This window comes from Enhydra lutris, unplaced genomic scaffold, assembly GCF_002288905.1.
Source record: "Enhydra lutris kenyoni isolate GAN:26980312 unplaced genomic scaffold, ASM228890v2 scaffoldscaffold38, whole genome shotgun sequence".
Lineage (NCBI taxonomy): Eukaryota > Metazoa > Chordata > Mammalia > Carnivora > Mustelidae > Enhydra > Enhydra lutris.
Genome location: NW_019154122.1, coordinates 8,328,073 through 8,395,742, shown reverse-complemented (window position 1 = coordinate 8,395,742; position 67,670 = coordinate 8,328,073). Strand labels below are relative to the sequence as shown.

The 67,670-nt window shown below is 58.2% G+C and overlaps 1 protein-coding gene across 1 annotated transcript; it reads right to left on the bottom strand.

Moving 5' to 3' along the window:
* Positions 1-15,361: 15,361 nt before the first annotated feature.
* On the bottom strand, positions 15,362-41,232 carry LOC111154665 (EPH receptor A2). The gene is given in 18 exon segments (XM_022514463.1): positions 15,362-15,486; positions 19,727-19,882; positions 20,495-20,688; positions 21,364-21,513; positions 21,676-21,885; positions 21,992-22,053; positions 22,268-22,453; positions 22,555-22,680; positions 22,936-22,991; positions 23,508-23,607; positions 24,073-24,226; positions 25,094-25,209; positions 25,684-25,948; positions 25,950-26,017; positions 26,136-26,291; positions 34,438-35,107; positions 36,467-36,534; positions 41,034-41,232. Coding segments are annotated over 18 exon segments (2,928 nt in total). The 5' UTR covers positions 41,119-41,232; the 3' UTR covers positions 15,362-15,380.
* Between the last annotated feature and the right edge of the window lie 26,438 nt (positions 41,233-67,670).

Sequence of the window (67,670 nt, the reverse complement as noted above, 5' to 3'; positions counted from 1 at the left end):
GCTCCCTGCTGAGCAGAGAGCCCGATGTGGGGCTCGATCCCAGGACCCTGGGATCATGGCTGGAGCTGAAGGCAGAGGCTTTAACCCACTGAGCCACCCAGGCGCCCCTGGGCAGGGGATATGAATGGACATTTCTCCAAAGAAGATATGTGAATGACCAATAAGCACATGTAAAGACACTTACATCATTAGTCATTGGGAAAATGTAAATCAAAACCACAGCGAGATACCACTTCACACCAATTACGATGGTTACAATACAAAAGAAGACATTAGCCACGGCTGGCAAGGGTGTGGAGGAATTGGAAACTCACACACCGCCAGTGGGAATGTAAAATGGTGCAGAAGGGGCACCCAGCTGGCTCAGCCGGAACAGCCTGTGACTCCTGATACTGGTGTCGTCAGTTTGAGCCCCCTACGGGGTGTAGAGATTACTGGAAAAAAAAAAACTTTAAAAATAACTAAAATGATGCAGTCACTTTGGAAAACCGTTTGGCAGCACCTCAAAAAGCTAACCGCGGAGTTACCCTATGACCCAGCAATTCCACTCCAGGGAAGATAACTGAAGAGAGGGAAAAACATGTTTAGAAAAAGCTTGCACCAGGGTTCCTGGCTGGCTTATTCAAGTAGAGTGAGCCGTGAGCAGCTCCTTTTTTTTTTTTTTAAGATTTTATTTTTTGCGGGGCGCCTGGGTGGCTCAGTGGGTTAAGTCTCTGCCTTCGGCTCAGGTCATGATCTCAGGGTCCTGGGATCGAGCCCCTCATCGGGCTCTCTGATCAGCGGGGAGCCTGCTTCCCCCTCTCTATCTGCCTGCCTCTCTGCCTACTTGTGATCTCTCTCTCTCTCCGTGTGTGTTAAATAAATAAATAAAATCTTTAAAAAATATATTTTATTTTTTGGTTGAGAGAGAGCACAAACAGGGGGAGCAGCAGAGGGAGAGAGAGAAGCAGGCTTCTCACCAAGCAGGGAGCCCAATGCAGGGCTCGATCCCAGGACCCTAGGATCATGACCTGAGTCGAAGGCAGCTGCTTAGCCGACTGAGCCACTCAGGCGCCCCAGGAACAAATCTTGAAAACATTTGCCCTAAGTGAAAGAAGCCAGACCCGAGGCTGCCTATTGCATTTATATGAAATGTCCAGAATGGGCAAAGCCACAGAGACAGAAAGAAGATTCGAGGTTGCGGGGGTGGTGGTGGTGGTATGGAGATGGGAGTGACTAATAGGTATAGGGTTTCATCTCAGGGTGACGAAAAGATTCTGGAATCAGTGTTAACAGCCGCACAACCTTGTGAGTCTACTAAAAACGACTCAAGGGTATGATTTCAAAAGGTGATCTTATGGTACGTCAATCATATCTCAATTGGAAAAAAAGATCCTTACAGATAATGTTAGCTAAGAGTAACGGCCAGCATCTGTGGAGCACTAACCGTGTACCAGACTTCTTGTAAGCACTTGCCATGTATTAACTCACTTAACTCTGTAGGTAGATGCTATTATTGTTCCCCCTTTAGAGTAGAACATGGAGGCAGAGAGAGGTCACTTGCCAAGGTCACAGTCAATGTCAGAGTCAGGATGCAAACCCGGGGGTTGGGGGGGTCGATCCTCACAGGACCTATTCTCCGTGATCATTCAAGCCAGCTGGTCGTTGTTCAGACCCAGAGCTTGAGGCCCAGAGAGGGATGGCGACTTGCTCAGATCACACAGCAACCCAATGGCAAAGCCAGGATGAAAATGTGGAGTGCCTGCCTGGGAAGCCCTCAGAACCAAGCCGTATCTGGGCTGGGGGTTGCTCTCAGGCAGTCTGTGTGTTCTAGGGGCCTCAGGAAATTCTTCTCAGAGAAAAAAGAGCAAGAACAGCTCCTGCAGTCAAACACTTATCACAGGCTGAGCACTGTGCTCAGCACTCTAGGGCTCATCCAGCATAGCCTCCCAAAGCCCTATTTACCTTCCCTGTGTGGAAAAACTGGGCGATCAGAGAGACCATGACACTTGCCCGAGATCACACAGCAGGTGAGTGGCGAAGCAAAATGTGAACTCAGCCGTGGAGCTCAGTGTCTGTGCTCTGACCACGTGGGAGGAGGCAAAGCTAGTCGATTGAAGGGGAATTAAAGCACTTCCTGGCAGGTCCCAGGTCCAGTCTCTCCCTGATCCGGTCCACGGAGGTTGGGAGAGGGGCCAGGGTGAGGGAAAGACGTTTTGGGGCCACTGGGCCGGCTGCTGGATTAATCAGAGAGCCCGGCAGAGAGGGCCCCGGGATGTGACAGAGGGACAGGCAGTTGGCTATGAGAGAGCGTGGCCTCCTAGCTGGGAACCGGGCAGCAAAGGGCTCCAGGCAGCCTTCCAAGTTCCTGTCCCATCCCCAGCCGGCCAGGGCATCCACAGCCTCCTATTCTCCCTTCGGAGACCGTCCCTCCTCATTGTAGGTCTTCATCAGGGCCTGCCAGCTGGGCTAGAAAGGGCCCCTTGCGGGGCTCAGCCCAGCCCTCAGATTCACCCCGATGCCAGCACTGCCCTCCCACTAGGGAGGCACGAGGAAGGCCACGCGCCTGCTCCCCAGCTCCTGGGGTGCCTGAGAGACTCAGCAGTGACTCAGGGCAGCTGTGGCTGTGGTGGGGGAGCCTTGTGGTGAGGAGCCCCCACGTCTGGGTCCCCGAGTCTCCCCTGTCAGAGTCTGCCAACAAGGACCTCATCTTTCCGTGCTGGCTTGGAGCAGAGACAGGGAGCACCCCGGCCTTCTCCTTTTCAGAAGCCCCACTTCTGCCGATAGCAACACCCCAGATCTGGGGCAGGGGGGAGAGGTGAGAGAGCGAGGGTACAGCAGGGGGGATAGTCCTTCTCAGGGAGTGGGAGACACGGGGGTCTGGGTTACCGAGACGCTGTCATATTTGCAGAGAGGCTGTATCAAGTTAGGGCATGAAACTCCAAAGCCAGCTGCCCTGGGTTCAAATCTCAGCTCATGCACTGACTAGCTGTGTCACTTTGGGCCAGTTACTTAACATCTCTGACCCTCCGCTTCCCCGTCTGTGAAATGGGCATACCAATGGTGCCTACTTCACAGGACTGAAATAAATTAATATATGCAAAGTGTTCTATGCAAAGTGCTTAAAATAGCCTCTGGCTGTTCTAAGTGAGCTCTCAGTTTTCACACCCAGTACTCAGCGTCTGGGTATTGCTGAAAGCCAAATCCCCAGCCTTTATGGAGCTCACAGCCAATTGGAGGGTAGACAAACTATAATAAGGTTTTGAATAAATAAACAAGAGCGTCACGATTTGGGCATAAGTGCTGGGAGGGAAATAAACTGAGGTTTATTTAGTGTGGAAGGAGGTGGCAGTGTGGGGAAAAACTGCTCTAAGGGGGAAATGGTTGAGCAGATTCTGGAAGAATGAGAAGACAAGCTGTGTGATGATGTGGGGAGAGCACATTCTGGTTAGGGCTAACAGCAAGTGCAAAGGCCCTGAGGCAGGGACTGATTTGGCATGCTCAGGGAACAGAGGAGTGGGGAGTATGTTGGATGATTCTTTGTTGTAGGGGCTGGTCTGTATGTTATAGAACGTTCAGCAGCATCCCTGGCCTCTACCCACCGGATACCGTTAGCAGCACACTCCTCCAACTGTGACAAACAAAAATGTCTCCAGACATTGCCAGATGTCCTTGGCGGTGGGGGTGGGGGGGGAGGCAGGCCAGGTTGCAGGGCCCATGGGGTCTTGGAAGCCACTTAGAAGCCACTGAGGGCAGTTGGATAATGGGAGGGTCACAGGGGCTGGGATGTGGCTGGGAGAAGTGGACCTGCCCCCTGGACGGGCCTGACCCTGCTCTGCCCCAGCCTCCTCCATCTCTGTCGCCTCCATACCGCCCCTCCATCCAAAGTCACCCTCTGGCCTCCCCCCTCATCCCCTCCTGGCCCCCCTGCTCTCAGGGCACACCCCAGGGATCACTCCCTGGGCTCTCCAGTCTCTGAGCTCTGGCTCCTTCAGGTGGACCCCACCCCTGGAATCCATGAGTAAGAGGTCCTCAAAAAATTCTCTCAGGGATGGGTGATCTCAGACGCACAGATCAGGACAAAAAGCAGACATGAGCGCTCCTCCCTCTGCCCCCCACTCAGGGGTGGCAGAGTGGGAAGCCCCCCCTTACTGAGCCCCCTTCTCCAGGGCAGCTCCGCCCCTGTGCTCTGCTCTCTGGGTTTCCCTTTGTCAAACTTCCATCCTGTCTCGGAGTGTCTCTTGGGCCTCCCCTGGTCTCCCTACCACTGCCCCGACATCCTCCGTCATCCTATCTGTCTGTCTGTCTGTCTGCCTCCCATCCCACCTCATCCCTCTGTCTCTGTCTCTGTCCTTCACTATCTCCTTTCTGCCTTGGTCCCTTTCCCTCCCTCAGGCCTTCCCCCACCCCCCCCCCCCGCTGCGCCCCGCTCCCCCCCAAGTCTGTCTCTCTCTCCCCCAGTGGCTCCAGTGGTTTGGACAAGCTCAGCTCCCTTCTGCCCAGATGACCTCACTTCCCCACCACACTCACGCACACATGCCCTCCATGTCACACACGAGTACCCACAGATGCAAACTGCACACACACACACCCAAGCATGCACACACACATACACACACACACACACACACACACACACACACACACACCAACACACTCTGCTCTCTGGCTGGGCCTCACTGTCCATCAGAGGGCCCCAGCCCAGCCCCGATCTACCTGGCCAGGTCCTGGGAAAGGGGGAGGCCCCAGCCAGGCTTGCGGAAGGCAGACTCTGCTCGGAATCCAGCGGCCTACACCCTGCCTGGTCTCTGCCAAGCAGCCCCTCAGCCCCCTCCCCTCAACCACCTCCCATCTCCCCCTGGGGTGCCTGGCCCCTAGGATGTCACTAGGATGGCCAGGATGGACTAGCCAGCTCCGCTGTTCCCCACCCTCCCCTCTGCCTTCCGTGAAGGCTGCCAACCCGGGCCTGGGAGCCAGAGACCTGGGTCCAGCTGGCTCAGCCACCAAGGCCCCGGATGACCCTGGCCTCGTGCCTCAGTTTCCTCCTCTGTAACAAAGAGTCTTGACGTCAGTCTTGCGATGGGAGGATCAAAGGGCTAGATTAGCCCCGTGCCTGGCACGCAGCAGGCCCTCAGCAGTGACCGGCTGAGGATTCTGTGGACAACCACCAGCCCCCTGGCCTCACAGACTCCCCCAGCCTGGGCCCTGGGTACCCCTGTAGTTGGCCCCCCACCGGAGGCCTGTCTCCAGGAGAACTTCCCGGCAGACTTGGGGGGTCGAAGGGAAGGGGGAGCCGGCCTCCTGCCTTCTAATTTAGATTCCTGGGTTTATGGCAGGAAGCGCAGGGAAGCTGATGCTGTAATTAAGGCGATTCCTGAGGCTGAGTGAGGAGGCTGGGAGAGGAGCCCACCGCAGGGTTGGCCCCCCACTTCTCTCTACTCTCTGCCAGGATTCCCAACCTCAGGCCTTCAGCAGGCTCCTCTGCCTCCCATCCCCTCACCCTGCAGTCAATTCTGCAGCCCAGGAAACCAGAGAAGGGCAGCAGCATACCCAGGGACACACAGCACATAGGGGCCTGAGCCACCCTCAGCAGCTCCCCCCCCCAGATGTGGTGCAGCCCCCTGGGGTGCAGGGAGAGTCCCAGACACGTGGCTTCTTTGTTCTGTCCACCCCTGGACCCCAGGCCCCCTCTTTCCCGAGTCCCCCTCCCCCCACATTCCTGAGGTGTCTGGGCAGAGTCTGGCCAGGGCTGAGGCAGGAGGGGCAGATCCTGCTCAGGGGTCAAGACCAGGGCAACAGCCCGGGCCTGAGCACCAGCCTCCAGGTTGGGCCTGCCCTAGCTGAGGCCCGGGGCTGGGTGCAGGCAGCAGTGGCTGGGAGGGGATCTGGGGGCTCAGCGCCTCTGACCATCCCTCCCACCCACGGAGGGGGGGAGGGGGCGGGGCCTCAGGGCTGGAGCTCAGCTCCTCCCTCCGCTCCTCACTGGGTAACGTTGGGCTCCTCCCCTCGGAGTCTTGCTGTTCTCATCTGCGCAAGGGGTGCCCCCTTCACCACGGAGACCTGTTCTTCCCCAGCCCTGGCCAGGATGAGAGTCTGCAGCGCAGACATGCGGCCCTCCCCGCACCCCTCCTAACACCCCCGCACCAGTCCCGGCCTGACCGGGCTCTGCAGCCTCTGCAGCCTCCTTGGTAAACATAGGGGGTAGGAACAGAGTCAGGGGCTCAGAGGCTGGGACGATTCAAAAATTGGGGCAGGTGTGGGTGGAGGAGCTGTGACTTTTTGCTTTGCCAAGTGAGGGTATTTTTAAAAACAACAACAAGCACAAAGACATCAGGAACAGCCAAGGCGAGGCAGGGTCCTCGGCTTGGGCCCTTTCTCCAGCCCGGCCGGCTGTGGACCCGTTTGCTCCAGGCCGCCTGGGATTCTGGACTGACCTGGGGTTCCGATCTGAGGGCTGGGCTGTTTGGGGGATGCATGTGGGTACGTGTGTGTCGGGGGGGGGGGGGGCCGGAGGCGGGGGGGGGGGGGGGGGGGGGGGGGGCAGGGGTAAAGGGCGGGGGGGGGAGGGGCGGGGTAAAGGGCCTGGGCCGCCTCGCAGGCTCAGGGCAGGGCCAGTGCCCAGCCTGGGCCCCACCAAGTGAACCCTGGGGTCTGCGTCCCCACATAGATGGAGGCGGAGGGGAGGGGGTGCCAGGCATTCCTCAGGCTGTGTAGAAAGGGGGCTTTGTTGCCTGAAATGGAGGCCCCCCTCAGCCTCCTTGCATGCCGGAGGACTCTGCCAAAGATGGCGAGGCTGCTGGGGGGTGTGGGGGCTGAGCCTCTCCTGAAGATTCTGCCCTACCCCACCAAGGCGCCTCCAGTCGGCTGCACCCTCCTCCCAGACACGGGCCAGACACGGCCTTCAGGGGGTCTGGACACCACCTGGGAGGGGGCTTGGCTAAGGGCAGATGTCCCAGGATGGGGGTTGAGGTGGTGGTGCCAGCCCTGAGGCACCCTGCCCCCCACCCCCCGTAGGGCGCTCACATGATTTCATCCAGTCCTTACCACCACCCTGGGAGAAGGGTCCGATTTGTCCCATTTTACAGACGGGTACACAGAGGCTCAGTGAGGGGAGGGCATGCAAGTTCACTGCAGAAGAGGAACTGGAAATCAGACCCTCTGACCCGTGGGCTCGAGCATCAGGGAGTCCTGGCCCCTCCTCCCTCAGAGACACCTGGGAGAAGGAGGAAGAACGTAGCTGTCCCCAAGCTGGGCCTCCCTCCCAGAATGCCTGTTCAGAGTAGCCAGGTCTGTGGGGTTGGTCCTGGCTGTCACCTTCCTGAGTTCCAGGGATCAGACGACCCACAGCGTAGACCAGCGTGGCTCTCAGTAGGAGTTTAATAAGTGCTCATTGATGCTGCTGGGGGACGAAGCCTGCTCCTCTCTAGGCCTTGGTTCCCCTCTATGCCCTGAAGCTACCTTCTCTGGCTCCAGCTGACTCTGCCTCCTTCTCCCAGCCCAGGGTTCCTGGCAGGGCCTCCCTCATCTCATGGGCTGAAGGCGGCCATATCACCATTTAGGGGACACAAGAGGAGGTCCTGCCTGTAGCCTCCCATCACAGGCTCTGCCCCAGATCTGAGAGAGGTACAAGGCCTGTCAAGGGACTCTGACTGGTGGTGAGAGCAGGGGCCAACGGCCTGACCTGCAGGCCCAGCTGGGGGAGGTGACAGGCTCTGGAATGGACAACCTCTTGCCATCCCCTCCCTCTGCCGCCTGTGACTCACTTCAGACAGGGTTAAAACACAAAGTGCCTTCCTTTGTCCCTAGCCCATGCTTAATAGGATTGGGCGGGAGTGGGAAGGGGGCCTCCAGTGGGGGCCACCTCGCCTTCCCCAGCCACAAAGGAGCCCTGTGACATCACGCTGCCCCCTGCCGTGATGTCAGAGGCCACCACAATGGACCTTCGCAGACAGATGGCTGGGGATGGGGTGGTGGGGGATGGGACTGGGGACACCTGCAGCCTCCATGGCTCCATCCTGGGAGCCTTTCTGAAGAGCCCGCTCTGAGGGCCAGGCAGGAGGGACTCTGGTCCCACAGGGGTGCGCAAATAAATCGGCTTTTCTTTTTGTAAGTCAACACACACACAAACACATTTTTTTTTTTTTACAAAAGGACAACAGAATTTTAAAAAACATGCAAGTTGAGATTTTTCTTGCCCACCTTCCCTTCCCCCAGTTGAAAACCACTGAGCCGCTCCCTGGTGCCCACCCTTAGGATAAAAATCAAATCCTCAGCAGGGCAACAAGGTCGTCTTCGTTCAGATCCCTGCCCACCCCTGCGGCCTGCCCTGCACTCACAGCTTCAGCTCCTGCCTCAGCTCCTGAGCCCAACACACTCCATTCTCCCCCTACTACCCCGCCCTTCCAGTCAGCTCAGACACCACCTCCTCCAGGAAGCCTTCCCTGACCTGCCCTAGACTGAGCCCATGGCCTTCCTCTGGGTCCCCCAGTTCCCATGCCCGACAAGCCACAGAATTTACCTTTCAGGCACTCTGGATGTTCCCCTTGGGCCTTTCTCCCCAGCAGGCCGGGGAGACTGTGAGGGCACCACCTGGGTTCTCCCACCCCCGATCTTCTCCCTGGTGCCAATTACCATTGGTTGGTTCCTTCATCAGATGGGTGGGGGCACCCTGGTGGGGATCCAGGGAGCCACAAAACAGACTTGTCCTCGCCCTCCTGGAACTGGCCACTGGCAGGAGGTGGGCGTCGATGACAGAGAGTTATCACGTCATGGGAGCCCATAGTTGCAACGGATCAAAAGTGTAGGAAAGAAATATGGTAGGGGGTCCAGGTCACCTGTAAGAAGGGGGATGGGGGTGCACACATGAGCCCAAAGGTCAGAGGAAGCCGATGTGTCAGGCCAGGGGTGTGGGGAAGAGCTCAAGGCAATGGATGGCGCATGGTAGGCCCTGGAGACTGTTCTAGGCTCGTTCATGCCCAAACCCATCAGGGAGGAGCAGGGCTCTGGGGTGAGGTGCCGGGTTCGAAGCCTGACTCTGCCACTTGCTAGCTCTAGGGCTTTGGGAAAGCCCCTCCCTTCTCCGTGTCTCGTGGTGGGGTGACCAAATAAATTATCGTCCCAATGGGGACAGAGAGCAAAGAAGAACATACTGCTAATTATAGAGGACAATCCATGTAAGTCGGGTCCTGGACAAATGGGGTACACAGTGCCCCCACCCCTGGAGTAGATAGTAACAGTTCCACTGCATAGTTCTTGAAGAAAGGAAGTTGAGCTGCTCAGAGGATGAGTTGGGGGCAGACGGACACACGTCTGAGGCCCATTGCATCTCCACTCATCCATGGGCTGAAGGTGGCCAGGGGAGAGCTGGGGTGGTTTTTTCCCAATTCAGGGAGCAGGAGTGGTTCTGGGGGATTTCTCAGAGGATGGGGAACCCCAGCTGGGTCTGGGAGGCTGAGGACGGTTTTCACAGGCAGAGATAGGGAGGGGCTGTGGGGGCGGGGAGAGCTCAGATGGGGAAGCCGGGTAGGTTTGGGGAGCCAGAGTGGGCTGGCCGGTGCAGAGTCTGGGGGAGGTGGGCATAGCCGATGCGTCCTGGGGCTGGGGGGGGGAGGGGTGCGTGCATCTGTCTGTGCCCAGATGCTGGGGTTGATCTAACTGACCCTGAGGCCTGGTCCTTGGAGAGGCGGAGGCCGCCTCCACCCAGCAGGAGACCTGGTGGTGCAGCCGCCTGGCTCTGCCAGACCAGTGTGGAAACTGCGTCCGTCCAGGCTGCGGAGGCCACTGGGGAATGTGATGAGGCTGCTGAAATGGGGCCCAGGCCCGGGGGAGAGAGGGGCCCCCATCCCTGTCAGGGCGGGATGCGGCCACAGCTTCCCAGAAACCGGGGTCTGGTTCTGCCGACAGAAACTGGCTGACAAGGGTCGGATTGGGAAGCCAGACCCCGGGGGGCTGGAGCGGGGCCTGCTGCTGGGGAATGCCTGGGAAGAGAGCCGGGGCAGATTATGGGGGCGGGCAGGAGCCCCTCATCCCAGCTGGGACGGATTTCCAGCCCTCCACATTACAAATGGACAAACTGAGACCCAGAGACACTGCGGGACATGCCCAGGTTCCCCCAGGAAATTCAATAGGTGCCCAATAGAGCCCCTGACTTCCTCTTCCCACCCTGCTTCCCAAGAACCCCTAAGACCTCCAAATGTCACTTAGCAGCAGGCGGTGGGACAAGAGGACCCTTGTCTCATAATTCTGCTTTGTCACCTTCTGGCTGAGGAATCACGGTGCCGAGCCTCTGTGTTCCCCATCTGTAAAGTGGGGGTAAATCCATGCTTTGCAGGGTCATTGTGATCCTTCAGTAAGACAACGTGGGTCTCAGGCTTGGCACTCTGATCAGCACATAGTAGGTGTTCAGAAATGCTGATCCCTTCTCCTTTACTGCCTGTGTGGTTCCAGCCGGCCCGTGGTAACCGTGACTGTGTCACACACGCCCCCCACCAACACTCCCCACACCCAACACAACCTCTTTTTGGGATATTGAATAATCTGGCTCCAAATGGCTCCCCACTGGGTCCTAAGGCCCCTGTTCCCCTCATTCGTTTGTTTATTGAGCATGTATTTATTGAGGGCCTGCTAGATGCCTGACTCGGCTCTGGGGAGCCAGAGATCCAGGCATAAAGCTCGGTGTGGGTGAAGGCACGGAGCCCCAGAGCCGAGAACCCCAGCGCTCATTTCCTCAACCTCTGTTCTAGCAGCATCTGCTCTGCCGCAGGCCCTGTCCTGGGCCGTGGGCCACAGCTGGAGGTGGGGTTGGTAGGAGGGCGGAGAACCTGCCCAGTCCTCCAGGATTTGCTAATTAATTAGGAAATCTGAGCCCCGTGCCCAGTGATACTGTTTGAACTTGCCACCTAGACTGGGAGCAGCTGAGAAGGAGGGCAACCCCCACCAGCACCCTCCTAATTGCTGCTTTACCTCCTTCGGGGCTTCGCTGTTGTATCAAAGGTCTGCCAGGGCCCCTGCAGCTCAGGGCTGGGGGAAGATAGCGGGCTGAGAGCCCACTTCCCAGCTGCGACAACTGAGGTCGGAGATCAAGGCTCTGCTTGGGGCGGGGATGAAAGCGGGGCTGGCATCATAGAGCTGCTCATGCCATGACAACCAGAGGCTAGGGTGTTGTTGGAACCAGAGTGTGGCTTGTCCTGGTCCGGTGCGGGAGACTCAGGCCCTATCCTCAGAAGTCTGGAGTACGGAGGCCAGGGACAGGCTCTTCTGGGGGCCCCTTCTCTCCACCTCACCTGGCAGACTCCCACTTGACCTGTGTTTCAGCTTGGGTGGCTTCTCCTCTTCCAGGAAGCCCACCTTAACCTTTCAGGCTAGATCAGGTGTCCCCTTCTGGTTCCCATACCCCCGACTCCCCTCCCTCTTAGCCTCCCTTGACCCTCTTAGCTCCTGCTGTAGGCCCGCTCCTGTCTGCGGCTGAGAACGCTCTGAGGGAAGAGAGGGGCCGAATTCATCTTTGTGGCTCCGGTGCCCAGCGCCCACCAAGGGAAAGGGGGAAGCAGCAAACCTATCTCCATCCTCTCCTCCCTCTGCCCCAGTCTGAGTGCCCGGGGCATGGGGCACTGAGGTGTTTGGAGACCCTGGGCTGGTTATGTGGCCTCAGTTTCCCCAGAACCAGTGCTTTCAGATTGTATCTAGGGAGTTTCCCAATGTGGCAGAGGTAGCGACAATGTCCTGTGTTGGCAGTTGAGAGTGACAGAGAAGCATTTTTTTTTTTAAGTCATCTCTACACCCAACGCGGGGCTCGAACTCACAACCCTGAAATCAGGAGTGGCAGGCTTCACCAACTGCACCAGCCAAGTGCCCCCAGAAAAGCATTTTATTAGGGGCTCTGCGGCATGGGCCTGATTCCTGCAACAGCCATGCATGTGCCGGGTGACTCTGGCAAGTTACATGACTTCCCTGTGCCTCAGTATTCAAATCTATAAAATGGGATAACAGTGGAACCCACACCTCAAAGGGTCTTTGTGACTATTAAACAAGTAGACACGAGCAAAGCACTGAGATTAGCAGTTGGTACCAGTAAATCCCATGTAAGTGTTTGCTGATACCTGATCTGGAATTCAAGCAACATATCCCTTCTTCCCGGACTCTGTTTTCACTGATGGTGTCAGCTTGTAGTGTTACGGTAGTGTTTGCTGGGTTTCTGCACTGTAAAATTTGTTACCCCTCTTTTTTTTTTTTAACCCTTTCTGCAGTTCCTCTCTTTGGAAGGGTGTCCCCAGGTCCAGTTCACATTCCAAGCCTGGATCTGGAGGTGAGAATCTGCATGAATTATGCGGAGCTCTTCTCCGAGGGAAGTGTGTCCGGTGTCCCCTAATTTGTTTATTTCTTCCACCACTATTTCTATCAGTTTGGACTCGTGGGTATGTATCTGGGCTACAGTTTATTTCTGTGTTATTTGTCCTGTTCACCCAGCTCCAGATTTGGCCATGGGGAACTTCTTTGAGGCCAGCTCCTGGGTCTGACATCCCCCCATTTATTTATTTGTTTTGAGCATTTCCTTACCTTCTATTCCTACAGGATGCTCCAGATTCATCCTGTACGTTCCCTGCCTCAGCCCTGGAATCAGCCACTTCTCTAAGGAGTCCCGGGTTCTTTCATTAGAGAGTGGTGCTTAGGAGCCAAGATCTGGGAGCCAGATGTGTTTATTACTATGGGGGTGTCGCTGCCTCTAGGCCCTCTAGAGGGCAGAGCTGGGTTTATTTTAATTAAAAAAAAAAAAAAAGAAAGAAATAAAATGTCCCCTCTAGCCCATCATGGGGTCTGTTGGAGGCTCCAGACAGCTGTCCACTGGCCTTTGAGCACAGATCCCAGTCTGCAGCTCAGAGGTCAGCGTCCTCGGAGGGCTTCATATCCATCAGGGCAATGAGGGAGGGAGCCCATGAGACCATCTCCTATCCAGGCTCAGCCACTTCCCTGTGTCCACCTCTGCTCACCAGTGGGGACATCGGTAGCTGAGTTGCTTTGGGAATGGGGCTTGGGCCCCTCGAGTGCCCGGATTGCTGTGGGATTGCAGGCTTGCTCCCTGTCGGTGGTGATGGGCAAGAGCCACAGCCCAGTAACAGAGCCAGGGTGGCCAACCAGGCAGGCCCAGCAAGGGTCAGGTCCCAGGAAAGCCTGACTCAGCCACTGTGCCTACCACGCCTAGGCAGCCCAGCGCTAACGGAGGAAGGCCTGGCAAGCTGGTCCCCTGCTCTCTCTCCCTTCCCAACCCCAGCCCCACCCAATGCTGCATGGCTCCCTGATGCTCAGGGGGTCAGACCCAGACCTGGCTCCCCATGGAGGCCACTTTCCTGCAGTGGCAGGGGGTCAGGCTTGAGATCCCAAGGCAAACCGACGATTCTCACAACTTTGCCGCCCCAAGGCTCCAGGCTGAGTCGGGAAGCGGGGGTTGTGGGCCTGCCCCTACCAGTGCCTTCTGTTTGGGGTACAGTCATCATGGCTTGCCCTGCTGAAAAACCTTCAGTGGCTCCCCACTGCCCTCAACTTAAAATCGCTACTCCTGGACCTGCCTGACAAGGCCCTGGAGAGCACTTTGGCCCCCCACATCACACTCGAACAACAGCGAAGTGTTTGGGGTTCCCCCTCACACAACCGCCTGGCTTCAACACTCCAGTTTCCTCTGCCTGCACTGTCCTCTCCTGCTGCTTCCCTGGTTAATTCCCACTTGTCCCTACAATCCCTACTTGGCTCAGCTCAGGGGCCACCTCCATCAGGAAGCCTTCCTTCTCTGCCCCAGATTGTCTCTGCCCACCTGGTCCATGTCCCTGGTCACCTGTGGATGACACCGTCCTAACGTCACTGTGAATGACCTCTGGCATGCGGGGCTGCAGCATGGGATCACGGAGAAGGCTCAGGGTTTGAAATAAGGACTCTTATTTTCTCTCAAGCCCTCCGCTCCTTCCTGCTATGTGACTTAGGCAAGTCACTGCCCACTCTGAGCCTCAAACTCCTCATCTGTGAGAAAGCATCTAACTGGGATTCCCGGCCCTGCTTTCAATTCCAGCCTCTACCTCTAACTTGCTGTGTGGCCTTAGGCAAGCCCTGTCCCTGGGCCCAGTCTCAGTTTTCCTTTTCTGTGAAATGGGGCTGCTCACAAAAACTCAAAGAGTACTGAGGTTCCAACAAGCCAAAACTTGTGAGAAGCCTTTATAAACCTCAGAGCCCTACACGGATGGTCGAAGAATCTATTTCAACAAGCCCCGCAGAGACGTGTGGGAGGGAGCTGGTGGCTGTTCTCACCGTTCTCCTGCCTCCCAGCCCTCCTCAAGTCTAGAGATCAAAGGTGACAGAGGCCTGTTGGCATGGAGGCCAGGCTCCGCAGGGCCTGCTCCCTGGCCCCCTGCCCACCTCCCACCCACCCCCCACTCCCACGGTTCCACGATGTGTATGCCTTCGGCGAGAAGGTCCATTTAAGGGCTCAGGGTGCACTCCCCACCCCCCACTTCCAACCCACAGGGCCTCTCTCCGGGCCCATTGCTCCCCCAGAGACTCAAAACCAAGATGAGTTTGAATCATCTGCAACTTTATTCCAGAGCAGAAATAAGTCATTTCCTAGCAATAAATATAAAAAAAATAATAATAAATTAAGTTTCGAAAAAAATACCAAACAAAAACAAAATCAGTAACACTGACAGACTAGTGACTGTCTAAAGGGGAGGGAGACCGGATGGACCCGCCCCCAGCCTGGGAATGTGTTGACAACAGGCCACCGTCTGCCCCCCAGCCCTGGCCGGGCCCCCTGCCACACACACACATACTTCCCACAAAGTACAAAATAGATATTTTTAAAAAAACCTCAACACAACCAAGCATCCTGCGAGGGCCTCGGGGGAGCAAGATTTGGCCTGCTGGAGCTGAGGACAGGGCCTGGGGGGCTGAGGAAGGCACCAGAGAGACCGGGGAGCCACTTTGGGTCTTGCCCAGCTGAGTTTGCAGGCTGTCCTCTTCTCCTTTGGCGGTGGGGCTGGAGGTACCCTGTTCACATAGCCACAGGCCAACCCTTCCACCTCCCGAGACAGCAAAAGGGAGGTCCATTTGGAAATGTCCTGTGTTGTTTGTCCAAATGCTTTGGTGGGGCTCCTGCCCCAGGGGATGCCGGGAACATGGCAGTGCCTGCTAAGTGCTTGGCAGTCTGTCCTTTGTAGACGAAGAGGCCCCCAGCTTGGGGTCCCTGAGCATCTCCCCAGTTTAGGCCTAGCTGTTGTCCAAGACCCCCCCACTCCCCGTGCCATCAATAAGAAATAGCTAGAAATAAATAAGGTCCCTGGTGGCCCAGCACAGAGCTGGCAGGAAGGCCACTCCGTTTCTTCAAGTATTCTTAGCCAAGGGGGTTCGTGGCCTGCCGGGGCTCAGATGGGGATCCCCACTGTGTTCACCTGGTCCTTGAGTCCCAGCAGGCTGTAGGCGATGCGTTTCTGGTGGCCGGGCAGCCGCACCCCAATCTTCTTGATGTCGCTGTCGGGGAGGGAGAGAGGGAGTTAGGGGCTGGCTGGGGAGAGGTGGGGGGGGGTTGGGAGAGTGGGCAGAGGCTCGACGCCAGGATCCACACCCTGAAGGCTTGCTAACATCGACAAAGTTCGGAAAGTGACAAAAGCACCCACTCTCTGAGAAGTTCTCCCCCCGCCCCATGCAATCTGCACCACTATCTGTGAAGCAGGTGCTCTTTTCACGCCATTTTCGCAGAGCTGAACACTGGAGGCTCAGAGAGGTAAAGTGACTTGTCCAAAGTCACACAGCCAGGAGGTGGAGGAGCTAGAAATGGAAGGAGCTGTGAACGGATGCCTTCTCTCCCCCAGCCTGGGTCTGTCCTCACTGTCCCCAGCTAAGGCCTCCTCCCCAGGGCAGCACGGACGCCATCACCAGGTGCAGGGGAGCGGAGGCAGGGACCCTCTAGGGCTGCTGCTCACAGCTCTTCCCAGCCCCCGCTTTAGTCCACTCCTATTCCCTCTGAGTGCCTACTGCTGACAACCGAGGAAGAACTCAGGAAACACTCTGCATAGGGACCTCAAGGGTTAAAGTTCTGTTTGCAGGCTGTTAAGGACAGGAGCTTGCAGCCCCCAATCAGGTGACCAGGTCACCCGAGACAGGTGTTCTCCCTTTAGGATCCTCATTTCCTCACCTGTGAAATGGGATGAGGACCCAACTGGAGGGCGGGAGACCCCCCAGAAACAGGTGGCAGAGGGGGACGGCGGCCTCAGTGCCGGATGGGGAGATGTGCCCAGGAGCCCACAGCCCTCTCCTGCCCCCCTCTCTGTGCCCCGCCCTGTCCCCTTGTAAAACCACTTATGCTCCCAGGAGCCCTGGAGCAGGACGTTTACTGCTCACTCTGGGACTTTTCTCCTCCACCACCCTCACCCACCAGCCCAAACCCATGAAAACACCCAGGTTTTTATGGGCCGTCTCCTGGCTATAAATGAGACTAATTATACGGTAGGAGCTCCTGTTTGCAATTCCGGAGACATGACTTTCCCACAGGCTCTGGGAGCCCTCAGAGAGCTGCTGGGCAGGGAAGGGCAGCCCCAGGTGCGTGGGGAGGGTGGCTGAGGGACCCCCAGGAGGGGCTGGCTGCCCCCGCGGCAGCAGGAAGGCCCGACGTCAGACACCAGGGAGAACTTCCTAACCCACCCCTGCGAGGCATTCTAACCGAGACAGCTGGCCCTTCTGAAAAAGCAGCGCTGTTTCCCCCACACCTGCAGGTCTCCAAGTGAGGCTCCCAGGGAAACACTCGGATCCCTGGGGAAGGAGGCACTTCCCGAAAAGGCAGGATCCTGGACCCTAGTCCGGACTCACTGACCTTGAATTTCTGAAGGTGGGGCAGGGAGTCTGCATCTTATTGGGTCCCAAAGACCCTGATGTCTGATTTAAGAACCAATGGGTTAAGTGAATGCCAGGAGGGTAACAGCAGAGACCTAGTCCCCTGGGCTCCAGGATAGGCCTGGCACACAGTAGGTCCTCAGGATGTATCTGCTGAATGACTGATGGCTGCTTTAGTGAACGTGGGGCCACCGCCCAGGCCGCCTTGGGCCCTTCCTCCATACTGGTGTAGTCAACCCCATCGGGGTGGGAGCCAAGACAGCTCCTGAGGCCCATCGAGGAAGCAAAACCCCTGGGCTGGGAGGCAAGAAGCCCATTCTAGTCCTGGACTTCATCAAAGCCTCGGGCAGCTCCTGTCCTGTTACTCGGCCTCAGTTTCTGCATATCTAAAATGGGAAGCTTTGCTCAGATGCTCCTGGGCCACGTACCCCAGCTCCAGTCTTTTTCACACACGAGAGACCCTGACACCTTCCATGCCACACCTGCTTACCACAGAGGCACACAAGATGAGTCACGGACTGTCCCAAGACTGTTCCTGCCCCAGCCTCAGTTTCCCTCTTACCACTCCCAGACACACGACCGAGGCTACGTTTTTCCTGAGCATCCTCAATGCCCGCCCTGGTTCTGGGAAATTCAAAGGAGCACCTGCTGTGTACTGGCCCTGGGCACAAGCAGTGAGAGAGGGCTCCGAGAGCCTCCCACATCAATGATTCATTCCCTTGGCAAACAGGGCATGAGGACCAAGTCTATGCTGAGGGCACTCGGCGACCATAAGCCCCATTGGCCTGGGCTCCCCTCCCAGGAAGCTGTGTTGCATCCCCCCAGACACTGGACGGGGCCTCTTGCTGGACCGGGCATTTTTCTGGGCTACAATATCTACCATTTCCTTAGCTCCCCCAAAGACACGCAGAACCACCAGTCTAGCTAGAAACTGTAGCAATTCCAAAGTAACATGGTGAATGCTCAATCCGAGAAAAGGTAGCAAGCAGCCGGCCCCTGGGGAGGGACGGGAGCGGGGGACGGGGGGAAGCACTGAAGCCTAAACCTTGATCTGACCCCATCGGCGAAAGTGCCAAGTTCTGAGACCAACTCCTTGCCTCCCACTGGGACTCCCGGCATGTGTAGACACAGCCTTCGGGGGGTAAAAAAAAAAAAAAAGTGCTCTAAGATTCCCCATTCATTTCACTTATTTGAAATAAAGAAGGAGGCAGTGGTGGTGAGTCACACAGGCCCCAGCTCCGAGCGCCACTGAGCTCCGAGCTGGTAGGAGGTGGAGGGAGTGTGGAATGACTTCCTGCCTTTATTCAGGCCTTTCAAAACACAGTGCACATGCACACACACACAGCCTCCATCCATCCAAGACAGCCCTGTCCCTGCTCGTGGGAAAGGAATTGGCCGAGGAGCACCCCGGGCTATTTCGGGAAGCTTCTAAGAACATGTGTTTCCTGTAAGCCCTTCTCCTGGCCCTCTGCTCTGCTCACCCACAAGAGTAGCTGTGCTGTCCCCAGTGGGAGCCCCTGGAGGGGCCAATGGGCTGTTCCAGGTTCCCAGGCAAAAGGATTGGGGTGCAGGAACCCTGGCCTTTGCCCACAGGCTGCGGGCTGAGAGCAAGGGGGTCGAGGAGAGAAGGAGAGTGACATGGGTTAAGCCCCTACTGTGTACCAGGCATGTTCCCTGCACTCACCTATCCACTCTGCACAGCAGGGAACCAGGGACCAAGGCCCAAAGATGGAACCTAATCTGATCATGGTCTCCTGCTAGGACATGGCAGACGTGGGGCTTGAAGCTAAGCACAACTGCAGAGCTCGAGCCTGGGACCCTGCTGCTGGCTGGAGACAGAAGATATCCTGGGATCCATCTCCCTCTGGCTCACTCTGTCCCTGTCTGACTCCCTGTCCCCTGGGAGGAGACACAGCCCAGTCTAAGAAGCTCTGACCGGCAATCACCAGCCAGCTGAGGGGTCTTCAGGGGCCCTGGAGAATGTTCCTGCTCTCAGGCCCAGATCCCAGAACTTCTGTAACCCAGAACTGTGGGAGGCCCGGGTGGACCCTTCCATGTGATTCCCAAAACCTCCCAGCCCCAGGGCCCATTCTGGCCCTGACCTTGGACCCTAAACAAGCTGGGCTTTTGGGACTTGACACTATTTTTAGAGGCACAAAAGGCTAAGGGGATTGTGTCTTCTCCCACCAGGGATGGGAAGAGGTGTCCTCGCCAAGGCCATGCCGGGAAAGGTCCCTGACGCTGGAGGGGAGAGCAGGGCTCCCACAGGGCAGCCTGACAACCATGTGGGGAGAGATCCCCGGGAGGGGAGGGGCTATGGCACTCTCTCCTAGGCAACAGCCAGGAAGTCCAAGGGCTCTGCCCACTTCTCTTCAGCATCCCGGAGAGGCATGCAGCCCCTAAACGGCTGTGTGACTTTAGGCAGGTAACATACTCTCTGGGCCTCAGTTTCTCCACTAATGACCTCTGTGGTCCCTGATCTCTGGGCCCTCACTGACCAGCTCTGGAACCCTACTGGGCCCCTAGTGACCGTGGGACCCTGAGCAAGTCACTGCACTTCTCCATCCCATCCCCTGGTGGGGAGATGGACGAGCCCCAACGGCCAAGTTACCCCGAGGCCTGATTCACAGTGCTGGGGCACACAGCTGGCACAGTCAGCCCACGATCAACTCTGCTCTGATTCTGACAGTGACTATTATTTTCCCATTCTGGAAAAAAGGTCCAGGAACAGCAGGGAGCCAGGCTGGAGTGCCCAGAATTCCTGGCGGCTGGTCTAGCTCTGCCCTTCCTGGGAAACCCGTCTGCCCCCCAACGGGAAAGGAGAGCGAAGGGGGAAGAGGGGCGTGGTGGGCAGGTGGGGAGAAGGCGGGGCCGGACTCACTCGTTGGTCATCTGCACCACCTTCTCGATGGCCGTGTAGCCCGCCGCCAGGAAGTGCTCTGTGTACTGTTGCATCCTGATGGACTCGAGCCACTCGGACACCGTGCGGAAGGGCACCCCCTCGGAGCCGCTGGTGCTGGGAAGCCGGATGGACACCCTGCAACGGGGGTCATCACTTGCAGGTAAGCGGTGGCGGCATGGGGCCCCCCATGCCGCTCCCTAACCTGGGCGATTCTCCCAACTGCCCTGGGCCTCAGTTTCCTTATCTGGACAACAGAGAAGCCCGGTCGGGTAGGGTTCAGGGCACTGGGCTGGCGTGCTGTAAGCACTGGGTGTTTACAGCTCCTACAGGGCCCCTCCCCAACCCCCTGCCAACACCAACACCAATAACCACAAAATAACAAAATGTTCAGATTCAGGTTCCTGGAGGCACAGCCCCAGCCTGGCCAGCTGCCAGCATGTAAAATACTTAATCGTCCCGTCTCAGCTTCCTCATCAACAAAAGGCAGGTAATTATAGGACCCATCTCATCGGTCGTCCAAATGAGTTAAAACATGTTCGGCACGGAGCGCGGGGCCCGACACATTTCTCACATATGTCAACTGCGTCTCAGTCTCATCCGAGCCCCCATACAGGGTAAGAGCCCACGCGGAAGTCCCGAGCCCCCGGCCCCCGGCCCCCGGCCCTGGCCAGCCACTACACAGAAGTGGCTCAGGGGTAGAGCTGGGGGGGGGGGGGCGGCGCCAAGCCCGGGGACTATGGCACTAACCGGGGGTCAAAGTCAGCCAGGGTCTTGAGGGAGTCGGGAGCCCGGATGAGCTTGTCGAGGATGCTGACGATGTCGGCGAACTTGGGGCGGCGGGCGCGTTCCTGCTGCCAGCACTGCATCATGAGCTGGTAGATGGCGGAGGGGCAGTCCATGGGCGTGGGTAGCCGGAAGCCGTCGTTGATGGCTTTCATCACCTGGGGAGGCCAGAGGGTCAGCAGCGCCCCGCGTGGCCGCCAAAGCCCCGCCGGCTCCCTGGGGAGGCCCGCACCAGCAGCTGGGCACAGGAGGGAAGAGGAGCCCCAGACACAGAGGGGACGAGCACTCTTTCTTGAGCCCAACACGCAAGCGTCAAAGACACCGAAGGCGGATGCTGAGGAGGCGGTCTCCAGAGTTCCACAGAGGCAGGGGCTCCTGACCTTGCTCCCTCCGGAGCACCCCAGGGCAGCAGCCACACTGCATGCCCTCCAGCCAGCCTCCCTCCAGCCTCGGGACATCTACACCAGCTGCTCCCTCCAGCAAGCACCCTCTTCCCGTTCCGTGTCTTCCCCCTGCTCCCACGAGGCTCCTTAGTCTCCGGCCTGGCGAGCACACTCACACACCCCACGCACGCACACAGGTACACGCAGGTGTGTGCACACAGGAAGGCACCCGCCCTCCCCACTACCCGTTTCCGTGTCCCTCCACCGACCGGAAGCAGGGAGCAGCTCCGCAGCCCCGCACAAGGCCTGGCTCAGAGCAGACCCTCGATAAACATGGACCGGATGTACCAGAGGAAAGTGAGCCCCCAAAACTCTTCTCCGCCCGGCTCCTGGGGTGCGGAAAGGAGTCGAGGGCTCCAGTTCAGGGCAGGGCAGGGCACGGGGACCTACCTCATGGTTCGACAGCTCCCAGTAGGGCCGCTCGCCGTAGGTCATCACCTCCCACATGACGATGCCGTAGCTCCACACGTCGCTGGCGGAGGTGAACTTGCGGTAGGAAATGGCCTCTGGGGCCGTCCAGCGGATCGGAATCTTGCCACCCTGCAGGAGACCCCAGCCCTGTCACCGCTGGCCCTCCAGCCAGGCCCCCCTTGTCCGTGCGGCCTTGGGCTGTTCCCGCCCTCGGAGCCCACGCCCGGGGGGCAAAGGGCACAGCGTGGAGGCCACTTCACCCCTGGCAGCCACAACCGCCCGAGTGCTTACACTGGTGGTGTAGGTGGCCTCGGGGTCGTCCTCCAGCACGCGGGACAGGCCGAAGTCGGACACCTTGCAGACCAGGTTGCTGTTGACCAGGATGTTACGGGCGGCCAGGTCACGGTGGACGTAGTTCATGTTGGCCAGGTACTTCATGCCGGCCGCGATTCCCCGCAGCATGCCCACCAGCTGCAGCACGCTGAACTCGCCATCCTTCTCCTGCGGAGCACAGGCCATCAGCCAGCGCCCCCCGCCGCCGGCCCCAAACCCCCCAGCGCACCCTGGGCAGCTCCAGGACCCCACCAGCCCCGACCCACAGCCTCACCCGAAGGAACTTGTCCAAGGCCCCATTCTCCATGTACTCAGTGATGATCATCATGGGCTTGTCTGCAGAAGGCGGCACAGGTGTGAGGGGAGGGGGCGGCCAGAGGTGTAGACGGGGCGGGGGGGGGCGGCACAGCTATGGACGGAGCCCTTGTCTGGTGGCCCAAGTGTGCAGCCCCTCTTCACCCCCACTGTGGGTGAGCATGAATGGGGGGGAACGGGGGTCTCCCGCCTCCCCCACTCCGGTCCCCTCCCCAACCCTGGGGCCAGTGCTCACATTTGGAGACGACGCCCTCCAGGCGGATGATGTTGTGGTGGCTAAACTGGCCCATGATGCTGGCCTCGCTGAGGAAGTCCACCCGCTGCTTCTCTGTGTAGCCGGCTTTCAGCGTCTTGATGGCCACGGGCACCTCCTTCTTCCCCGAAGCCTTCAGCGTCCCCTTATACACCTCCCCAAACTCTCCTGTGGGAACACAAGAAGGGAGGAGCGCCCCGTCAGCCTGGCCATCGGCCATTGGGCACTCCCAACTAGTCCCAGACCCCTCTGCGGGGCGCCACGCTCACCTGCTCCAATGACCTTCTGCCTCGTGACACAGGAGGGATGGATCTCGGTGGTGAACTTGAGTACTGCCTGGTTGGGGTCCTCGTACGTGTGGGGGTCCACGTAGGTCTTTAAGGGCTTCAGTTGTTCTGCAGTGGAAAAAGAGAGGCAGGGGCACAGTTTGGTGAGGGGTCTGTGGGAGGGGTCCCCCAAGAGGAAGAGGAGATGATCACTGAGCTTCCAGCTCGGCCCCTCTGAGCTGCTCAAGGAAGCCCCAGCCCCCGCCCCCACCGACCCCTGGGGGCCCCCTCAGCTGCCCCATCTCCACCACAGAGCTGGGGGGAGGGGGCTGTGGGACCAGCAGGGCAGGGTGCGGACGGGCACAGGAGGCCACTGCATCTCACCTGACTTGGAGAAGTAAACATCCTCTGAGGACTGGCGGGTCCGCAAGCTCCTCCTCCTAAGAGAACCCAACAGGGAAACAAACACAGGGGAGGTCAGTGACTTCCTCTGGCCACAAGCCTCCTGATGCTCCCACCCCCCAGTTCTAAGCGGGGGCTTGGTGCGCTGGGCACTCCGCTCAGCAGGCAGAGGGTGCAGGGAAGGCAGTGGGAGAGGCAGGGAGGAAATGAGCAAGCAGGACTCCCTCCTTGGGATCAACGCCCCGTAATGGCCCCATAAGTGGCCATAATGAGGGCTTTCCTCATTAGAGCTCCCAGAGCTTCCTGCCTGCGTGCCCAGAGGAAGTGTGGACACACCGTTACTAACAAAAGCAAAGACGATGACTGCCATGTCCCGAGCCCCCACGGCGTGCCAGGCGCTGGGCTGGGCACCTGACAGCTCACTGCATCTTCCCAGGTCCCCGGGAGGCAGGAATTAGATTTGCCATCAGCCCCATTTTCCAGACAGGCAACTGAGATTCCCGCCCCCCCCGAGTCCCACCTCAGCCCTTGGGGAACCCGGCGTGGGCTCTGACCTGCGATGGATGAAGAAGCCGATTCCCGCCAGCACCAGAAGCAAGACCACGCCAACGGCCACGCCGCCAATCACCGCCATGTTGCCAGATCCTTCCGTGGCTGTCGGGGGAGAACAGCTCATCAGCTGGGAGCCCCCCCGGCACTCCAAATCATGGCAATGCCCCTTCTATACCCAAGGGCCATTTTAGGGACATGTGCTGGATGTCTTTACTCGTGATAGTTTGTGAGAATATTTATTCCCATTTCATAGATGATAAATGACAAATCTTCCCTAGGGAATACGGCAGGAACTGCCAGGTGTGTGGGACTCTTTCCACGACACAGGATTTGAACTGGGTCTGCCAATGCTGGACCCCATGTCCTTCCTTCTCAACACTGCCCTTTAGGCATGTCCCTGGGTCCCCCTCCCCAGACTCGGAGCTGATCCCCGCCAGGCTCTCCTAGGCCCTGGCTGACCAGGACGGGGGGCATTTCTAAGTTCTTTGACTCACTTCCTCCTCCCACACGTCCCAGCTGTCCTGTTTCAGGGCCCCGGCCCGCCTCACGCCCAGCTGCCCAACTCACACAACGTCTGGAACTCATGAACCTTGCTGCCGGCTCCCTGCCCCTCCTGTGTCAGCGCCTGCACCTGGACCAGGTAGACGGTGTCTGGAGCCAGGTCATCCAGGGTCACGGAGAAGCCCTCGGTGCGGCGCACGTTGTAACTGTTGGAGTCCCCCTGTGGGTGAGGGTGGCAGGGGGGGCATCAGCTCGGCCCACCAGAGACCACCCGCAGCTCAGCCTAGCAAAGCAGGTCACTAATGTTAGCAGACCCCGATGCTCTTTTACTTTTAAAATTTTATTTACTTATATATATATATATATATTTTAAAGATTTTATTTATAGTGGCGCCTGGTTGGCTCCGTCATTAAGCTTCTGCCTTCGGCTCAGATCAAGATCCCAAGGTCCTGGGGATCAAGCCCCTCATCGGGCTCCCTGTGCCATGGGAAGCCTGCTTCTCTCTCTCCCACTTCCCCTGCCTGTGTTCCCTCTCTTGCTGTCTCTGTCAAATAAATAAATAACATCTTTTAAAAATGTATTTATTTATTTGAGAGAGGGCCTGAGCACAAGCACAGGGAGGGACAGAGGGAGAAAAAGACTCCCTGCTGAGCGTGAGCCCAATGCAACATGGGCTCGATCCCACAATCCTGAGACCGTGACCTGAGCTGAAACCGAGAGTCGGACGCTCCACCGACTGAGCCACCAGGACGCCCCTTGACGCTCTTCTTACCGTGGAGGAAACAGAGGCTCAGAGAAATGAAGTAAGTCGCTCAAGGTTCCAGCCAGCAAAGGCATGACCCAAGGCGCGAACCCAGGTGTGTCTGATCGCCTGACTTGTCCCCCCAACCCCGACTATCTCTTCTGGGGACTCCAGAACACTCCGTCTTCTCTGCCACCACTCTGCTGTGCTGGCCTAGGAGAGGGGACTCTCGGATGACCCCAGACCTCGGTGTCTTCATCAGCAGAATTCGGTAAGCCATCTACGTGACCAGTCTGGTCCCCTGCTTCCAGCCTGGCCAGGGTCTGCCCTGACCCCGGAGTTACCTTTTTGCGGTAGGTGACCTCATACTTCCACACGCGGCTCTGCTGCGGCGGGGGGATGCTCCAGGACACGCTCAGCGAGGTGGTGCTGCGGTCCTCCAGCTTCACCTTGGGGGGCTCTGGGCAGGACAGTGGATGGGGGAGGGGTGTGAGGAGCCACTGCGGGGGCAGCTGCGGGGCGTGTGGGTGAGCGCCCCTAGACCTGGCCCCACCCACAGCCTGGGTTCTCCAGATCCCAAGCCAGGATTCTTCCGGCTCCGGCGCACAGAGCCCCAGGCCCGGGACCCCGCGGGCTGGCCCATCGGGGGCGCCCTCTGAGTATTCGTGAGCGCGGACGTAATAAAACCCAAGCAACAGCTGACTCTTGGTATATCCTGTCTGGGACCGGTACTGTCCTAGGAGGCTTCTACACGGTAATTTACTGCATCCTCTCAAGAGCCCTATCACGACTCCCATTTGACAGGTGAGGAAATTAAGAGAGGCCGCAGAGCTCAGAGGTAACCCCACAGCCCGTGGCCTTTAACCCCGGCTGCCGCCTCCCTCCGGACACAGCCAAGCCCTGGCTGGCCGTCCCGCTGACACCCGGCCCTCACCTGTCTGGTTGATGCTGACGCTGGCGGTGCGGAAGCTGCGGCTGGCCACCAGGCCCGAGACCCCATTGCGGGCCTCCACCGCGAAGGTGTAGTTCATGTGCGGCTCGAGGTCACTGACGGTCACGCTGGTGCGGGTCAGCGCGTGCGGCGGCTCCGAGTACCGCACGCTGGCCTCGCAGGGCCCGCACTCGCCCGACTCGGGCCAGCACTGCTCGCAGGTGACGCTGTAGATGAGGTCGTCCCGGCCCCCGCTGTCCTGGGGGGGGTGTCCAGCGCAGCTCCACTTTGGCGCCCATGCCCACGGCCGTGAGGTAGTGCGGGGCAGAGGGTGGGCCTGCGTGGAGGGCAGAGGCCAGAGTTCAGAGCCGGGTAGCCTGCGGATATCGAGCAGCACGCCACGTTCCCCCCACACCACCTCCCGGACGCCCTCCCTGACCCACGGCGAGACTCACGAGTGCAGGGCATGGACGGCAGGTCCTGCGGGGCCCGGAAGTAGCCTTCCTCACACTCACAGAATGTGGCGCCCTCAGGGGCCAGCACCGTGTGCACGGGGCACTCCAAACAGGGGCTCTCAGATGCCTCGGACTTGAAGAATCCCGGCGAGCAGGCTGGCGGACACAGGGATGGACATCAGTTCAACCACGTCCCACCCAAAGCGGCTGTTCTGCCAGGACCTCATCATGGGACCCCACGCAGGCTGCTAAACCTCTTGGGGCCTGTCTTCTCATTGGTCAACCAGGTTGTGATGACAAAGTACATGGCAAGCACCCAGAGCTGGGCACCCAGGAAGTGCCTCACCCCATGCTCCAAACCTCTGCACACGCGCCACTGGCCCCCACCAGAGCCATGCCCGAGCCTAGAGCTACAGGCTCCATCTCACCCCATGACCCCACCTCGCGCCTGCCTTGTCCCCTTTAATCCCTGCAGAACAGCCCGAGGGGTCCTCACCTCGGCTTCCAGCCACCCAGGGCAGGAACTGCACCTTTACCGCGGGCCTTTGTTGACCGATGGTCACCACAGCCTCACCCCAGCGGCCAGGCACGCCCACTCAGGATGCCACCCCTGTAGGTGTCCCCTTCACCCCAGGACCCGGCTGCCTTCCTGTTCCGGGGCTGGGCCACCAGGAAGCAGAGCAGGCCAGGCCCCCAGCATCTTCTGTGGAGCTGCTCCCAGGACCGAGTCATTTCCGCCACTCACAAGGGCAGCCAGGAAGCGGCTTTTCCTCCCCCGGTGGAAGGTCCTGTCCTGGCTGGGCAGGCTAGGGGCTCAAGCACCTGACTCCAGAGGCTTCTTCCTCCCACCACCCTATCCTGCCCCTGCCCCAAGCCCCTTCCTGGCAGGCAGGAAGCTGCCCAGACACGGGGCCTACGGTGCAGGGCTGCTCAGGGCTTGGGCAGTGGCCGAATGGCCAGAGTGGGGGGTGGAATCACCCTAGGGGACCTCTTCCGTAACCCCATCACTACTGTACCCGCCTCCATCTTATTCTTGGACAGAGTCCTGAGACACCTCAGGATATCACTCTGCGGCGTGGACCCTGAGATAAGCCAAAGCCCCTGAGCTCAGGGAGTGGGAGCGCATGACTATGTCTGCCATAAAGGGGTAGGTGAGAGCTAAGGAGGGCTGAGGAAACACAGCGGGATATTTCAGCTGGGGCTTAGAGGCTGAGTAGGAGTTCAGCAGGGCAGAGATGTTGGAAGTAATGTTGGAGGTAAGAACCAGCAGGACTCACATAGAAAATTATGAGTGGCCTTCTGGCCATAAACGGGGGGAGCAGGAGGCAAGAAGGCCGAGAGGCTTCCAGGGACCAGACTGTAGGAGTCCTTTAATGCCAGGCCAGGGAGCCAGGACTTTACCCAGGGGCGATGAGAGCCATTGGAGGACTAAAGGTTTGAGGCAGAGCCAAATGGCACAGTTAGATCCACGCTGTCGAGAAAATTCTTGGACAAAGTCTCCCTCCTTGTCCAGTCTCTGTGTGAGCGGAGGTGGGGAGCAGGACTGGGAGTCAGGGGACAGGACTCCAAGGCCACCTCGACAGCCGCTCTCGCCCACCGTGAGTGAGAAGCCTGTCCCACCACGTGCCGCTGCCAGCTCAGAACCGCAGTAGAGGCCCTGAGGGCGCTCGCCCAGGACAGAGGGGGCCTGGGACCCACTCCTGCTCTGTGCAGCAACACAGTGACCGGTGCTGATGAGGGACCTACGATGTGCAGCTCCCAGACCACACACCTGACGTTCCTTCAGTCCTCACAGCAAGCTCGTCAGATGAGGACACGGTATCATTCATTCCACTTTGGAGGGGAGGAGCCCGAAGCCCAGACAGACAAGGCCACTTACCCAAGGTCAACAAGCTCCCAGGACACGAAACCAAAACCTAAACCCAGGACGCCTGACTCTGAGCCCCTCTCCTCCCGCACGCACCTCGCTTTGGAGCAGAGAGAAACCAACGTTCTGATACGAGCCTGAAGAGACAGGAGAGGAGTCCTGCCCCACTTTAACAGCCCGAAAATCCCAAGACTAATTTCAGATCAGAGCAGCTGGGGGTGGGGGGGCTGCACCTCCCGACGTAGGTCTAACACGACACGTACACGGGCTATGTGAAGAAACGGTAGAATCAACCCCACAGCACTGGCTGAGGAACCAAGTCTCCTGCTGTCCGGCAGCAACCCACGTGTATATTTTTTTAAGATTTTAATTTTAAGTAACCTCTGTCCCAATGTGGGGCTCGAACTCACAACCCCGAGATCTAGAGTCGCGTGCTCCACCAACTGAGCCAGCCAGGCGCCCCTCCTGTGTAGTCTGCATTCCTCTTTATGTATCTGTCACGTTACAAAAATAGCTCTCTCCCCCCAGATCTTCAAGTAAAAATGAGACTCCAGAGAACCAGGCCATTTTACCTTGGGATTTCAACTCCCCCGAGTGCCCTGACTTGGCTCTAGAGGGGCCTGTGTATACCCCAGGTAAGGACTGACTCCAGCTGTCCAGGCCCAGTGGAGTCGGGGCGCTTGGGGGGAACCCCCAGAATCACCTTCCAGCCCAGGCTGGGGAGGGGACCTCAAGCCCCCACAGCTCGGGCTTGGTTCTAAAGGAAGGCATTAGCCGGGGGCACCTGGGTGGCTCAGTCATTGAGGGTCTGCCTTCGGCTCAGGTTAGGATCACGGGGTCCTGGGATCAAGCCCCACATGGGGCTCCCTGCTTAGCAGAGAGCCTGCTTCTCCTTCGCGCTCTCCCTCTGTGCTCTCTCTCAAATAAATAAAAATCTTAAAAAAAAAAAAAGGGGCGTTAGCCACCTGCAACCCCCCACAAAGCCGTGACCCCCCACGTGGCCAGTCCCCCAGTCCTATACCCAGAGGAGGAAGGTGGGGTGGGGGAAGAGTCAGGTTCCATGCTTTGGACCCAGAGCCCGGGGGTGGCCTGCCGGCTGCCGGCAGGAAAGAGGGAATTTGGAGAGATTTCCGCTGCGGATATGCCAGATAATACAGCGGATAGGCCCCATCAACAGGCATGTGCTTGCCTGATGAGAAGGCGCTGCCTCCTCCTCCAGCGGCACAACCACGAGGGGCTGTCCCCGGGGCCCTGCCACAGTGGGCCAGTGCTCGGGGGCCCCAGAGTTCACAGTGAAGACCCCAGCAAGCCCCTGCGTCTTTCTGACCTTGCCTGGCTGGATCTGCTGGCATTCTGGGCACACGTCGGGTGCTCACACACACCCAGACCCACCCACGTGCACAAAATACCCACGGTCCCCTAGCCAACCGGGGGACTCCTATGCAGCCTTCAATGCCCTGCTTGAGTTCCTCTCCACGGCGCTCCCGGACTGCCCAATTTCTGGCCCTCTTCTGCCCCCGGGGGGGGGGGGGCATCTGTTACTCAACCTTATGTTTACCAAATAGAAACAGAGCACTTCCTACGTGTCTGGCACCAACTGGGATATGACAGTGAGGCAGATAACACCCATTTCTGCTTTGGGGAAGTTCACAGCCCGGCTTTCGGGCTCCCTTTGAAATGACTCCTGCTCCTAGGAGAGCCTTCTGCAAGACCGGCAGCAGGCACGGGGCCCCGTCTCTCTGGGGCCCATGGCTCAGCACAGGGTCGGGCACGCAGTTGGGGTGCAGCTACCATCTGTCAGCTTGGTGGAGGGACCGGTGAGCAACTGAATGAGTGAATGAATGAATGAATGAATGAAGGTGTGAGTCAACGGCTAAAACCAGGACGTGCAGATTAAACGTTCGCCCCAGGAGCGAGTAGTGTCACAGCATCCTGGGAGACCTTGCGAGGACAGCACCCCAGGACGTCCCCCGCCCCACACCAGAGCCTGGCCTCCACGCACCTGTGGACGGCTTCTCTGGCTCCAGGTTGCCTGGCGGGCCTGGGCTACACTGAGCATGGGAACTGGGCCACAGCGGCTGCACCCAGAGCGGCACCCCGGTTTTTCCAGTTCCCGATGCCCGCCTCTCAGGTGGCAGCGTGGAGTGACTTAGGGACATACGCCCTCCGGGGTGACGCAAATCTCGCCCCTGGCGGAGCCCCTCCCCCCAGGTCCAGCCACCTCCCCAACTGGTGGTGGCGAGGTCACAGGGTCAAGAGGTCACAGTGGCCATTCACCTGGGGCCAGTCACCTCCCCAGGCCATGGAGGCAGAGCGTGGACTTTGTCTTGTGCCCTGACAGGCAGCCAATGGTGACCCAGAAGTCACGGACCCTGCCCACGACCCTGCCCATAAAGGGAACTGCTCGCTTCTGACCCTGCGGCTTCTCCCCTTTCCCCACCGTGGGCCCCAGCAGCCCCATGTGGGGATGTCCCCATGGCCCAACCGCCCCCTTCACACACACCCCAGAGAACTATCTTCAGGCACATTCCTCCCCTGAGCCCGAGATAAGCGCAGCCCCGCCACCACCCCCACCAGCCTCCACCTCCTGCTGTCTCCCCACCACCAGCCTTTTATCTTCTGTTTGCTTTCCCTGCCTCCTTCCTTCCGTTCTGGGGACCCATTTACCTCTGGAGAGGGAGAGGGCAGGAGGGGCCGCCCCATGGAGCTGCCAGCCCGGTGTGGGCTGAGGGTGGGGCAGCTAGGGCGCAGAGGTAGGGGGGCTGCCATCCATGACTCCCACCCCAGCGGGCCAGAGGAAACCACAGAAATGAGGCCTGGAAAGGGACGTGCCCAAGAGTCAACAGCTCACAGAGCCCCCAGCCTGGGGCTCAGTCACATCCCGATGGAGTGGGGCTTCTGGCGATAGCTCCCCACAAAGCCTGGGGCCAACCTGCCCCGAGACCACCTTGACCAGAGCTGTCCCCTGCCCAGGGAGAGCCTCCCCTTCAGCTATGGGCCCCGGGCTGGGCCTGGGCCACTCAGGATGCCAGTACGAGGACCCTGCTCCTCGCCCCGTGTGGCGAGGTCACCCAGTCAGCTGCTTACCAGGGCAATCCAGGTTTTCAGGCTTTGGGTAAAAGTCACAGGAGGCAGATTCTGATCACGAGCTCGGCCAGGGTCCAACACCCGCCCCCCCCCCGGACTTTGACAGGCAGGCTGAATGAGACCCAGAGGGGACTTGCCAAGGGCTCACAACTTATGAGAAGGACACACGCCAGGGGCAGTGAGCTGGGAACCGTATGCCCCCCTCTTCTTGGTCACTGGTCACTGTTTCCTCTCTCTGGGCCTCAGATTCCTCATCCACAAAATAGAGCGAACGTCCTCAGCCTTTCTGGGTTTAGGAAGACTGAAGGAAACCGAATGAAATGCTCAGCCTGGTGCCTGGACCGGGTGGGGTGTCCCTATGAACCGGGGGACAGAAATTAGAGAGGAGACATCCCCAGGGGGCTGGGCCCCTTGAAGGAGCAGGAGCCTCCAAAGATGGAATTCCCCACGGTGCCCATCTCCAGCTCCAGACTCCCAGCTGCTGGGCTGAGCCTCTGGCCTGAGCCGCTGGCCACCTGCTCACCTGGCCGGCAGTGCCCACGGCTGAGGCACCAGGGAGGGCCCCAGCAGCTCAGGGGCCGATGCCAACACAGGAAGCAGAGACAAAGCCACCCCAGGGATGAGGACAGTCAGCCTGAGCGACTCCACTGTCCCCCAGGCAGGGCCGGGGGCAGGGCGGGGGCCCAGAGTGAAGGTGGCTCATTCCTGACATAGCTCCAAGAGCTCTCCGGGCAGGGTGCCCACCTGTCCGATCGCAGCACCTGGGAGGTGCCTCCCTTGTGTTGTCCATTTAACTCTTTCCTGAATGCCAAGGTTCCTGGGGAAAGAACCCTGAAAAGCAGTGAGCTCTGAAGATGACCCGGACCAGGTGCTCGGTGACCTCAGGCAATCCACACCCCTCTCTGGGCATGATCTGTCATCAGTAAAAGCCCCAGTGGGAGAATCTGGCTCCATGACCCTGTGGAGGGTCAGGCGGGGAGGGCCAGCCTGCACCTGCCTCCACTTCTCCCACCGTGTGCTCATAACGGCACCCGACCATCCACCCTCCCACACCAGGACCCGCCATCCGGGGGCTGCACAGTGAGCTCGTGCTCTGTCCGCTGGCCAGGAGCTGAGTCAGGGATTCCAAAGGAACTGGTCATTTCCCGCCCCATTTCCTGACCCATCCTCTGGCCTGGGCGCCGCCGCATCGCCCGGATTCAAATCCTGCTGCAACCACACATCGCTGTGTGACTCCAGGCAAGTCTCTCCACCTCTCTGAGCCTCTGTCTCCTGTCTATGAAGTGCCACGAAGACAGGTAGGCCCGATTCAGCAAGCCTGCCAAGAAAGTGCTCACCTGGCTCCCAACAGCCCGTGGAGGGCACCTGTCTGCAGGAGCTCCTGTTATCATCTCCACTGGCCCCATGGTCGGGGGGGCACTACTACAAATGCCTGTAGGGATCAGAGAAGCCCGGCTAGGGCTTCCCAGCCATACCAACGGCCCCTAAGAACGACGCTGAGGGATCTCAAGGAGGAAAAAGTAGGGCAACAGGTGGCTGGGTCCACAAGCCAAGTCAAAGATTTTGTTCTTGGAAACCAGTCCTCCCAAACTGGGGCCTACGCATCTCTTCACCAGCAAAGCGTGCCAGAACCCTGACCCCCCTCCACCTCCAGGGGAAGGAAGCTTGCCCCCTCCTACTGGAGAGAGTCTCCCCCCTCCAACCGTCCCAACCCCAACGTCCACTTATCTCTGCAGGGCCTGAATCACCAGCCTGTGGAAAGTTTTCAGCTGCCCCTCACCCCCCACCCCTGCATTCTTGTGTGAGGATGTCATGTGGGAGGAGCCTGCTCAACCCACTGGGCTGCCTTGGCCCCCCACACCCCACAGTCATTGTCTGAAACTGGGAGTGTGCACCGGAGATCACCTAAAGCAGGGGCCGCCTCGGGAAGAGAGACTCGGCATAGGGGAGCTGGAAGGACAATGGGGTAGTAGGAAGGGCCGCGGTAGGGACTACACTGCAGGCCTACCAGGGAACTTCTCATCCAGGGGTTCACAGACTGTGTTAAGCAAGGTTCTGAGGATTTGTTTGAGGAGGCAAATGGAGCCTAACAGAAAAGGCTTTGGGCTCCTCCAACATTTGAACCTACTTCGTCTGTCACACGATCTATAGCTAAAAAACAAGCAGAAAGCCTCTTATTTTAGGCCAGAGATGAAGAGAGATTCAACCAAGATCACCCAGTAGGTACAGGCAACTGCAAAGACTGAACCCCAGTTTCTCAACACCCCGCTGATCTCAGCAAAGAAATTCCCAGAGAGCGCGGATGAGCTGGCCTTCCAACGGCTGGCCTGCATTCCACAAATGCCCTGCCCCACAGCCATTTCTAGAAAAAGCCACCCACTGAAAAAATCCACATTGATGTAGAGATTTCCGCTGTCACTGGCCCTGGCCGTGCCAAGCCACAGCCTCCCTATGCGAGCTCCCTAATGCCCAGGCCCCGTTCCCAGACACAGTCCCAGACAATCGGACCCCCCTCTGGCTTCTATCCGTCATCCACGGAAGATTCATCAGGAGAACCTGGGTCACAGCCCTAGGGAAGGTCAGGCACGGAGGGCAGACTCTGCACCTGCCTTCCACTTTGACCTCAATGCAGACACTTTTCCAAAGTTTGCCAGGTGAGTCGTGTGCAGCTGGGGGGCCATGTGAATCCTGGGTCCAGTTCCCTCACCACCACGCACCAAAGAGCAGCCTGAGACCCAGAGAAGTTAAGTGACTTGCCTTAGGTCACGCAGTGAGCTAACAGAGATGGAACGAGCTCTGGGGATGGGACCATGCAACCACAGTGTTGGTATATAGACGATACTGAAGTTATATTTGTGGAATGAATCAAAAATAACAAGCACACTTAAAAGCACTTATGTGTCAAGCACTGAGCTAAGCACTCCATGGGCATTAGGTCATTTGATTATCATAACAACCCTACAAGATGGGCCCTGTGTTCCTCTCCATTTTACAGAGGTGGCAACCAGGCACAGAGAGGTTAAGAAACTGGCCAAAAGTCACACAGCTGAATACAGAGCTGAGATTTGAACCTAGGCATGTTTGCCCTAGAATCCTTGCTCATAACCTCCACGGCACACGGTTTTTCTGCTTATTCCTTCTCAGTGAATGACTGAACCCACCCATAAATAAGGAAACCGAAATCCGGAATGGCTCTGGGAGTCCCACTCACAGAACCACCGCGCATCAGAGTGGGGGCGACCTTCCCAGGGTCCCCACACAGCCAGAGCCAACACTAGAACCCAGAAGCCCAGCCTCTGCTCCTCCCCCAGCACTCCCATCCCCCACCAGCCCCGCACGGCCACTCACCCTGGCAGGCGTCCTCCACTTTCTCATAGCCGGCCTCGCACAGGCACTGACCGATGGGCACCAGCCACTCGCCATCCACCGCGCAGTGCATGCGGGGCTCGTCGCCCCCCGGTGGCACCACCGCGTGCTCCACGCAAGTGCCGGCCACCGTGGCCAGGGAGGGCGCGTCGGAGCCCGCGATGGTCTCGGAGAAGCGGGCCAGGCCCTGCAGCAGCTCAGGGCACTTCTTGTAGTACACGCGGACGGAGAGCAGGGCCACGCAGGCGCCGATGTCCTGGAAGGCCAGGTAGAAGCCCTTGCGGGTGAGCGGCCCCACAGAGCGCTCCTCCACGTTCAGCTTCACGTGGCGCGCCTCGAAGTCGCTGCTGACCGTGATCTCGTCGGGCGCGATCGTGTCGATCTTGGTGAACTGGCGCTTCTGGAAGTTGGTGCCGTAGTCCACGTCCGACTCGGCATAGTAGAGGTTGAAGGTCTCCTTGCAGGAGCTGGCGCCCCCAGGGAAGCTGTTGCAGTCCCGCACCGTGAACTTGAGCTCGATGAAGATCCGCTCGGCCTCGCCGCGGTACACCCAGTTGGTGCGGAGCCAGTTGTCCTGGTCACCGGCCACCACGTTGCACACAGAGTACATGTAGATGGGCATGTCGTCCATGATGTTCTGCATCAGGTCCCACTGTGCGCAGGGAGCGGGGGTTGGGGGGTGGACACAGGTGAGTGTGGGCGAGTGCCCAGGGAGAAACTGAGGCCCAGAGGCAATGCCCAGGTAGCAAGTGGGCATCAGGACGACACTTAACAGTTTTTAAATCCTAGCTTTGGAACAGGTCATCCTCAGAACATGAGCTCCGTCTCCTCTGGGAAGACTTGAGCCAAGTGCCCCCCTCTGGCTCCCAGAATCTCCACATTCCCTTTATCACAGCACTTGGCACCTCTGTGCTGATACCTCCATCTGTCCCCACACTAGATTCTGAGCTCACTGGGGCAAGGACTGCATCAGACTCATTTATTGTATCTCCAGGGCCTGCAAGGAACAAAGTTGGAGCTCAGGAAAGCACCTGTTCAAAGAACAAGGGAATGACTGAATGAATGAATCAAAGCAGAGGAGCTGGGAAAGAAGCCTGGACTACACCACAGGACATTGGCCAAGGCCTCACTCCAATGTCCTTGGGCCTCAGTTTTAGTCTCCCACCCTATAAAATGAGTGTTGGATTAGGTGATCTGTGTTCCCTCCCAGCAGGACATTAGAATGTCCTAGAGGGTCCTGGAATCTACAGAGCTGTATCTCAGGCCTGCAGAGGGTTAAGGTGACCAGGGACAAGCACATGACTCACACAGATCTGGCCAGCAATGGAAACTGCCCCAAGTAGTCCCCTGGAAACGTACTTCTCCCTGGCTCAGGGCCCCAGGACAAACTCAGCAAGGGCCCATTATACAGAGAGAAAAACTGAGACCCAGAGAGCATCAATATCTTCCCCAAGGTCACGCAAAGCCAGGAAAAGGATCTCAGGGTCTTGCCCACCAGTCCTGGTGGCAGTCGGGCAGGGAAGGGGGGCAGGTCTTGGGTGGGGATGAGGCAAAACAAATTCAGCCCCTAGCAGGAAGGGGAAGTACCAGCTGGGGAAGAAGGGAGAGGGGCCCAGCAGGAAGGAACTGGATCCGGTTTCCTGGGGCTAGAGCTACTGTTCCCTGTCTCTCCCTTACCCCTCACCTTCTGGGCTGGGACTTTGAAGACAGAAAGCCTTTAACCCCTTCCTCCCAAGAGGTAGATGGAGGAAACTAGAGGGGGTTCCTCTGAGCATTGGCCCGCTGGACATCCAAGGGGCTCTGCTCAGCCGGGGCTTCCAGCTGTCTCCCCAGCCCTTTCTGCCTCTCCGTTCCCTACCTTCCAACCCCAGGCTCCCTGCCCCAGACTCTGAGCCTGGTGTGGGAAGCAGGAGCTTGATCTAGGACTGAGCTGTTGGATTTAGGCTGGCCCCACCTTCCCTGGGCTTCAGTTTCCCTATCCCCATGCCCCCGCTTGACCTTGAAGGCTTACCCCTTTGCCGTATGGGTGCGTGAGCCAGCCGAGTTCCCCTTTAGCTTCGGCGAAGTCCAACAGTACAACTGGAAGAGAAGGGAGGGAGGGCCTGTGAGCTTGGGGGGTGTGTGTGTCCCCAACCCAGGTCCAGTGGGAAAGGTGAGAGTCCCCCAGGAGGCCCAAGAGGCCTTGATGGCTTCCTCAGCTGTCATAGAGAGAGCACACTATATGGGGTCACTATATCCCAGAGACCAGGGATGCAGGCAAGGGAGGGGACCCAATCAAAGCCATGTGACAGGCTGGGGGAGGACTAGGGCCCCCGTCTCCCAGGCCACAGCTCCAGCCACGCCAGCCCCTCTAGGGGTCAGCCCCCAGCTGGGTAGTGCAAGACAGAGCTCAGCCCAGCAGGGGACAGCAGCTGGGCAGAGAGCTGGGGCGGGCAGGGCTGGTAAGTGACACCACGCCTGCCCCGTCTGCTTCCGGAAACAAAGCCTCTCAACAGCACTTCACACGCCATGTGGGGCTCGGGAGCTCTCGTGTCTGCCCCTGCCACATCCCCGCCCCCAGCATGAGACACCCCCACCCCACCCAAGCCAAGAAGCACACGTATGTACATACATGTCTCGTGGCATTCCGAGAGGGCTGTTAACAGGTGGGAACAGCTCCAGGGGAGGAGGGGGGGGATGATGAGTGGGGGGTTTATGGAAACTGATCTCCCCACTACAAAAGCCACAGAGCAGGCAGGATGAAGCTCTGACCCACAGGGCCTCCAGGAGGGGCCCAAAGATACACACAGCTGGCGAGGTCCCGTCCCTGGGAAAGTCGCTCCCACTGCCCTGTCCCTCACACCCTGGCTATGGCCCCGCCGGCGGTGCCTGGGGGACCAGAGATGGAAACCTTCAGAGAGGACTTCCAGGTCCACAGGGAGGAGAGATGCATCTGGAGCCTGATGGAGGGACACACTACCAGCGGCCTCCCAAAATCCAGCCCTGCCCTTGGGCAGCTCCCATCCGTCCATCCCTGGCTCTTTGCCAGGCTCGGTGGCTACAGCCAAGACCCAAGACCCTGGGTAAGTCAAGTCCAGGTCGCAGACAATAGGCACCACCCTCCCTAAACAGAGAGGACACTGGGGGAGCTCAGGCAGGGAACCTAGACAATGTCCCGTCCCCCCCCCCCCCCCCCCCGTATCAAGAGGGTAAAACCCTGGTGGAGGGGGACCAAGCACTCACTTTCTTGGACCCTGGAGCATGAGGATTAAATAAGGCCTCAAGAAGTGGCATTCCTCAGGCCTAGGATTTGGAAGAGTATCTCTAAGGGTGGAACCCGGACAGGCAGGGGGCAGAGATGGGCCCGATTTAGGGGTGAGGCTGGAGTGAGGGGCTAGAGAGAGGAGTCTTCGAGATCCCTCCTGGGGTCAGGATGGCCTCCTCCCCTGGGCTGAAGGCCCCCAGGCCTGATGTGAGGCATTGCCAGCCGCTGCTGACCTGGGCCAAATCTCTCTAGGAAGGGCCCTGCAGCCCAGACCGGAAGGAGGAAATCCGATGTGGCACCTGTCCCAAGGCTATGGGGATAGGGGAAGGTGGCTGGAGCGGGTGGGGTAGGGGCACAGATTTGTTCAGGCATGCCCGGGGCCCAGGCTTGGAAAACTCACTCACCCCACTAGCAAATGGAATGTTCTGGCTACAAAGGAAGGAATCTGGGGGTTCCTGGCTCCGGCTGGGTGGGTGGAAGGAAAATAGTGAGTGCCCCCCAAAAGTTCTCTGTATCTCCTCCTCCTAGACTAGTGGAAGCTGCAGACTGTGCCCCTGAGGGACGTGGCCCAAGGCTCCCAGCCTCTGAAGGGTTAACCTGGCCCAGAGGGACCCCACCACCCCTGCCAGAGCACATTCCCCTTCCAGCCCTTGGCCTGGCTCTTGAAGTATCACGGGGCTCAATCTGAAAAGAAAAGAAGCCTTCACACAGGAAGGAGGCTCCCCAGGGGGCTTCCAGCCACAGCCCCCTCCCTGTAAATTCCCTAGAACTGATCACCAGGAACGGAGCCCAGCCTGGTCCGGGGCCCTCTCCCCAGCTCTTCAGGGACAGAGGGCTCCGGTTCCCTGGAAAGGGTGGGGGGCCTGGGAGCCCCTTGGCTCACCGATAAGCCCTGGTTAGGCAGGCTCATCCAGGAGCCCTGGATCCCTCTCACCACCCCCAGGAAACCTCCCTCCCTGACTCTCTGCCTTCGGTTCCATCACGAATGTCAAATGGCTTTCTTCACTCAAACACTGCACTACCTGGGGTCACCTCCCTTCTCCCCACATCCCACTTAACCGAAACCAACTAATTCCTAAAGAAAAGCGGGGGACTATAGGGGCTCTGTGGGGGAAAAGGGAACAGAGGGCAAACGGGGCTCTTACAGAACAACCCAGCAAAGGACTTTCCGGGGCCCCGGAGCACTCTCCGGCACCCTTGCCATCAGCCACCTCATTGGCACCACAGCACCCCTGCCCAGCTACTCTGTTTCCCAGGAAAATCGCCCTGAAACCACAATGCCAGGGGACGTGGGCTCCAGCAGCTCTAGATGCCATCCTCTCAGATCTGACCCTCTGTGCAGAGGGCCCTGACTGGCAAGGGCTTAGCTTGGGTCTCCCTCAGTTTCCCCATCTGCAAAAAGAGGACAGATTCAGTGGCTACTGAGAATCCATCTGAGTCCATCTGGGTCTTCAAATACATTCTCGCTCCTCTACCCACAGGGAGGAAGCGAGAAAGAAGGAAAGTGAGCAGCGGGTTATATTAAGGGTGGAAGGGGCCTGTGTGTCCTGCTCTCTGCCCACACATACACACCTCCCACCTACCCCCAGGCAGATCCACCACACTGGGCCCGAAAAGCAAAGAACAGAACCCACCAGCAGCTGCCAGCTGGGCCAACACCCCCCACCCTACCACCACCACCACCACCACAGGCATATCTAGGGAGTTGTTCACGGGGACTCTTGGAGCCGAAGCAAAAATGTTCCCCCACCCCAGGACTCTCCAATACACATCCTTTTCCTCCCTAATCCCATGGGGCGGGGGCTAGTGGGCTAGGATGGGGAGGGCACAAGGACGGGGCAGCTACAGGCTTCCAGGCTGGCGACCAGGGCTGCGCAAGGCCGCTCAGCAGCTCAGTAGTGTGGGTCCTGCCTAATCCCCTCACCCCCAGGACAGCCTCCCAGAAAAGCCTGTAGTGATTCCAGCTGTCTCTCCCCTTCTCTCCAGGCACAGTCCCCCAGGAAGGGGGAGGACCAAAAGCCAGTGGGGTAGGGAAGGGGTTGAGTATTGGAGATGGCAGCAATCCCTGCCTCCCACTCCTGCAAGTTGGGACCAAGAGCCCTGACCCATCCAGGAACTGGGACAGGATGCGCCCCCCACCTCCACCTCCAAGAGTTCCAACTCTGCCCTCTTTTGCTCCCAACCTGGAAAAGCAAAACCTCCCACCCCTTTTTGGGAGGCAGATAAAGAAAGCAAGGCTCAAGGAAACTTCTCACTCGCCGGGTTTCCTCTGCACTTCCCCCTGCTGGAGCCTGCGGAAGCCGCCCTCTGCCCAGTCGGACGGGGAAAACTTGCTCTCACTGTTGGAAACCGAAGCCGGCTTCGGCCGGTGTAGGACAGGAAGGTCCCCGGCCAAGGGCAGGAGCCCCCACCCGCTCTGCGACCCTAGCCGAGGGGCAACGCCCCCCGTCACACACCTGCCCCACCCAGGGCAAAGTCTGCCGGCCCCTCACCCCGCTCCGCTCCGGGAGCGCTGGGGCGGGGGTGGGTGATTCAGTCCCCCACCCCCGGATGCCCGGACTCCCCGGTGGCCCTGGGGTGACGGCTCCACACCTTGAAAGACCGCGCCCCCACCTGCCGCATTTCCTCGTTCTGAGTCACCCCTAGCTCAGAACGCTTGACTTTGGGACTTCCTGTCCGCAATCGCGGCCCCGAACCTGACCCCCGAGCCTGGGAATGCGGGTTGGGAAGACAGGGAGGCTCTGCGTGGGCAGGTTGGCCCGAAACTCCCCCCATACTCTCCTGCCCGACTGGAGGCAAAGGGAGGCGTGGAGAAAATCTCAGGGAGCAGGGGCTTCCGCTGGGGGCTCCCTGCCGGCCGAAGATACCCCTCCCCAAAATCAAGGGGCCTCCACAAGGATGCTTCTCCGCAAAATCGGGGCAAGCGGGTTAGGGAAGACAAGTCACCGAGACGCTGAGTTCGCGGAAAGCTCCTCAGACACGCCGTTCTCCAAGGGACCCCCGCGCCCCCAACGGGACGCGTTCCTGAAGCCGACAGCGGGACTGCGACCGCGTGGCCGGCGCCGCCGCCCGTTCCCGACGGCCTCCGAGCCCCGCGCGCCCGGCCGCCACCCCTGGGTCCCCCGAGGCCCCCTAACTCTGGTGCAGGGGTTCCCAGATTCGTCGCGAAGGCGGCGCGCGCGCGCCCTCCCGACCCCAGCACAACGGGGCTGGCGGCGCCAGGTCGGTTTCCAAAGTTGCGCGCGTCGCCCCGCCGGGCTCCGAGAGGCTCGGGGTGCCGGGGTCGGGCAGCTCGGGCTGCGGCGGGCCGGGGCGGCCCCGCGCGCGCACTCACCTTCCTTGCCCTGCGCCGCAGCGGCCGCGGCCAGCAAGCAGCCCCACAGCAGGGCCAGGCAGGCGCGAGGCTCCACACTCTCCATGCCGCCTCCTCGCTCCCGGCCGGGTCCTTGGCGCCCTGGTCCCGCACGCCCGCACGCCCGCACGCCCGCCTCGGTGTCCGCTCCCGCCCGCGGCCCGAGCGCAACTTCTCGCCTCCTGCCCCAGTCCTTAATGGAAGTTGGGTGAGAACCCGCTCGTGTTCATTCATGCCCCGCGCTGACGTCACCGAAGCCACGCCCTCAGGAATGTCTTTAAAGGGGCAGGGCTGGCACCAGGCTGGAAAGGAGGGGAGTCCCTAGGGGGTTCCGGAGGACCCTGGAGCCCTCTGGACATCCTGGCGCCCCCCAGGCCCTCCCAAGTTTCAGCTCTGAGCCAGGATCCTCGGCCCAGATGTGGGGATGGTTGGCCCTGAGCCATCCGCACTCTCACCCTTTGCCCTTGGGATGGGGCTCAACGTTGGCCTGCAGGCCTGGGCTGACATGGGGTGGGGGGCAAGGAGCCGTTGCCTCCCTGGCAGCAGGCCTATAAGGGGAGCTGTGAAACAGACTGGGATGCCCCTCTTTCTGGGACCTCTGAAGGGCGCACCAGACCGGTGGAGGTCGAAGAGAGCATCAAGGCTTGGGAGCCTTTAAGAATATGGTAATGTGGGGCACCTGGGTGGCTCAGTTGTTAAGCATCTGCCTTCCACTCAGATCATGGTCTCAGGGTCCTGGGATCCAGATCCCCTCATCAGGCTCCCCGCTCAGCGGGAAGCCTGCTTCTCCCTCTCCCACTTCCCCTGCTTGTGTTCCCTCTCTCACTCCCTCTCTGTCAAATAAATAAATAAATAAAATCTTTTTTTCCTTTTTTTTTTTTTAAGATTTTATCCATTTACCCGAGAGAGAATGAGTGAGAGAGAGCATGAGAGAGGAGAAGGTCAGAGGGAGAAGCAGACCCCCCAAGGAGTTGGGAGCCCGATGCGGGACTCGATCCCGGAAGTCCGGGATCATGACCCGAGCCGAAGGCAGTCGCTCAACCAACTGAGCCACCCAGGCGCCCCAAATAAAATCTTTTTTAAAAAGAAAAAAAAAATGAATACATGAATACCGTAATCTAAATGCAACCACCTCTAGGAATGAGTCAGACATGGATTATTTCCTGTAACTCTCCTCTGGGAACCAGGTGTCCTTATCCCCCCATTTTACAGAAGAGAACACTGAAGCTCCAAGCCCTTACACACATGCCCAAAGTTTGCACAGCTCAAAGGAAGTAGAGCCAGGATTTGAATCTAGGTAGTCTCTGCTTCAATCGCTGCCCCATACCGGGGAAGGGCAGGCAGGAGGCTGCTGTTGGAGCACCCCACACCCCACCCCGGCATGGCTGAATCAGTCAGTCTGTCTCAACACTTTGGAGGGCACCTGCCTCCCACCTGCCCCTTCAAGGGGCCTCTTCCCAAAGGTTTCTCAGACGTGAGCTCATCTCCCCTCCTGTCGGAAGCTGCTGGACTTAGTGAAACAAATGGGAAATGTCCTCTCACCCGCCTGCCGGCCACCCACGGCTGCCAATTGCCCAATCACCATTTGGCCAGTCCGGGAGGAGAAGCTGTAGCAGGCCTGATTCCCTGAGAGGCTCCAGGTCCCTCTGTCCACCTCCCTTCTCTTTGACCCCATCCTGGACTATCCTGACTCCCCCGGATCTGTTTGCCAAAGGCCCAACTGTGCTGCTCCAGTCCCGGCGTCCTCCCTGCCAGCTGTGGACATCTTGGCCTCTCGGCCTTGGCGCCTGCCCTTGGGAAGCGGGTCCAGACACCTCCTCTGGAGAAGGAGGAGGGCTAATTACAGGTGTTGGGGTAGCGTAATTAAAGCCTTTGACCAAGATGATAGGAGAGTCTTGGTGTTCTGAGAGTCTGTGAGCGTGCAAGTGTCCATGAGAGTGCGTGTTGGTGTGCGGGAGCACATGTGGGCATGTCAGGGTGTGTGTGCATGCACGCACTCACGCACATACACTCACATGCCTGCGCACATGTGAGTGTATGTGCATGAGTGCATGCAGGTGTGTGGGTATACGTGTGTGAGCGTGCGTGTAAGCCTATGTGGGTGTAAGAGGATGTGTGTGTGTGTGAGTGTGCCCTCGTGGCAAGGGCTATGGAGTCAACCCACGGGTTTTTGGATGTTTCCCTTCTCTGAGGCTCCATCTGCTTATCGGGAAGATGGATTAACCTCCTTCAGAGGTTTATGGTGACGACGGAGGAAGGTCGTGCATGTCCACTGCACACACAGGCCGGGGCTGTGGGACGTCCTGGTTAAACCCCGGCTGTGACTACAGTCACAAGCGACTCAGGGGGAAGAAGCGGCCTCTGAGCTGGACAGGGCTTATGGGCCCTGGTCTCCCCCATGGCGCGTGCATGGTGTGTGTGTGTGTATAAATGTGTGGATGAGTGTTTTGCGTGTTGTGCTGGACACTCCGGGCTAAGGTGAATGGAAGATTTCACGTGTCGTAGGTACGACCCCGCCTGTACATGTGTGTGACCTGCCATGCAGGCCTTTATGTTGGACGTCACGTGGGGACATACGCTCCAAGAGCACAGGAAGGGGTTGGTAAGCTCTGTGTTGCCTGAGAGTCGCCATGCGCTGTGTTGGTCGGTCCTCTGTGTGGGAAGTGTAGTTGCGTGGGTTTCCCTTGGGGACACCACCAGGTGGGCCCCACGTGCCAGGGGTGCGGGCAGGCCCTGCTGTTGCCCGCCATGTGCTCAGAGGTGTGTGCCCAGCTGGGGACCCAGAGCCCAGAGACAGATGTCGCTCGTCTTTGAGGTGGGAGCGGAGGCCTGTGGGAAGGGGTGGTGTGTGCACTGGTGGGAGGTGGGGGGCAGGGACAGCTCCTCCATCTTTAGTCACTCACCTGGTGACACACCCTTCCCGTCCAACCCGACCCAGCAGAGTCCTTCCTGCTCAGGGCGACTGTATGCTGACAAGGAAAGTTCTTTGGTGAGTCTTAGGAAGCGGCGGCACCGAAAAGTGGTATTTATTGTGACATAATAAAACCCTAATGGAGATAGAATTACCCAATAAAGGCCCCAAAAAGCCTGCGGGGCCTGAGTGCCACTGAGGCTTCGGGTACGGGCAGGGTGAGGTTGAGCGTGTTCGTGTGTGGCTGCACCAGCCTCCTCGCCCACTGTCCCCACCTCCAGCCCACCAGCCTGCTGGGGACAAGCAGATGACAAAGATCAGCATTGAAACAATAGCTTCACCCACCTCACCTTTCATCTGTGCCTTCCTCTGGCCAAGAGCAGCAGGAGGAAAAAAAAAAACAAAAAAAACATTGTACCCAACACTTATAAAGGGCTTACAAGCCAGGCCCTGCCCAGTTGGCTCTAGGACTTGACCTATACTGACCCCCTTAGTTCTCATGATAGCCCCACAAGGTGGGCACTGTGACTATCCCTATTTTGCAAAGGAGCAAAGCTAAAAGTTACAGCTGACATTCCAGCCCAGGCAACCAGGATCTGCAGCGCACACCCTCATGGGTACCTGTCTCATCCCCTGCTTCTGGAAGCTGAAATCCACAGACCCCGCCCCTTCCCCCTCTCTCGCCCAGAGTGAGGCACCAGCTAGAATAGTGCCCTGCACCCAGGAGTCACTCAGTAGATGCTCACATGTGATGGTGATATTCTTTTTTTTTTTTTTTACAGTTTTATTTTTAGCTAAACTCTTCACCCCACTTAGGGCTCGAACCCACAACCCTGAGATCTAGAATCTCCTGCTGTCTGAGCCAGCCAGGCGCCCCAGTGGTGACATTCTAAATCAGTTCCCTCCGTTTGTTTCAGTTTCCATCTCTTGAAGACCTTCTATGGGCCAAGCCGCCTTCACATAGAACTCATTCACCCTCCCAGCAGCCGTGGAAGGAAAAGCTAATTTGTGGCCATTTTTGTGGATGAAGATTGAGGCCCAGAGAGAACAGAGTTGTCTGAAGTTACAGCTAGGGATGCCTGGGTGGCTCAGTCGGTTAAGCATCTGTCTCTGACTCAGGTCCTAATCCCAGAGTCCCAGGATCAAGTCCTTCATCTGGCTCACAGAGAGCCTGCTTCTCCCTCTCCCTCTGCCCCCACCCTCAAATAAATAAAATCTTTTAAAATAATGAATAAAGTTACAGCAAGGCCTTGGCAGAGGTAGAACTAGGAAGGTTAAGTGTGTCTCATCCCAGAGCCCAGTCTCCCTACTCTTTCCTGAACACACCACGTGTTTTTGTCCATCTCTGCCACCCCCACTCGTTCTTTCAGACTTACCTCCGATGAGCCCGGGAGAAGGAACACGGGAGCCCCACGTGTAGGGGAGCGCCTGCTCCATAGTGTACACCCATCGAGGAGGACACAGTGGGCAAGCGAATGAATGGACGCTGGGTCCAGCGGACCTGGATTCTGCTCCAGCACTGCTGCTGGATTAAATGAGAGACATCAGGAGGGCTCTGGGCACGGAGCCTGGCGCGCAGGGAGTGTGCACTAAATCTCGGTCATTGGTTACCTTCCCCATCAGAAGTCGCTTCTGAATAGCGGCTGGGCTTCTGCGGGCCAGATAGGTTCACCCTGGAACAAACTTCAGCTCTCAGGTTATAACTACGCCCTCACCTGCCGCGCCCCCCACCTTTAGGCAGGGAGCTCCTGGAGGGACTGGAGCCCGGGATGCAGTAGGCGCTCAGTAAATGCTTGTGGGCTGCACACACATGCGAGCACCCGGAATCTTTTTTTTTTTTTTTTTTTTTCCCCCAAATAAACACAGTTGTTTTTAACCCAAACAACTGCAGCCGCAGTTGGACTCAGGTGAGGTTTTCCGGGTGAACGTGCCTGAGCAGAAGTTTTGCTGAGCTCCCCTCCCCCGATGGAACGGTTTGAGATTGGGGGAGGGGGTACTTAAATGTGTGCTCTGCATTTGGAGTGGAGGCGGACAGCGTGGGAGGAAGCGCCCCCCCCCCATAATTGCGGGGCTTCCCCCAATCCCAGCTTGGGTTAGAGGCTGTGCCGCTTCCTCTGGGGCTTGCTCAAGCTTCCTGGGACCCTTTGAAGTGGGTTCCCGGCAAATCCTGCCCTGGGGCCTGGATGCGGGGCGGAGTCTCGGGGACGGGGCGGGGCCTCAAGCTGGGCCCGCCGCCGCTGGAGGCTCGGGCGCCAGTGTTGCTGGGGGCCCCCTTCCTCCCGACTCTGGCTCCCGGTTGTCACCCCTCTTTTCTCTGGGCCTTCCCTTCCTACTCTGGCCACATCCTCCTCCTCTCCTTCCAAACTCAGCTTAGACCTTCCACTCCCGGAAGACTTCCCTGGCCATCCTGGACCACCAGCCTCTCTCCCTTCTCTGAGGGGCCAGTCTTTAACCAGGTGTCTTAAGCACCAGAGGAAAAGCAGTGCCCACTCATCGAGTACCAGTGATGAACCAGACCCTGGCTAAGAGCTCTGCAAAACCTCATCCCAAACACACAAGCACTTGAAGTGGGGACTCCATTCCCACTTCACAGATGATTAGTTTGAGGTTCAGGAAGGTCTGAGTCACTTGCTCAAGATCAAGAGCCCTAAGGGCAGAAGGATCTTCGAAGTCCTTGCTCTCCCAGCCCCTACACACATACCCACAGACGCCCTTGACCATGCATGGAAAACCAGTCACAGCACATCCTGCAGAAGGGAACCTCAGGAGATAAACCCCAACCTCTGTATTTTACAAAATTAAGGCCCATAGAGGGGAAAGACCTTACTGGAGGTCACAGAAACAGCATGAAGACTGCGATCCCCACCTTCTGACTCTAAAGGCTGTCAGGGGCCTGGAAGGTACCTCATTAACCTTTGGATTGAGAATTTCAAAGACAAACTGGTAGCCCTGCGTCAGGGCCTTTGTGCTTACCTTCCCTCTGCCAGGATCACTCCCTCCCACACTTCCTTCCTCACCTCCTTCAGGTCCCTGCGGGCAGTTATCTAGCTCACTGTGGTACTTTACCTGACCATCCTATGTAAAAGGGCAGCAGGCTACCCCACACGGGACTCCCCATCTCCCTTCCTTGCTGTGTTTTTCTCCATGGCGCTTACCACCAGCCCCACACTCTACATATTATTGTTAATCGTCTGATCTCCCCCTCTCTCTGTGTGTCAAAAAAATAAAGTCTTTTTTTTAAAAGGGGGGGCTGCCTGGGTGGCTCAATTAGTTAAGCATCTGCCCTCAGCTCAGGTCATGATCCCAGGGTCCTGGGATGGAGTGGGAAGCCTGCTTCTCCCTCTGCCCCATTAGCGCGTAAGCACCAGGAGTGCTGGCGCTGCCCTTTTTGTTCATGGCATTGGGCTTTGTTAAATGAATAGGCACTTGTTGAACATCAAACAAACAAAAAAACCAGCCAGTTACTTTATCCTTAAAATGGGTTTTTTCAAGAATAGCAAAGGATTACAATTTAGAAAAAGCAAGCCATAGGAGAGTCCAAAAAGCAAAGGACAGGAATGTTACTTTGTGGAGAAAAAAGAGGAAGTTGTGGGGGTTGTTCTGAACAAAAGTCCCCTGGAGGGTTCAGGTGGTGAAGGTTTCTCATTGGCCGAGGTGCTGCTGATCAGGGGAGGAAATGTTGCTTCCCACTGGAGTGCTAAAGGACTACTGGCAAGGCACATCTCTTTCTGTCTGGGTCTGGGACTGACAGTTGGCAGAGAGGTAGTGCAGGAAGTCTCCCCCTTTGGGCCTCCCAACTCTATTTTAATCAATCAATCAATCAATCAATCAATCAAGTTTAGTGGGGGAAGGGCAGAAGGAGAGAATCTTAAGCTGCATGCCCAGCGCAGGGGCTGATCTCATGAACCTGCAACCGGGCCCTGAGCCAAAATGAAGAGTTGGAGGCTTTTTTTTTTTTTTTAAGATTTTATTTATTTATTTGGCAGAGAGAGACTTGTCAAGAGTGGGAACACAAGCAGGGGGAGTAGGAGAGGGAGAACCAGGCTTCCGGCTGAGCAGGGAGCCCAATGCAGGACGCGGATGCGGATGCGGAGCTGGATCCCAGGACCCTGGGATCACGACCGGAGCCAAAGGCAGCCGCTTGACGACTGAGCCACCCAGGCACCCCCTCCCAACTCCATTTTAGATGGGGTCCCCTTTTATTAATTTTCACACTTCCCGCTGCACTGCTAAGAGAACTCACTCAGTGTGATCTGGGCTAGTTCCGTCTCTCTTTTCCCAACTGTTACACAGGCTGGTGGGGGGGGGTCCTCCTCTTAGAGAGATGGAAGGATGGCCCAAGCACAGTGCTCAGCCACACCCAGAGGCCCAGGACGAATTAGTGATCAAGGGCTGGTGGGACTCGTGGGGGATTCCCGCTGCTGCGGAAGGTGAGGGATCTTCCCTGAGTTCCAGGGTCCCCACCCCACCCCACTGTGGCCCTGGGGTGCTCTGACCTGCCAAGTGCTTTTCCTGCATTATCTTATTTCATCCTCACGCTGCCCCTGTGAGCAGCACGTCCCCCCATTTCACAGACAAGGAAATTGAGGCTTAGCCAGTACAGTGACCTGCCCAAAGCCACACAGTAAGTGCAAAGTCAGGATCTGAATCCAAGTTCATGGGCTCTATGGTCCCAGAGCTACTCAGCTAAGCTAAGCTAAACTGAGTTTTGGAGATGACTTTTTGTCTTCTTTCCACCCTGGTCCCCTCCCTGTTGTGAGCTGTGATGGTCCCGCCCGACAGCTAGGGTCCCCTGTGCCATGGGTGGTGAGGGGCCGAGGGCACACTTCCGCCTTCCCACAGCCACCACTTACAGTTAGTCCTGGATGAAGAGCTTCTGTTTTCTCCTTGGTCAAGTGGGGATAAAAATATTATAATACTATTACACCTTGTGGGGGGAGCCGTGAAAGTGTGAAAAACTCTTGGCACAATGCCTGCACATGGCAAGTCCCCCGTAAACGTCAGCTGCGATTATTTTTATCACTGACACCATAGTTGGGGGCTGGGGCTGGCGCAGCACCTGCCAGGTGCCAGCCTGCTTCCTGACGGTTTGGCTGCTGGCCGGTGGAGGCTCTGATGAGGAAGGGAGGAAAGGCAGGGCGGCCGCTCTGCTGGGTCTGAGAACCTTCAAGTCTGACCCCAGCCCGTTCCTGAAGGCACGGGTGAACACACGAGGCCCCATTCCCTGGGAGCCCTGCCCCAGGTCCCCTTCTGCTCATGCTCTCTGGGTAAACTTCTCAGGACCCCATCAGGCCCCTTAAGGGAAAGGGAGGGACCCCACCCTCCAGGCCCTTATTCCCTTGCCCAGCATCAGGCCTGTGCCCTTACAAGTCTACACACATATTAGGAAGTGCTGTGAACCCAGTCACAGCCCCAGCAGCACACATATCTGTACACACACACACACACACGCACACGCACCCTTGTCCAGGCACACAGGGGTCTGTAGGAACCACTGCAAGATAGAAGCTCCTAGCTCACCTCACCCCTGCCCCTCCTCCATATCCTGTCCCCCTCCATCTGTCTATCCGTCTCCATCAACCAGTCTCAGTGGGGACCTGGTCACTCCTTGCTGACTCCTCTCCCATCTACCCACCCACCCATCCATGAGTCCATCTGTCTGTCCTGCTGTCTGCAGCCGGCCCAGCAGTAAGCAATCCATCCTCACCCAGTGCCATACATCATCTCTGCCACAACCTCCCCAGCAAGTCCCTGTCCCCTCACTCAGCAGGGTCTCTCATCACTCACCGCCCCCCTCCCCCAGCCTTCCTCCACCCCCTCATCTGTCTCCCTCATCTGTCAGTCTGTCCATCTATCCATCCTTCCTTCCTTCCTTCCCCCATGGGCCCAGCCCCATCCATCACTTCCCAGACAGTCCTGCCTAGCCAGGTAGTCACCTCTCCGCAGCGGCTGTCTGTCTGTCTGTCCACCAGCCCATCCATCCATCCATCCCTCTGCCATCTTATCCATCATCCCACAGCCACTTGTCCACACTTGTCGCCGTTCACATAGTCCCTGGTTGGGCCCCCCGAGGAGCCCCTCAGCCAGCCCTGGGTAGGGGTATGCACTTGCACACCGCTCACACCCGCAGAGCCTCTGTGACCTGGGACAGGAATCCTGCTGAACCCTGTGCTGAGCAGGAGGGCACCCGAGACCTGGACACAGTCCCGCCTTGAAGAGCATGTGCTTGTGTGAGCGGGGAAGGGTGGGGGGAGAGTAGAGAAACTAGGAACCTTGGGGGGGGCCTTGGTGGGGGCAAGGGGTGACTTGGGCTGTGTGTCGGTCCTGGGTACTGCGTATTTTGCACCTTAGGCATCAAAGAGCCCTACAAAAATAAGTACACAACTTGCAAAAAGTATCCAGCCTCTAATCCTATCTCCCGCTCGCTGAGGAGGGGCCTGACCAGCCCCCCACCACCCCGCGCCGCCCCAGCCCCCGGCCGAGCCCGGCTAGTCCCTCTCCATCCCTGGCCCCAGACGGGCACCGCCACCGCCACCGCCGCCCCGCCGGGTCTTCAGGAGGCGGAGGGACAAACCCGGAGCCAAGGCGCGCCGAGTCGACGAAGAGCCGGCGGGAGAGCCCAGAAAAGGCCCGGAGAGACCGGCCACGTGGACGGGGAGAGGCGATGGGGGCCGCAGCGGCCGGGCGGGGGTGCTCGGGTCCCTGATGCGCGGGCGCCCCACCTGCCGGGGGCCAGGCTGCCGAAGCAAGGGCCCGAGACCGGGGGCGGGGGAGGGGTGGGGGCGGAGGAGCGGCTGCAGGGGCGACGGCTCCCTCCCCGCGCCGTCTAGCGCCCCGCCCCCCCGCTTCCGCCCCCGCTTCCGCCCCGCAGGTGCCGCCGGGGAGGGTCTCGGCTCGCGCTCTGAGGCCGGCGGAGTCCCCTTCCCCGCTGCGAGGAACCGCCTCGGCGCCTCCTTAAAGGGGTCAGAGCTCGGGGAGCGGCGGCCCCCTTCGGCATGGAAACAGGGGCGATGCTGCGGACGACGATGGGGGACCCGAGCGTCTGGGGGTTCAAGGTGGGCGACATTGGCTCCCCTGTGCACTTTGCAAACAGCTGGTTCTTCTCCTTGGGTCCCAGCCGTCCCCTCTCACCCTACTTTTAAAGGCCACCTCCTCCAGAAAGCCCTCAGCTACCACCTCACCCGGCGGCCTCATAACAGTAATGATTAACAATGATCACCGTGGGCGTTAGCCGGCTCTACCTCCGCGCCAGGCACCAGGCTACCGCTTCTCATTCATCACCTTTTGCCCTCATACCAACCCTGTAGGGAAAGCAGGTGAGGAAGCTAAGGCTGGCTCACAGCTAGAAAACTCCGTCCTCATTCTGGTCTCCGTTTCCCCATCTGTAGAAGAGAAAGGTTGCCCCTGGGACTTGCCAGCTGACCAGCCAAGGGCAGGAGGGAGACCACAGGCTTGTCTGGGTTTGGGCTGAGTAACATCCCACCTTTAGAGGTCCTTAGATGGGTTTGCACTCCCCAGTTTGCCCCAGCGCTGTGCACCACGCCCAGGCACCCCCCCGGCTCCCGCCGCCCCCCCCCCCCCGTTTGAGTCCCACCCTTGTGACCCTGAGTGGGTGTCTCCAGGCCAAACCCCTGGTGACTCAAGAGACATCTCCAAGAGGCCTCTCAGCTCCCACATTATGAAGAGTGACCTGCTCTAATTGGATGCTGGTGTGGGGGGACCCTCTCCCATTAGACTGGGGTGTTCCTAAGGGTCAGTACATCTCTGCCACTTCTCCAGGCTGTGGTCACCAGAAGCATATAGACCCAGGTGGTTGAAGGTGGTTGACCACATCTGTCCATGGACAAGCACATCCTGGGGGTCTGCCCCCACCCCTCGCCCTGCCGGGAGATGTGGCTTACGGGACTGGGGACTGGGTTCCTGGTGAGGAAATGCAGGCTGTGCTATGGAAACAGACTGGTCCCAGACCCCCAGACCCTTCCTCCATGCAGGCTCAGAACAGGAGAAAGAGGTGCAGGGACCACCTTCTGGGCAGCAGCCGCACCAGGGTCATTAACCCTTCTGCTTAGGGAGCTAAGGGTCCAGCACCTCTTAAACACGAACCAGCCCAGTGAGCTGGTTATTTTCATGCCCATTTTATGGATGGGGAAAGTGAGTCTCAAAGAGGGAAAGTCACTTGACTAAGATCACCCCGAATGAGTGGCAACCCCATTCTTTCCCCCAACACCCCGCTGCCTCTCTGCTCAACTCTGGCATAACTGACTAGAAACTGGCTATTGACACAAGTCTGCAGTATTGGGTGTGAGCAGGAACAGGGTTTTGTTTTGCTTTGTCTTAAAGCTGAGGCCCCAGTGCCCAGCTCAAGGCCTGGAACATAACGGGTTTGTCGAATACACCTGATAATATCTGTCATCTTCCACATTCCGGGTAGTTTCTGCCTCCCTAAGTCAACCCAGCCTGCATTCGCTGAGCATCTACTGTATCTCCCCACTCTATCCATGTCACACTTGATACAGACCATGCCATGGATTCCATCCCTGGCCCTGTGCTCTCTCAGTGACTGTACATATCCCCATTTTACAGATGGGGAAACTGAGGCTCAGGGCAGAGTTGGCATTAGAAGCCGGAGCTACGGGTCTTTCATGTGCTACCTCTTCTGAGCCCGTGGACCTTGCCCGGGGCCTGGCTGACTCGGGAGTCCACTCCAGAGACAAAATGTAGCTGGTGGGGTTGGTAAGGACTCTCTTTGGGGGGTCCTGGGAACCCTGCCATGGCCCCCAAGTTCATATCCACGTATGTGTGCAGCTGCATGAAGGTCTTTGAGCAAGGATGTGTGGACGCATCGCATGAGAGGAAGTGGGGATACTGAGCAGAGCTGCAAGGGCGTAAGTGACCCCCCAGGTAAGTGTGTAGGAAAGGGTGAGTGCCTGTGTCCATTTGCCCTGTCCTAGTGCAAGGGCATGGGTTGGGGGAGGAAGGAGCCCGCCTCCGCAGATCCTGTATCCCCAGACACACGGGCTGTTCTGAACCTCATCCTAGCCCTGGAACCCGGGCTTAGGGAGGCTGAGCGGCTCGCTTGTACAACGAGCGCGTCTGTCCGCGTGTGTGTGCAGGCGTGTGTGTCTGTGCCTGGGTGCATGTGGGGGGTGGGCAGGGCGTCGTGGTAGTGGGGGGGCTTCCTGCAGTTCCTACCCTGTAATAGAGCCTTCCTGTCTCGCCAGGCCTGGAGGAGTAGGCAGTAATAATTGTTTTGCCCAGGGCCTCCTCCTCATGTCACAGCCTGAAAATGTGCCCTAGGGCCTGTCTCAGAGACCAACCCCCTCCCCAGCCAGGGCCTGACCCCAGGCTGATCCCTGTGGGCATGGAGGTGGGTCTCTGGGCCCTGCTCTGCCTTCTTCACCTTCAGACTGGCCTGACCAGGTCTAGCAGGTACAGGGCCTGGACTCTGCAGGGTCCTGCTTCATTAGCAGGCCTCCCTGTCTGCCTCTGCCTTCAGACTGTGAACCCCACCAAGCGAAAGGGGAGGGATTCCTCCAGCAGATTGGGAGCCTTTTCCAGGTATGGTATCTATGCCCTCTGATCAGAGTAGAGACATTCCCAGGGCAGAAGCCAGGCCTTGTCCCATCATCCTGGGCTGCCTGCCCCAGCACCCCACCCCAAGCCTCACAGACACTGCCCCTGTTCAGCCCTGACCCCCCAAATCATTGTCTTCATTTCCATTCGCCTCCCATGAGCCTGAGAGGGGAGCCAGGACAGTGGGACAAGACTGCCTGGGATGGGACTTACTTCCCCCCACCCCTGCCTACCCTTCCCCAGCCCTGTCACTTCTGCTTCCTTCTCTTATCAGAAACCACCAAAATCATTCAATCAGTTGAGTATCTGACTCCTGGTTTCAGCTCAGGTCTTCATCTCACAGTCAGGAGATTGAGCTCCATGTCTCGCCGTCTGTCTCCGCTCTGGGCATGGAGCCTGCTTCAGATTCTCTCTCTCTAGGGGCGCCTGGGTGGCTCAGTCTGCTAAGTGTCTGCTTTTGGCTGAGGTCATGATCCTGGGGTTCTGGGATCGAGCCCCACATCGGGCTCCCTGCTCCGTGGGGAGTCTGCTTCTCCCTCTGCCTGCCGCTCCCCCTGCTTGTGCTCTCTCCCTCTGTCAAATAAATAAATAAAACTTAAAAAAAAAAAAAGATTCTCTCTCTCCCTCTACCCACACTTGTTCTCAAATAATAATAAATAAATAAATAAATAAATAAATAAAATAAAATTAAAAAAACGCACAAGACATGGAAACTCCTGGCCTTCTGACCCCCACACCTCACCCTGCCTCACCCTGTCTCCACATTCTGGTGCCCAGTGTCCATGACCTGCCACTTCTGTTCAAGGAAGACCCAGGAGGGAGCAGAACTAGCACCGTGAGGCCAGCATCTGAAGCCCCCTAAGTCCTAGGTCCCTCTTGGTGCCTGGTGCACCTGCCCCTTTCTGCCCAGGACACCCAAGTAGGGTGGGGGTGGGTGAGGGTGATACGCTGGGGCATCGCCCATAAAGATAAGGAGATCTGAAGGCAGACACCGCCAGATCAAAGTCTGGGGCAGGAGGGGGATGGGGGGGTGGTGAGACCTGCCAGGGAAAGTGACTTGTCCCTGATCAAGGAGGAGGTTGTGGGGCCTCCCATTTTCCCTTCCTCATGAGGGCTTGGAGAGACACCAGGCTGACCCCAGCAGAGGAGGGAAACTGAGGCCCAGGGAGAAAGGCTAGTTCAGGCTTCTAGAGCCAGGCCTGGCGGGCTCCTCCCCACTCCTGGCATGCTGAGCACAGGTCTGGGTCAGAGGCCCATCTGTACCCTTTACTCACTGAGGACCTGGCGGCACCTCATTTTCCGCATGGAGTTTATCAATAGTGAATTCGTTTTATTATATGAGATAAGGACACAGAGGCACAGCCAGTCCAGAGCCTGGAGTGTAGAAGGCGCTTAGTAGAGCCAGTGCCTCCCTTCCATCCTGAAGTCCTCCCCCCGGGGTGGGGGTGGGGGACACCCTGGGCCCCGCTGTCCCAGCATCTTTGCCCAGAGAGCCTTACCTCCCCTCTGCAGACCTCAGCGGTCCACCTTCACTATCCCCACCGTGTCCCCAGATGTGAGCCCTGGGGCACCCTCGCCCCCACCTCCGAGGGAAGTAGAACTTCCTCCTCCCCGCCTGTCGCCACCTTCCTGGAGCTCTGCTGGGAGGAACGGGGCTGCTGACTCAGCGCCCTGAGCTGGAGCCTGGAGCCTGGGGCTTGCTTAGCAACACGCACCGGCCTTGGGCAAACACGGCCACAGGCAGCCACACCCCCACCACAGGAATGCGGCGGCATTCCTCGGGGCTGCTGTGGCACAGGGCCTGCAACTGGAGGGGGGACGTGGGCACCTTCCTCTGCCACCTAGACACCAGGAGAGGGGGCCTCGCACCGGGGGTGCCACAGCCACTCAGGCTGGTGGGGAGAGGTCGGCCTGCGGGGTCCCAGCACACAGCCGGGGGCCTAGCCCACAGCTCGGGGCCTGGCACTCAGAGGAAGAGAAGGCAGGACTAAGGTCTGGAGGCTCTGACATCTTTCCAAGCTGTGCGACCGGGGCCAGGCCTCCCTGAGCCTTAGTTTCCTCCTCTGTCACATGGGGAGGAAAGACTAGGTGGGAGGCTCCTGGCGGGACTGCCATGAGGACTGGTGGAAAGAATGCAGGTCCCAAGCTTAGCACCAGCCTGCCCCACTGCAGGGACTCAGGGAAGGGGACCCTCAGTTACCAAACCCTCATCCACACCACAGAGTGAGAGAGGTCTTCTGACTCTGGGAGCCTAGAGGGAGATAGAAACCCAGAGAGGGATTTGTACCTCCCTGGAGCCACACAGCAGGGCCCCATCCCGGGGCCCAAACTGCCCAATATGCTGTGTCCCCAATCGTCTCCGTCCACCCATGCTCCGTTCTCTCCTGGGAAGGTCTGAGTCCCCAGACCCCACGGCTCACAAGGGCCCAGGGGCCCAAGCAGAGGAGGGCCAGGGGGAAGGGACTTCCCAGGGGGTCCCTCTCTCTCCTGGGCTTGTCCCTGCCAGCTGGTGTCTCAATCTCCTGCCTTTGTGTTTTTCTGTCTCTGGAAGAGGCCACAGAACAGGGGTGTCTTGAACACACAGGAGTCTTGTTGCATGGAAAACGCCCCGAGTGGGAGCTGCGTTATCTGGATTCACCCTGAGTGGGAGCTGCGTTACCTGGATTCACCCCTGGTTCTGCCTCTGACTTGCTCTGTGACCTTGGACCAGTCCCTTACCTTCGCTAGCCTTTACTTTTCACACGGTCACCTACATGGCCAGGGACTGTGAGGACAACCCAAGATCAGGAAGAGCCCAGCAAATAGTAGGGAGTCCCGTGGGAGCACCTCCATCCAGCATCCCCAGCCTCCCACAGCCTCCTGTAATCCCCCTAGATCTGCTGGCCTTTGATACTCCTGGCGGGCCTGAGCCCGGGTTCTGAATAGGAAGCTGAGGGCTCAGGGGCTGTGGGGAAGCAGGCAGGAGCAGAGCCTGCCAGGCCGGCCTGCGGGAGGGGGCTGAGGGCCCCTCGCCATTCACCACTAAGCCTGGATCCGGAATCCTTTGTGCCAAGAACAAAACCCAGGGGATCAGCTGTTCTCAGACCTGCCTCTCTCAGCTCCGGAAGGGACGGGAGTCTGGGCCTGAGGGTGGACCGTGTCTCCTCTATGGGCCCTGGGATGCAGGGGGGTGGCCCCACACGCCAGAAGCTCCCCACTATCTCAGGGTGTGAGGCTGCGGTGGGTGAACACACCTGGGTTCAAATCCTGCTTCTTACCTGTGACACTTGGGTAAGGGCGTGAGCGCCTCTGAGCGGCAGTTTCATGATCTGTAAAGTGGGCGTTATACTGGCTCCAGCCTTGTGGGGCCTGAGGAGTCATTGAGATGATGCATTTGGGGCTTGGCCGGGCTCAGGACCCAACAGGTGCTTTAGAAATGGACGATACTATTAAAGTACTTTTCTTCTTGCCCAGGTACGTGGGGCATAAGCCACATTGAATCTTGGCTCTGAGAGCAAAATAAACAAGTGGGGAGAATGATGGGGACCTCTGGCCAGGTGCGCTGGGAGAGAAGGCCCTAGATCCATGCACCTGCCTCCTCGGCCTCCCAGAACGTCCTCCCAGAATGTCCAGGGCACAGGACTTACCCCTAACCAAGTGCCCTGGGTGTGGGGCTGCAGACAAGGGGCGTGGTCCCCAGAGAGGAGGCGTGGAGGGACTCTGAGCATCTGGGGGATGGTGGGCCTCTGCTAACTGGCCCAAGCTAAAGCCGAGCCTGAGCCTGTCCCTTCTCAGGCTTCCTTCTGGCCCTTAGTCCTCGTAGTGGCCAGTGGCTCCCAACCTGGAATGGTTGAAATGCTCTGGCAGGAGCAGCCCCCTGAGGCGTAGCTGAGGGAGGCCTTGGGGGCTCTTCCTGCTCCGGGGGTCTCTCCCGGGACTCAGGCCTGAACCACTGTCAGCGGACAAGGCTCAGTTGGGGGGCGCCTGCGTGGCTCAGTGGGTTAAAGCCTCTGCCTTCGGCTCAGGTCATGATCCCAGGGTCCTGGGATGGAGCCCCACATTGGGCTCTCTGCTCAGCAGGGAGCCTGCTTCCCCCCACCCTCTCTCTGCCTGCCTCTCTGCCTACTTGTGATCTCTGTCTGTCAAATAAATAAATAAAATCTTAAAAAAAAAAAAAAAAAAAAGGCTCAATTGGAGGAGGTGGCTGAGAGCAGGCCCCGGGCAGTCATTACTTGAGTTCCCCAGGCAGGGGGCCAGGCGGCCTGCGGTCACACTGGGCCTGGGGCCTGGGCTCCGGCCAGCCATCAGTGGCTGAGATTGTTGGTTTGGTTTTATTTTAAACGAGAACTTTGAGTGGAAACATGTGTCTCTCCTTCTCCCCCTCTCTCCCTCTCTTGCTCCCCCCGTTTCGTTCTCAAATATTTCTCTTTTCGTGTGCCTCTTCTCTGTTTTTCTGTCTTGCCCTGTCTCGGTCTTCTGTCTCTATCTCTTTGTCTTTCTTTTTTTTAAGATTTTATTTATTTGACAGACAGAGAGAGAGATCACATCGGGCTGAGCAGAGAGCCCAATGCGGGGCTCGATCCAGAACCCTGGGATCATGACCTGAGCCAAAGGCAGAGGCTTAACCCACTGAGCCACCCACGTGCTCCTATCTTTGTCTTTCTATCTCCTGACTTCTCTCTCTCTCTCTCTTGCTTTCTCTGTCTTTCTCTCCAGCTATTAGGGGTCTGGAGGGGTACCTGACTTCCTCCCCTGGGGTATGGTCCAGGCCCCTGACATCCCAGGCTCCCCGCAGAAGGAATCCCCAAGGGCCTCTGGGGCCCCATTCGGGCATTCTGCCCCCGGGGAGGGCTAAGAGTGCCCTCCAGGGGATGGGGGTTTGAGCAGCTGAGCGTCTGGAACCCACATCCTCCACCCTCCTCCCCTCCTTCCTAAGCCCCAGTGCCTCCTAAATCTGCCCCTCTTGTAACCATTTTCTGTACCAGGCATCTAGGAAATAATTCTGCAGCTAAAACAAGATTTCAACCACTGATCTGGCCCAAACCTCCCATTTTGCAGCCAGAGAGGCTGGTGCCAAGAGGGACAGTGACTTGCCCAAGGTAACATGGAGAAACAGGAGCAAAGCTGGACAGAACTAGTTCCCTACTTGCAGGCAACGTCGTCAACACATCAGGAAGAGGAGTGCCCTACCCCCCGTGCCGCTTCCAGTCGGCGACAGGAGAAGAATTAGCCACAAACAAGTCAGCGGCAGCGATTGGGAGCAGGGGACACCAGTCGAAAAGACGGCTGCCCCGAGCAACTCCACAGTCTCACTTCTATTAGATAGAAACAAGAGCCAACAGAAGGACCGATGAAGGTCAAACCTTAGTCACGTCTTGCGGACAAGCAAGGAGGAGGACAAAGTTCATAGTTAACCAAGCACAAAGGACTCATCTAACTAACAACGGGGGCTTCTGGGAAGAGAAAGGAGCGATCACGGAAAAGGGAAGCAGGCGGTTTTCGTTCCACCCGAGCTGACCGGGCGTTCCCGGCTGCCCGGCTTCCCTGAAGCAGGCAGCGTTCCGCCCTGAGCGAGCCGGGCATCCCCAGCTGCCCAGCTTCACGGTCCTGTATCGTCCTTCTCCCCAAAGCCCTGTTGCCAGTACATGTATTTCTTAAGGCCGTATCTAAATGTGCTTGGCAACGAGTAAAATCCTCCAGGGGTTACAGTTTAAGTAACAAATTGTTCTGAGGGACAGCAGCACCCCCGGACTCACAGTCAGCGCTTCTCAGGCCCCAGGCCTTCCAGAAGGGTGGTCTGCTTCCTTGGGGGTGACAGACCTCCCCTGAGTGGTCACCTGCCCACGAGATCCCTTGGGAAATGGCAGGCCTTGGCTGGTCACTCTTTCCCTCTGGGACAGCCCTGTTCCTGGGCCCCCACCTTCCAGCCCCTTCTGCCACTCACTAGGTAGCCAAGAAGAGAGATGAACATCCCGACACTGGGCCCAGGTCCTAGCTCAACCTGAGTCCTTGTGGCGACCGTGAACATGACCTTTCCCCTTGCTGGCCTCAGTTTCCCCATTTTTGTAGCAGAAGGCTTGTTTTTGTCACGAGGCACCATTTCGCCCTAATATTTTATTGTGTCCTCATCTCCTTTCATGGAAAGAAACTTCTGGAACACCAGCTCAGGTATGCAGTCTTCCCTCCCAAAGTAGGAAGGACGTTTCCCAACATGACCAGCTCCCCTTAACCTCCAGGCTCACTGTTTCCTGGATGCAAATGTCTTAGATGCCACGAGCAGAGTGGGGACTGTCACCGCAGTGGGGACTGCGTGGGGACTGTTACCGCCCCGGGCATCCCTTGTCAAAAGTGTGCCCCTTTGGGTCCCCAGGGTCCTGCCAGAGCTCAGGTAGGAATAGGAGGAGCTGCCTGGGTGGCAGAGGGGAATTTCTCTCTTCTCCCGTGGTGCGAGGAGGTCAGCTGGGAGGAAACAAGGGGGGTTAGCCAGACGGGGGCAGGTGAGCCTGTCTTTCCAGATTTGGGCAAAGGGTCATCAGCACTGGGCAAGTCAGGAGTCCCTGCCCGGGAGCTCTGGGTGGGAAAGGGACACGGTGCTGCTGCCCCACAGCGATGATCCTTTCTGCCCCCTGGGTCCCCACCTACAGGCCCCAGTGAGGCGCTGAAAGGCACGACATTCCACAGTCCCCACTGGGACCTTCCACAGTCCCCACCAGTCTTGCGGATCTCCTCAGCTCTGGGTGGGAACTTGGAAGAGAACTGAGGCCCAGAGCAGGGAAGGGGCTTGCCTCGGTCGCACAGACCTAGTGGTGTGCCTTGGGGAAGAGCGGGGTGTTCCGTTCTCGGGAATTTTGCAAGCCCGACTTCATCGGCCCCTTGGAATCAGCTGTGGCGGGGAGAATTGATACCACAGCAATCGGCAAGGGACACCACCCAAGATTTTGTGGTTTTGTTTGTTTGTTTGCCTGTTTGTTTTGTATTTTCCTTCCAGACAGTGCGAGGTGAAACATTTCCCAGCGCACGACTGACTGAAGGCCACAGCTTATATAATGTCTCTAGAAGGCGGGGTGGGGGGGGGCGGGGAGGTGGGAGCCTGGGTGGCTCAGTCAGTTAAGCATCTGCCTTCAGCTCGGGTCATGATCCCAGGGTCCTGTGATCGAGCCCCGCATCAGGCTTCCTGCTCGGCGGGAAGCCTGCTTCCCCCTCTCCCACGCCCCGTGCTTGTGTTCCCTCTCTTACTGTCTCTCTCTCTGTCAAATAAACAAATAAAATCTTAAAAAAAAAAAAAGTCTCTAGGAGGGTCCTGAAGGGCTTAGTGAGACCATGCCCTTGTCTCCACATCTATCACAGATCCGAGGTTGACTCCAAAGCCAAGGAAATATGTCCCTTCCCTCAGAATGCCAAGAGTTAGCCCATCCAGGGCAGCGGACTGTCCTAGCTGTCCCTTGGGGCAGGGATTAGAGGCACTGCAGGCTTAGAGCGCCTGGCCAGCTCGCCCTGCCCTCGGACACCACGCGATCAATTCCATAAATATTTACCAAGCTTCTCACTTAACCTCCCAGAGCCTGTTTCTTCAGCTGGAAAAAAAAAAAGGTTCATCAGCCTAACAGTGTCCGTCCGGTCATTCGGTCATTCAGCCCGGGTCTCCCATGTGCCAGTCAGGTGGCATCTTGGAAAGATTTCTGCTCAGAGTTCTGGCTCTGCTACGGGCTTCTGGTATTGCCCCAGGTCCCGGCCTTCCCATCTCTACCGTGACATCGTCTGTAAGGGCTCCTTCTAACCTCTCCCCACCTCAGGGCTGTTGCAAGATCCCAGGGGAGGCCCTCGGTGAGAGAGAACTCTGGGAAATGCAAACATGGCCATGGGGGGACTGGCCGGGCTGGGGACACAAAGGGCCGGCAGTGGCTCACACCCCGGAGACAAAACACACCCATGTGATTCACGCCAACAGTGGTCCCCGTTTCTGTTTACTTGACTGTGGAGCTCGGAAGGCAGGGAGGTGTGGGACACTCAGACAGGACTTCCTGATCGGGTAACACAACAGTAACAGCTAATGTTTGATGAGTATTTACTGTATGTGCTGAGCACACGCAGGATCTCATTTGATCCTTTCAAAAAACTCCCGAGGTAGGGACTCGGACGTACCTGTTCTGTAGGTAACAAAACTAGAGCCCAGAGCAGGGGAAGTGACTTGACCAAGGTCACTCGTGCCTTCAAAAATATTCATGGATGTCAGGGCGCCTGGGTGGCTCAGTCAGTTAAGAATCTGCTTTCGGCTCAAATCATGGTCTTGGGATCCTGGGATGGAGCCCTGCATCAGGCTCCTTGCTCAGTGGGGAGTCTGCTTCTCTCTCTCCCTCACCTCCTTCCTGCTCTCTCAAATAAATAAATAAAATATTTAAACAATATGTATTCATGGATGGGGAGTTACTGTTTCATGGGGACAGAGCTTCAGTTTGGGAGGATGAAAAAGCTCTGCCTAAAGACGGTTGCCAACACAATGTGAGTAAAAATGGTTATAATGGTCAACTTTATGTTACGTATATTTTATCACGATAAAAAATTAGTTGAAAAAGCTGTTATTGATCCCCATTATGTTCTAGGCACTGTGCTGGAGCCCGGGGACAACAGTGAATAAAGCAATTATCTCTGCCTTCATGGAGCTGACATTCTAGAACCTTCCGTGGCTGGAAGGATGGACGGAAAGCAGTGTTCCATATCTGCTCTGTGCCATGTGATGGCCACCAGCCACTAGTGGTTACTGAGCCCTTGAAATGTGGCTAATGCCCCTGAGGAACTGGCTTTAATTTTATTTCATTTAAATTAATTTAAATTTAAATAGACACCTGTGGCTGGTATAGGACTTAACCCTGCAGTTCTAGAAGGTCGGTCACATGATGGGGGGCGGGGAGGCTAACCTAGCTGCCTTATTCAAGCTTCCAGCGCTGGAATTCCAGCGGCGGCGTGGGCCTCCTGTGTCAGACTGGCCACTGGCCGGGGAAGCTCGCTACAAATTTGATCCTCAGGCTCCACATCAAATCCATCCAATTGGAAGCTCAGCGGACGGGGCCCAGGAGTCTGTATTTCTGTCAGAGTCCAGACAATTCCAAGACACAGTAGTTCCAGTTTGAGACCCACCGCCCTTCTTCTTCTTCTTCTTCTTTTTTTTTTTTTTTAAGATTTTATTTATTTATTTGTCAGAGAGAGCAAGAGAGAGCGCACAAGCGGGCAGAGGCAGAGAGAGAAGCAGGCTCCCCGCTGAGCAAGAAACCCCATATGGGACTCGATCCCAGGACCCTGGTATCATGACCCGAGCCGAAGGCAGTCGCTTAGCCAGCTGCTTAGCCAGCGGAGCCACCCAGGTGTCCCCCACCGCCCTTCTTGTTCAAGACTCCCGGCCGCGGCGAGCTTGACTTAGGTCTGACCTGTGCTGGGCCTCCCCGGCAGGGACCAGGCCTGATTAGGGGGTGTGCCCAGCTCAGGGCTTCCCCAACCCAGCTAACCCAGCCAGGAAGATAACTAGTCCTGGCTACCAGCTCAGCTTCCCTACCATTGTTCCCCCCGAAGAAAAGAGGGGGCCTTTCTACACTGCGAGCAGAGAGGCTGGGGCGGGCTCCTGGGCTCCTTGTCTCGTGTCCCACCGTCAGTCAGCTCACGGCTCTGGCCCTAGCTGGGGGGCAGCAGGAAAAAGAGCCGTGGCCTGGCACCCCACCCTGCAGACCAGCCTAGCCCAGCAAGGGGAGGAAGGAAGCCATGGCAAGCCAGGCCAGAGACCAGCGGGGACAGAGGAGGGGGTGACGCAGGCCTCAGGAATTTGAAAACAAACATTTAGCCAACGAAGGAAGAGGTTTCTGTGGGCCGGGGAGCCAGGGCAGGCCCAGTTCCCTCCTCCCCAGAGCAAAGGGGCTAGTCCCAGTCCAGCTGACAGTGGCTGCTGGCTGAAACCTGCCTGGAGGGTTTCCACTCCAGGGGGAAGGGAAGGCCTTTTGGGGGGGGTGATATAGGGACCCGGTGGGCTCTGCCCAGACACTGGAGCATCATGGCTGGAGTGAGGAGAGGAGGCAGCAGAGAGCAGGGAGCACTGGGAATACTCAGGAGGAGGCTTGGTAGCAACATTTTGTCCACTAAGCATTTATTGAGTGCCCACGGCATACAAAGAATTCAGAGACAAAGGCACAGCGGGGCTAGGGAAAGAGCCAGATACAAGGGAGGATAATACTGACAGAAGGGGCACCTGGGTGGCACAGTCATTGAGCCTCTGACTTTGGCTCAGGTGGTGATCCCAGGGGCTCCCCACTCGGCAGGAAGTCTGCCTCTCCCTCTCCCACTCCCCCTGCTTCTGTTCCCTCTCTCTCTGTCTCTCTCTCTCTGTTGAATAAATAAAAATCTTTTAAAAAAAATAATAATACCGACAGAAGACCAGGAGCTTGTGAGCCCTCGGCAGAGGAAGTCAGAGAAGGCTTCCTGGAGGAGGTAGCACCTACGCTGAACCCTGAAGGACAAATTCTGCCGGGGCAGAACAGAATCTTAGTAATCTCACCCCTCCCTGTCCTAGGGCCAGCATTCAGTGAGTGGACGAGTGAGCAAGGGATCAGCAGACACGTGGAAGGAAAGGAAGGAATGAAAGTTATGAAGTCTGACGTCTCAGGGTCCAGACGGCAAAATCGATCTTCCCACTCCTCAGCCAGTAACTCTCTTCATAGCCCTGGGGCTCTGCTCCCACTTAAACCCGGAGACTCGAGCCCGCCTGCGTGGGTTCAAGCCCCAACGCAGTCACTTACCAGCTGTGTGACTTTGGGCACGTTACTTAACTTCTCTGTGCCTGGGGATCCATTCTCCATAAAATGGCAGTAACAACACGACCGCATGGGCTTTGGTGAAGACCGCGTGCATTCGGACAAGTAAAGTGCTTCGAACAAGGTTGGGCGTGAAGCGAGAGCTGCGTCAGTGTTTGCTGATACGCCGTGGACACCGGCTTACTCATTCACTAATTCACTCACTCACTCATTCTCGGATGCATTCCCCTCTTCGAGCCACCACTCACTCTCACACTCTTCCCCTACCAGTCCTTTGCTGAGCCCTCCCCAGGCCAGGTCCTCTCCTGCCCGCCTTCCCATCCCACTCTGCCGGTCCTGGGCGCTGCCCGCCACCCTGCTAATTACTGGAACCCTTGCATGAATTCCCCTCAAACTCAAAACAAACCAGAAGAAGCTGTCTGCAGCGGGGGGTTACCACCAGAACCGGGGTATGGTATGGGCACGAAGCCTCTGGCATGGGCTTCTTGGGCTGGGGACCCTCCCCAGCGCCTGCCCCAGTGACTGCCGGATTCTTCCAAATCCCAGCCTTGCCCAGCCTGGGGGCCCTGGCACGGCCCACTCCGCACCCACATCTCAGGCCCTGTGAATGCCAGGAGCCCCGGACCCGGTCCTCAAGCCAGCTCTGCCAGAGCCGGGAGCCCGGAGCTGGCTGAGGGGAGAGCTCTGCAGCCAGAGCCCATCCCGCACGGGAACAATGAGCTGTGTGCTGAGCACGATGACGGCACGCTGATTAATGTTAGGTGGGTACGCAGAAGATGCCACAGCTTCCTCCTTCCCCACGGGCCCCAGGAGAACAGGTCACGCTGGGGAAGAGGAGCCTGTACAGAACATTTACAGATCACCTCCAGCATTCCGGCTACCCTGCTCGCCACCTTCTATATTTTGATGGCACGGTGTAGTGGGCGTGAGCTCTGGCAGGCGTCACTGAGGGAAGTGAGGCTCAGAGAAGGAAGGGGACTTGCCCAAGGCCACCCAGCCCAAAACTCGGGTCCTGGAAATCAAACCTCTACCAAGACCAGGGCTCCTGGCCTTGATGAAGCCTGAGGTGTGGGTGGGGTTAGGGCCCCTGCTGGCCCCAGGGATGAGCAAGGTTGGCATCTGAGGGGCTGGGGAGGGGCTGGGGCTGGGCATGAGATGCTGTTTGGGCCAGAGGGAGAGGTGGGAGAGAAGGGGAGTGAGAGGGGCAGGGCCGGGTGCCCAGCAGGAACAACAGTACGGGGCGGGTAACGGGAGCCTGGCCAGGTCTGGGCTCTCGGACAGGCCCTCCTGGGCCCTGGAAGCAGCAGGCTCAGCCTGTGGAGCTGCCAGGCCGATACCAGTCTCGATCAGCCAACTCAGCGACTGTATCGGCCTTTTCCTGGAAGACTGCAGACGCGGTGGGGGAGTCCAGAAGGGAGGCACCTGTTTGGGAAAAGGGGGTGTGGCCACCCTGTCCGGCACTGCTGCTGCACCACTGGCCAACCCCTATGATTTGCCTCTTGGCGCTCTGGCCAGCCTCCCCCTGCATTCCGGGACCCCAGAGCCACGGGATCCAGCCGTCAGAGCAGGCTGTGGGGGCTGCATCCAGGGTGCCACCCGGGCCTCATGTGACCCGTGCTTCTGGCCACTACCTCAGCCAAGCCGTACAGCCGCCCGGGGCCTGGTCCACACCTGCCTTCTATGGCGCCTTGTTTTGCCCCACCTTGGAAGGGGCAGACACAGACGGGTGTCACGGCAAGACTGAGGTGACACCATTTGGTGTCTTCCTTCTTTGGAGAATGTCAGTGCCACTCTGCCATGGGTCACAGATTTAGGGACACCAAAGCCCTCCTTGGGATGAGTTCTGAGGCATCCCACTGCCTAGCTGGGCAGAAGACTTCACCTGGAATCCAGAAGAAGGACTGGGTCAGGAACACACCCCCCTTTTCTGGGGGGGCACGGAGCCCAGCAGGGCCAGTCACACACTTGTCACGCCTCATAGGGGATAACAGGATCAGAGGCTGTGGCGATCTGTATCGTCCCCACCCCCAAGCAGGGTGTGAGCAAACAGAGGGAGGGCAGAGGCACCAGGAGGGGAAGGCAGAGTGGCTGAAGCCTGGTCGGGAAGCAGAGTGAGCCTGTGGGCATCTCAGCATCATCTCTGCCCCGCCAGCCAGCCTCCCAGAGATGCCGTGAGGACTGTGCCTGGTGGACAGGCATGGGCTTCGGGAGCCGGGAGTGGCTGCAGAGCTGGGAGGGGGCGGGTTTTGTTTTTTTGTGTGTTTTTTTTTTTCCTTAAGATTTTATTCATTAGAGAGAGAGAGCACACATAGGCGAGCAGCAGGCTGGGTGAGGGGTAGCAGGCTCTCCACTAAGCAGAGATCCCGATGTGGGGCTCGATCCCAGGACCCCAGGATCCCAGAATCATGACCTGAGCTGAAGGCAGACACCTAACCAACTGAGCCATCCAGGCGCTCCAGGAGGTGGTTGTTGCAGCAAATGTCTTCAGGGAGGAGGCTCTGGGTCAGGTGGGCTTGGGTTCAAAGAAGCTCTGCCTCTTATTTGCTGTGTGACCTCAGGCAAATCACATCCTCTCTCTGAGCCCAGGTTTCCTCCTTTGTAAAATGTGGACGCTACAAACAACCTGCTCAGAGGGCTGTGACGGTGGTTAAAGGAAGTGATCAATGCTGACCAAGTGGCAAACAACATTCAGTACCTGGAGATGGTGATTTTTATTGTCCTTGTCCATCGTGTAGTCAAGAACTTGGCATAAAGCCTGGGAAGTCACAGGCCAGAGAGGGTGGTCTCTAGAGCCTCTGGGGATAAGCATCTTTCAGTCTTAGGAATCTTCCTTGCCCTTCACCTCACCTTCCTGGCAGTCTCAAAGGGAAGGGGCTCTGGACTCCCGGGACACACGCCCACGCATGTATTCAAGACACCTTCTGCGGCCCTGAGTGCCCGGTGGGTGCTGGGATCCCTGAAGTGCTCAGAGAGCATTGACTGTCCAGTGGGAGCAAGGAGCTGGCCACACTCCCGGTGATGCTGATGCTGGGGAGGAGCTGTGAGGAAAGGAGGGGGCTCCTCACCCCACCCTGGAGTCAGCCTGGAGGCTTCCTGGAGGAGGGGGCCAAGATCAGCCACCATCTTGCTTGTCAGACCCCTTCCTCTCAGAGTTCAGGACTGGGCAGGAGCGAGCTCCTGTTTTCTGAAGGCTGTGCCCTTCCTTGCCCCCTGCCCGGCCCACTGCCCGGTACCCCTACCCACCCGCACCGCTAAGGTTCGAGAGGGCTCATCCCCTGGGGCCAAAAAGAGTAAGCGGGGGGGGGGGGGGGGGGGGGGCCCCCCCCCCCGCCCCCCCTCCCCCCCCCCCCCCCCCCCCCCCCC